This window comes from Amaranthus tricolor, chromosome 3 (assembly GCF_026212465.1).
Source record: "Amaranthus tricolor cultivar Red isolate AtriRed21 chromosome 3, ASM2621246v1, whole genome shotgun sequence".
Lineage (NCBI taxonomy): Eukaryota > Viridiplantae > Streptophyta > Magnoliopsida > Caryophyllales > Amaranthaceae > Amaranthus > Amaranthus tricolor.
The window spans coordinates 31,120,371-31,181,318 of NC_080049.1; the positions used below are offsets into that span (position 1 = coordinate 31,120,371).

The window sequence follows — 60,948 nt, forward strand, 5'->3', positions numbered from 1 at the left end:
AAGTTGTATATTTGATGAGAAACTAAAAATGTACTTAATTAATATCGATTTTTATATATAAAAGCATTTTTCTGGAGTATGAAATATACTATTGACATAATAATTGATTATTAACACCATGTTTCTGAATTTCCCTTGGATATGCTTGATGCTTCTTTAGGTAAGAGGTAATTTGACACTGAATTTCCCTGGAGCTTGAAGATTGGTCTTTGCATCAAGGTCTTATCTAATTTGAGCATGTCTATTATTCAAAACGAAAATCATCGGACTGTGTCTCTGGACTCGTATTGTTGACGCCCTTCTTCACGATATTGTTGTGATTTGTGAAGCTTGAGGTATAGATGTCAGATGGAATTTGATTCATGTATACATAAGAAATGTGTATTAATAATGCTTGTCTACTACAACTACTCTAGTAGTTCATAAATTCATTACCATTTTATTCCAAATTTGGAAGTAGGCTTTGCTTCATTTGAGTGCTTTATTGTTTGCTTCAACTTATGAATGCACTATGTGACGTGAATCTTGGAAGACAACCTTTCATTGCATTTTGAAGTCATCCAAATCTAGTTTACAAATCTTACACATAGACGAAATCTAATTCTCTTTATTTAGAATTAAAAGTCATTTACCAAACAATTTTAGCTTTTTGGCTAATTAACAAGTTAAAAGTTAAAAAATAACCTAATTTCAACCTAAAACCATTTACTAATGGAATATGTATAGTCTTAAGCCATTCCATTAAAGATAATTTTTTTCTATGCAGATAAACGCAACTAATTAATATAAATTAACGATGAACATCTAATTTGAAAAGAAAATTGCATTGAAAATTGAAAATAATAAGGAAAAGTTATATAGAATAATCTAACTTTTTACTGATTTTCTTACAAGAATTTTTATTTTTGATTAATATGAATAATTCCAACTATAAGGAGTGCTTGGCTGCTTGCTAAGAATGCATCAAGGTAACCTTTTACCTATACACATTTTGCATAAAAAATTTAAAAGTAAATATAAAATTAGATTACAAAAAAATTTTAAAAAATTTTAAAATTAAAAAGAGAATCAAGTGATTTTTTTTTTATTTTAACTTATAATTTTTAATATATTATAAAAAAATTTAAAAATTTTTAAAATTAAAAAGAGAATCAAGTGAGTTTATTTTTTTGATTTTAACTTATAATTGTTAATACATTAGATTTTTTATTTTAATTTTTTTTGTGTGGCAATTAATCTTTTCTGTAACACCCTTAAAATAGGTCGAATGTTTGAAAACACTTTTAATGAAAAACATGAACCAAAACCTACTCATGGGAGTGTTACCGCCACATCTATTTCTAATAAAATAAATGTAAGGCTTAACGACTAAGAAATAACTTAATAATTTTAAATCCAACAAAGGGTCTTACAACATAAGAGAAGACTGAAACGCAATCTATGTCCATATAAAATTTAAACAACTTAAAGAAAAATTTAAACTAAAATACGACTCTAATAAAAGCTATGTTTCTAAGTGATCCTCACTCCACGATTCCCACGCAATCAATAACCTGCAACATAAGAATGCAAGAAAAATAAGGGAAAAACTCCCAAAATCAGAAAATCGAGTAATTCCAACTCCATCCCGTAAAATGATTAAATGATTTAAGAAAATAAAATATAATCAAATTGGAATAATTTTAGAAAAAAATAATATATAGCTGAGTAAAAAAGAAACATTTTGTGAAAACAATATATATAATATCACATAAACCAATTTATTAATTTGATATTTAATAATGACAAACACATAATCAATTTTTAATTTGAGGGAACGAGAACGCCAGTAGGTCGAGGCTTTACCCCTATACCTACTTCATCAAGAGGTCGTCACCCTAAATAATTCAAGGCCAGCAGAGTAGTATCAGGGAACCCTAGTGTGCACACCCCTTCTACTTGGATCACAACAAATAGAAGGAAGACCAAACATCATATCAAGTATCAGAAATAATAATACATGTCGGCAGCTATACTTACCAAACAGGACAACCTGTTCATCACCCTTCATTTCCCTTGTGTTACACTTTACGTGATTTAATATATTTTAATAATAAGTGTCGTGCACACAAACATATAATCAAACATACATTATATATTTTATTTTACGATCATAAATTTTCCCAAGAAAAATATATCTCAAGAATATGCAATTGCAATATTAATATTATAATATATTCTCCCAAATTCAATCGCATTTAAAATCATTATTAAAATAATAATACAACTCTCATCAAAATAATATTATAAATATTTCTCTTTCAAACTAAATCGTATCAAATTTCATTATCAAAATAATAATATAAATTTTATCAAAAATAGTAATTATAAATTCAAGTTTGACAAAAATATAGTAAATATAATTTGAGAATATATAAAACATAATATCATACAAAATAATGTCATATCAAATCATGCACCCATTTAAACACATTAGTTATCACTTAGCACATAATACTAACGGGATAGTCATAATTAGATGGACATTGAGAATTACCTTGTCACGCGCTCCTAGACAACGTACACTCCTAATAATCTCTGTCTACGAATCCGCTGTCTTTAATATCAAAATCTTGCGTTTTCTTGACTGACTTTTAAGCAAATGGGAGATGGAGAAAATAGTTTGTAGGAGAAAAATGAAGTATGAGTAATAATGTGAATGAATTAAGGGTAATTAGTTTAATTTATAGTAGGTAAGTGAGGTTAGTTATATGATTTAGAGGGAGAAGTTAGAGGTTAGAAGTTATTTGTTAATGGGGAGTTATTTTTTTATTTTTTTATTTTTAAATTTCTGAAATTTTTTTTATAGATTTATTATTACTATTATTATTAATTTTTTTTTAAAAAACGGATGTTACATTTTCTACCCTTTTGTTCGTTGTTACTAACAACGTATTTTTTAACTAGTTTCTTTGTTTATTGTTAGTAATAACGAATATACCTAAAAGTGTATTTTAATTTTTTTTATAATAAGCTTATACTTTTGAATTTTTCAATTTTAAATGTCCAATCCAAAAGAAGCAGTATTAAATATCGGAAAATGCCATTTTGATTACCCGATTTCCGATTCTAACTCAGTTATTCGAAAATTTTCAAATCGAATATCCTATATTCGAAGCCCTTTGAGGATAAGCTAAAAAAATTCAAATAAAATATCCGCCATGTGAATTCAGTCAAAATAATTTTAAAATATAATTTTATGCTCATTAATATTAAATATCTGAATTTACTTAAAATGATATTCAATATCAGTCTCCGATTATCCGAAATAATGTGGGATATTTGAATCTCAAAAACTGGATTCCAAAGTGGTATCCGTCATCCCACCTTTCTTAATATTTTTGCTCAACCTTACTATAAAATGCAGAGAAAAAACTACTATTCTAATTTATAAGTATAAAGACCTTTTATTCGATTCTTATTAATAACCTGTTTGGTAGATGGTAATAAACGGTAGTAATGAGAATGAAAACTAGTGTAATTTTGGTTGAAAAATCTTTTGGCTACATTGATGACCATGTTTGTCTAACTTTAATCATCTCATTTTCTTTATAAAATTCATTTGAATACATTACCACTAAGAAATGTTGTATTAAGTGATAATGAAAATTTACAAACAAACAAAAAAAAAAATTTGTAATCAAAATTTATCACCATGAAAATAACATAAAAATTTTGATAAAAATTTACACTACAGACGGATGGTAAATGTACTTGGTCCACAAACATGAAAAAAATAAAAATAAAAATAAAAATAAAGCTTGCCATCCACGCTGTAAACCCCAAAAATCAAGCAATTAAAACTACCGTTACCTTTAAGATAGTTCATGAGTGTGGTACTGGTGTTGTAACTTCATCTCCTTAAATTCAATCATCCAAACTGTTACTACGTTTTGAGAATCCTTTCTCTCTTTCTACCATTTTCTACTATCCATTTCCAAAATCATTGAATTGAATTAAATTGAATAAACCCAACCAAACCCAAACAGTACTTATATCTTTGCCGACACACAAAACAAACCCCTTTTTGTTTGGGAATATCTTTAAAATTTCTATCACCCTCTCATTTTCTGTCTCGACGTTTCCTCTTTATTCTTAATTATTACTATTATTATTACAACTTTTTTGTTTTTTCTTCTTTTTCGTAAAGAAACGAAAACTCTTGAGTTTGCTTTCAATGGCGACGAATGTTTCCAATGAGAATGAGAAAGATAAGATGGGTATGAAGAAAAAGAATAAGGAAGTTATTCGGTTGGAGCGTGAATCTGTTATCCCTGTTTTGAAGCCTAAGATTATTATGACTTTGGCTAATCTTATTGGTAATTTGATTTCTCAATTCTTAATTTTGATGGTGTTCATGGTATATAGCACCCCCTACATCATTTTCCTTTGAGAAATTTATTGTTATGTGTGTTGGGTTATGTTTGTTTTTGCCAAATTCGAAATGGGTTTTCTTGGGTGTTTTTGGGACAGGGGTTGTGTTAGCTTTTTGTTTTTTTATTTTTGGTACTTTTGAAGTTTGGATTTTTATAAAATGGTTTCACTGTAATTTGAATTGGTTGGGTTGTGGTTTACATATCGGGATATAGTGATGCATGAAGTTTGATCTTTCAGTTTTATTGATACCTTGAATTTGCAATTGTTTTTGGATATGTTAAAGTAAGTGTGTTTAACTAAAAATTCATATCAGTACAATGTGGAAAATTTAGAGTGTATTTGGAGGTAGAAAGAAGAAAAGGAAGGGGAGGGGGAGGGGGAAGGGAAGGGAGAAGTAAAGGGGATGGAGGTGAAGAAAGATTTGATTGGTTAGTTTCACATAGATTGTGAAGGGTGTTATCTTTCCAGTAGAAAATGAGGGAAATTTGTCTCCCATTTCCCTCATCTACTTTTCCCAGTATTTTCTTCAAACAAAACAAACCATTAGGTTTCTGAGAGGCAGTTCATTAATCAGGATGAAAATCATTTCAGTATGGAGTTCTTGTAGGCAGACTGGCAGAGCAAGCTGATGGAGTGTGAAATAAATAAATAAAGACCATATTGAGTTGTAGGTAATATTTATATGGATGACCACTTGAGAATTAGAGATTTGGATGGGAAAATTGATACTTTTGTAGGAAATCCGATTAAGAGAGCAAGATGCTCGTGTAACTTGAAAGAAGTTGGGCTGGATTAGCAAAGGAAGATTTTCCTTTGAAAAAAATCCAATTTGTAGGGAATTACTTTTGTTTTCATCAGTTATCATCTGAAGTATGACATGTTAATGTTTATTAACATTGTTATTTGAGTCTTGAATTGCAGAAAATTGCAATATATTCTAACAAGATTAGATTCGGTTTCATCAATTTATTGTGATGTGTTTCAAAATATGATAATTTTGTGCAGAACATAGTTCCGATAAGGCTGAGTTTTTAAAGTTCTGTAAGAGAGTTGAGTACACCATTCGAGCCTGGTATCTCTTACAGTTTGAAGATTTGATGGTATTGTTTCTATTTGTTCTTTTCTTATTTTATAAATTTAAAATCGAATATCTGTTTTTCTTATAAAAGCCTGATTGTTACAGCAATTATACTCCCTCTTTGACCCTGTCCATGGAGCGCAAAAGCTGGAACAGCAGAAGTTATCTCCAGAAGAAATTGATATTCTTGAAGAAAATTTCCTGAGTTACATGTTTCAGGTAATTTGGTCATTTCTTCCTCATGAGTCTTCTTGACATTAGTTTTTAATATTGTGTAGCTTGCCATTATGTAATGTTCGAAAAAATAAAGTTAAAACTGTGCAAATGGTTTCCAGTTTCCCTTTTTGATATGCTATATTCTTCTCCTTTGCATCCAGGTTATGGATAAGAGTAATTTCAAGATTGTGAGCGATGAGGAAATTGAAGTTGCACATACTGGACAGTATCTTTTGAACCTTCCGATCTCTGTGGATGAATCTAAGGTTTCTTTTTAGTTTATGTTTCTGAAAGCTGTCAAAGACTCGATTAGTAATTTGTTATGTTTCAGCATTTGTCTCTTACATAATTTATCTCTCGTGTTTGTATATGTTGGTGTGGTGAATTCAGCTTGACCAGAAGCTCTTGAAGAGGTACTTTTCAAAACATCCTCAAGAAAATCTTCCAGAATTTGTTGATAAGGTACCTTCGAGAACATCTAGGAAACTTTACAATTTTTTTTTATCTATGATTATTTGTTGAAGTTCATATTCATTTTCCTTCCAACACATTAGTCAGATTGTCCACTATGAATTGTGAACTTTTCAACAGAAAAAGGAAGGTATTCTTTTTATATAATAAGGCTAATCTATTTATGTGGATGGCCACTGAGACTTATTTATTGGTTCATGAAGTCAACCCCTAAATCAGTCCCAATTTTTCGGTTAAGGCTTTGGTTTGGCACCATTGTTGTTGATTTCAAACCGCCTTCCAGTAATTGGACATTATATTAAGGTGTTCCTTAAAGAAATGTATACCCTTTTTGTTGGACCGTTTTCATTTAGGGGGGGAATAATTTTTTGTCGAATTTGGTGTGTTTGGGATGTGTGAGATTTTGGACTTTAGACCAAAGACTTTGTTTTGTTGGCAACGATGCATATGATAGACGATTTGTTTACGAATTCTTCAAATCCTGCTGTTTTCCTATTTTTAGACTTCATTTGAAGGTAAATGCTCTCACGAGTAACGGAGGCCAAAGTTTGTGTGACGTCACTTTTGGAGACAATTTACCACTCTTCTGTCATGGATTGAGTAGGCCATGAGATGAAATCACTAAAGACTGAACAGAAAAATGTATATGGATGTAGTAAATGAACTATAAATTGTATTTTGTATTACAAGAAAGAGAAATATAGGATGTAACCAACGAACGATTACAAAAGATAGTGTACAAGCATTTGAGAGGCTTGTTCTCTCCTAAGAGTATTGAACTCCACTAAAAACTATTACACTCCTTGAATGACTAATTCCTTCCCTTCCCCTTTATTTATACCACTTATCCCTACAATTTATTCCCCCAACTAATTAAGTACTAAAATATTATTTATTACTAAATTCCTATATTACCCCTTCCTACCAATTCATGACATCTTCATGACACGATTATGCTACAAACACAGAAACACTAAAGTGAAATGTTACTTTGTGTAAAAAGCTGAATTTGGTGTACTTTTTCTTTCACTGTGAGGTGGCTACTATCATATGCTAGACTTTTCTGGTGTAAACAGAAGTTCTGGATGCATTTTTTTATTCGTCAGCCAAATGCTGGTATGCGGGCTTTGGAGTATGCAGAGGAAACATTAGAAGGTGGGAATATCATAAGGTGGTTTTGAGCGTTGTACTTGTATTTGTCATGTAGGTGTTTTGTAATGAATTTATTTTTTGGCCAAGGATAGTGGGGTGGAGCTGTTTAGGGGGACTGGGTTGTTTTTTTGGGATGCTTTTCCTATTTATTGAGCTTTAATTGTCCAAATTGTACTGTGGTTCATTTTGGATAATTTTTCTGGAAAAGCCTTTTGTTTAATCAGCGAGGGGAGGTGGGACTGTTGGATATGCATATGGATGTACTATGTAAAAATTACAATGAATTCTTAAGGATGTAAATGTATGTATAGCTAACCATATTTTGTTTGCAATTCTCTCTCCGATCGGCCTTTTTAATGCTTTACTCTTCCTATTTCAAATGGAACTTAAATGGGGTTACTTTGTTGACCTAAGTTGTTTACATTTGTTTATCTTTTCTCGTCAGTATGTAATTTTCCGACGTGGCATTGGTATTGACCGTACTACTGATTACTTTTTCATGGAGAAAGTGGACATGATGATAGCACGCTTATGGGGAAAGCTTTTGCAAGTAACTGGGTAAGTGGTAGCTTGACAAGCCTCTAATTTATTATGCATGATGGCAGTGGGCAAGTTGGTCTCATGAGCCTGCTGCAAAGATACTTTTAGAAGGCTCAGTCCTCTATTTCCTGTACATATGATGAAATGTGTAGATTCAAAAATGACATTGGAAGTTTTAAGGGAAGATGCATTATCTTTTTAATCACTGACCAGTGACCATTCTATCGGCTATCAAAATGTCAGAGAATTAGTTCCTGCATTTTGGTTTATTTAAAAAGAATATAATATTAGCCAGGGAGGAAATCGAATAAATTTTGTTAAGTTTACATGAAATTGTCTGTTAATGATTTTTTCTACTAAACAAGTGATCACATTTAGCTTCCAGTATTGAAAACTTTTTACATAATATTAATATGATGAGTCCAGGATTGAAATATGATGAATCTATTTTAGATTTGGCGTAGAACTGTCTTGTACTCAGTTTTCCTATGATGAGTCCAGGTTGCGTTGTATTGATGAAAGTTATTCATGGTTTTATGTGCTATTAAATTTTCTTTCAAATTTGGATTCATGGACCGACATTTTTGGTTTGCACAAAATTGGACTCTTAGGATAACATAGATAATCAAATCGGATACTACTAATGAGTAGATAAAAAAAAATTCTTTATTGGTTAATGAAGAAGACGATTACTAGAACGAAGTTGCTATTGTTAATCTGCAGGTTTTTATTACGCTGGATTGAGTTTGACTTCCATGTAGTTATGCCTATGTTATTAATGCTACACATATTCTATTTACACCATTATCAATCAAGTTAGGAGTTGCATTATGAGGTAAAATCAACAAATAATACCTATTTTATGAAGGGTAGGGCTGGGTTTTGTTGAAATAACGTATTTTTGAAATAAAGAAACATATTAGACAGATGCACATTTACACGAGGAGGGCTATATACTGAAAACCTCACGTTTTTAGCTATTACCGGACATTTTATCCACATAATAGAGAAATGTCAAGTATCTCTCAGAGGTTAAATATTCAAAAAGCTACATAAAAGCGTTTTGAACTTATTGGTGTATCAGATGCTTCAGGAGAGGCATATTGTAAAACACATAAAGAATCAAGGATTTTTGAAGTTCATATGGTGCTTTCTATATGTTGAGAACTTGCTTCTTTTTGTTACTGATCATGATGATACTAAAAATCTATTATCTTACTTATCATTTCTGGGACTGATGCCTGTAGGATACAAAAACTTCGGTCCATGTTTTCAAAGTCGCGTCAGCGGAGTATAAGAGACAGAAAGAAAGATGATGAGCTTGGATCTGAGTCCGATCAAGACGATCTCTATGTAGAACGGATCAGAATCCAGAATTTGGAATTCAGGTTTTTTTTTTTTTTTTTTTCTCAATTACTATTTAATCTAATGTATCCATATTCGTTACAGTGGAGACTTCTATTTCACAATATCACCCTTGATACTATTCTTGCCTTCTGTTATCTTTGCTGTTTGCTTATATGTTGACTTTAGTTATTATTTGAAGCAGAATATGTTGAGCATTGGACAAATAAAATGCTAATTGTTATTAGTATTAGCTATTATCAAGCATCTATTATGAGTTGTGAACTTGTGATGTTTTTATTGTGCTACATTATAGTTGTGTTGAGGTGGACTTGTTGAGTTCTTTTTGTTATTTCTGCAACTATATATAGCTGCTGAGTTTCAATCTTTCATTGCAAAGTTTTCCTGGTATTGCATCAATTGTATTACTTGGTTATAGTTTTAGCTGAAATATATTTCTCCCGGTTTACTCTTAATACAAATTTGTTCAAGGACTGTATTGATAGAATCTTATTGAAACAAATTTTATGAGTAGGTGCTCACTGGAAATAACTAATGCTAAAAAACTTAGGAGTTGGACAAAGAATTTAATGAATGTGGATTTGGATTGACTTGGAGAGAATAAAGTTGAAGTTTGTTACAAGGCATTAGTCTAGTTGTAGTTTCACAACCTCTCTCTTCTATAGACTATAGTATATTTTTCTGTGAGTGGAAGTCGGTGCTATGAACTGATAAATTTGCTAAAACAGTAAATTTGGGATTGAAAGATTAAAAGGACAAAAGAGGAATTATATTATCAAATTGATGATTAAAGAATGATTACAAAATACGAAAGATAGATCAAGCACTTCGAGAAGCTTAAGATCTCCTAAAATGAGTATAAAACCCACCACCAACTCACCAAGTGTTTACAATATTCACGATGATTGATAACTTCTTAATGCTCCTTATTGATAACAAACTACTAACTTATTCCCCAAGTCTTCCCTAATATGACAATCACTATTTTGTCCATTTGTAAATTCAAATATCGATCATAGCAATCAAGTTATGAGTTGGATTCATTTTACTACCTTTGTCTCAGTGGTGTGTCCCGTACTCCCATTAAATAATAGACTCATATGATTAAAAAGGTGAAATATATCTTTGGGGCGAAAGGAGTATATATAAGACGTGTTGATTTGGTTTAATTCCGAATCACATCACTTTTAGTTTGTTTTGATTTGGATTTGATCCTATCTGACAACACAATAATTCCAAGGCCTTAATTATCAAAGATTGGTATCGGCTATATGAATTCTAATTTAGCCCCAATGGTTGTCTCAAGGTACTCCCACACATCCATTTTAGCTTATGCAATTCAGCTACCATGATCTTTTTATTGTGTTCTTTTCTAGATACTCAACTGTCTCAACGTGCTGACCCATATAATATTTTGATGGATGGCTATACCATATAATTCTTCCTTTGACCTCGGGGAAGCACCATGGTTGCACAATATCCCTGTTGCCCCTGTCCATTTGATCTGTATCTCCATTACTTAGGATGACTAATCCAAATTTCTTGAAAATTTTGCTTGGTGGAAGCTCTTTGTCACCTAATGTGATTGTGTCTCTATTTGGCTTGCAAATTTTTGAACGGAAGTAACTTGTAGTGAGATTTTGTATATTGCTTGAAGTTTTGCTTTATCTTTGCTTGTTTACAAGCCATTATCAATGTATCTCATTCTCATCGCTCTGCTTTTCTCTTCCGTGTTGCTTGATTTTTTCTACTCCTTCCCTTCTCTTAAATCTTCTGATTTTTTTCTATATTCTTACAAACAAGAGTTTGATGTAAAACTCATAACTTACAGTCAACTCAAACTCTCCTGAAAATTGCACCCTAAAGCTTTTTATATAGGCTAAGATATTCTATACCAAAAAACTTTCACATTAATAACTTACCATAAACCACTTTATTGTCACAAGTAAAACTTATTCTTACGGAACCTTTTAAAATAAAAATAAAAACCTAATATCCCATTATAATTTGGACTCACAATCATTACCCTAGAAGGCTAGAATAATGAAGATGTAGATCTAATAAATAATTGTTTATTTACCTTTCCACCTTCAGTTCATCACTTCCAGGTAACGAAAATGGAAATTGTCAAAATATAATTATGCTTCATCAAAATACACATGATTTCATTTCAAACACTATCTTGGGACTTCATTTTTTGAAAGAATTCTTGTTCCTTTTGAATCTATCCACACCTTTGTGTGGAATATACCAGCGCTTTTAATCTAGTTATGTATCCCCCCATCCCCCCACAGTTTTTAGGTCTTTTCATGCACAGTTCTTTTCATTACTTCACTTTCCACTGCTCCATTGTGATTTTTTAGGCTGATAATAACACTATGACAAGGGTCCTAATTTTTATACAATTCTGTGTCTCTGAATTCTCATGCAAAATAAATTACTAATCTAGTTATCTTTCTTGGACTTTGCTGTTTATTGCTATGAAAACAATGTACTTACAGAATTACATTTGTTTTTTCTCTAGTTTGCGCAATCTTCTCAGCAAGATTACCATTCAAGAACCTACTTTTGATAGAATGATCGTTGTATACAGGTTCCAACACCATGAGCACATGTTCTCTAAACTTCTGGTTCTTTTGTACATCCAACTTTCTGTAAATTTCTAACAGGGAGTTTAATTGATAGGCGAGCGAGTCCTAAAGGAAAATCAGACAGGGGTATATATGTAAAACATTTCAAAAATATTCCAATGGCTGACATGGAAATTGTTTTGGTGAGAATTGCTTACTAAAGAACTGGCTGATTTATTCTTCCTGCTGCCTACATTTCATTTACCTGTTGACCGTGTTCTTGCATATCTTCTCTCAACAGCCTGAGAAGAAAAATCCAGGTCTAACACCAATGGACTGGGTCAAGTTTCTTGGTACCGCAATTGTTGGGCTGGTCAGTATTAAATTTCATTCTTATCTTGGAAACCTGGGAGTTTTTTTAATAATCTTTCAATTTCTGATTCCTTGACAATATATACAGGTTGCTGTTGTAAGTTCACTTGAGATTAGGGCCGATCTTTGGGTTGTCATTGCTGTCCTTTCCACGTTAATTGGTTACTGTGCAAAGACATATTTTGCGTATGTGCTGTATAATCTCTGCTTCTGTTTTTTTATCGCCTTGGCTTCTACTGTGATCTGGCTGAAAATTTTAGTAAGTTCAGTTTGTATATCCTTAACAGGCGCTTGGGTTGCTGCGTTGGTCTTAATGTTGAGATACCTGACAGAACGAGTCATAAACTCAAACTACGGAAAATTAATGCAAATGCTAACACTCATAGGGTCTTCAATTAGAGAACCATCCCTAGGTGAAAATGTGTAGGACCACCAATCTGTTTTAGTGTATGATTATTATTAATTCCTCTGTCCCTATTTGTCCCTATGAAATTGCACCTATTTTCTATATTAGTTTGTCCCACTTTGCTCTCTTTTCTAGTTTTGGCAATGTTCTCACTTCCTTTCTATTAATCTCATCCACAAACTTATTCACCCTTTTAATTTCAACACACTTGGGTTTTGTCTTATTATCTAACTACGAATCAACAAGAAGTCTTGGTTAAGACCTTCTCACCATGAGACGGGCTCATATAATCAACTCATTATTTTTAATTGATTAGTTTAAGATTGTAAGTGATCACTTTAAGGTTATATAAGTGATAAATTTGAGACTGTAAATGTATATTAGGCCAACCCAATAGAGATGGTCTCACCATGAGACTGTCTTATTTGAGAATTTGTCTTTAATTAAATGTTTTATTTCCTCTTTTGGCATATTTACATCAAATATCTCATTTCCTTATTTGGTAACCTTTTCCCTTGCTTGTACCATCATGGGATCCTTCTAGTACACAATTGCCATCACTTTTTCCTTACCTTTTCCCTTATTCACTCCTCCCGTGCGGTCCCTTCCTCCTTTTTCTTAATTTTGGTGAATTATCATAGGGACAAAGGGAGTATTGATTAAGCACTAGTGCTTTTTTATTATTTTCCTTGTTTTATTTATATGACTTTACTTCTTGTCCTCTCCACTTTTGTCCTCTCAGCTGGGGAAAATAGTTTGCTCGGTAGTCCTCTCCAATTAGTTGTTGCCTTGTGCTATCATCAGCATTGTTATCTGTTGATGAATTGTGACCCCAAATTTCACTCTTACATTATTTTATCCTTCCATCATAATCATTTACTGGCTGTAGAGAGGTTTCAAATGCCAATGAGACACTGCCTACCTTTCAAACATTCCAACCCCCATCTTATTTCTTCTTCGTCTTCTCTTTCGCCTTCCAGTCTCATATCAAGGGTAGAAAGAGGAGAAGCATTATGTGATGAGATGGTGATGACACTTGGTAGTGCATCGTTGTTTGAGTTAATCTATTTCAAAATGGATCCAATTTGATTCTTTGAAAGGGTTTGACTTAGAGACAAATAAAATGGGAGGATAGTTGAGATTAGTGAAATTATCAAAGAATTTTAACGTTGTTGGATGTAAGGAATGTCATAGGAGAGTTTTGGGGTGATATAATAGATGGTAAATATGCAAGTATTGAGTTGATGAGTAATATCATTGTTGGTATGAAAAAGACGATTTTTTTGTTTGAGGTGAGATTAATAGGTTTTATGATAGATGGTTGAGGCTACTGAAGGAGAAAAATAAACATGATTAAAGGCTTTTTGGAATGGTACATATATGAGGATATTGAAAGATAATTTAGGGAGGGTGATAGGAGGAGGAGAAGATAACCAGGTGTCGGATCTTAGGTTTGAATGCCATGGAGGGTTCTAAAATAGTATCTAATGTGGATTTATTTGATAATTGCAGTAAAATAAGAGAGACAATACAGACCCTAACAAGTAAGCTCTACACATGTTTACAAACCATAAGTAGAGTATTAGCCTTATCTAGGACACTATATTTCTACAAATATGAGAATAGGTTCAAATAAAATTTACATATTTATGTCTACTTGTAAATTGTGCTCTTGTGTCTTTTTTTCAGGTTATCAATAGCTAGATTTTCCTTTTGTATGACTAGGTTTAAGAAATTTGGCTAGAGCAATGCTTACTACGTAAGGAATTGTCATTTTGTCTTGAAGTAATATGCTACTTTGAGGATAAACTTTTTTCATTGTTAGCTAGGGATCCAAGGATGAGAAGTTCAACACCATGAATAAAATTAAAGGAATTGTGAATTTTGATAGTTTCTCCCTCTCTTCAATTGACTTTAACAATACAAGTACTATGGTACCCTTTTATGAGGAGAAGGGGAATATGTGAAAATGTGGAGGGCAAAAAGTTTTTTGTACTAGGATCTTCCTTAGTTCCTTTACCATTAAGCTCTCCTAAATTACTTTAATCTATATAAAAGAAATAGTAAGATGGCATGGGTTACTTAAAGTGTACCATAACAATTCGTTAGAGGTCATATCGCATTCAAGGTGGCTATATTGATCATGTGAATAAAAGCTCAACGACAGTATTTGCTATTAACATTCCTCAAATTTTAATTTGACTTATAATGTCACTTAACATCCTTAATGTTAATTTCTTGAAATTATATTTAGCTTAAATATAATTCAAGTGGAAGATGGGTTTGGTTTTGTGTAAATAAGACCATAAAAATGCAGTAATTAGAAGCGAAAAGATAAACGTTGAGAAGCTTGAATTATGAAGATGTAGACTGAAGATGACTTGGATAACTTAACTGAAGTTAAAAAAAGCGTGAAGAATTGAGATTTGCACAAAAAAAAAGAAAAAAACATACTCCATATAACATTAGATAGGAATAAGTTGAGGAAGAAAATATATATTGATTATCATTGGAATTGATTTTCTTAATTGCAGATTATGTTATTGGGATTTTCTTGATTTTCTTATACTTAAGTGGGAGGTTGGTTGAATGGAGTATAATTTTTATTAACGACAACTCTCCATGTTAATATTATTTTGGTTCATGTAGCCGACCCCATGATGTTGGGATTTAAGCTTTGACATTATTGTCTTTTATATCATTCAAAATCTTCAATGCTTGAATGCAAAATAATGATGTATTTCTCGCCTCCTCCTCCCCCTACCCCGTCCTGTTTCAGCTTTCAGCAGAACCTGGCTGTATATCAGAATCTTGTTACCCAGTCAATGTATGACAAACAACTCGACAGTGGAAAGGGAACCCTTCTTCACTTATGTGATGACGTGATTCAGCAAGAGGTAAGCCTTTGCATCAACCATCTTCATGGGTCTCGATAACTGCTAATTCTGAACAAGTCTTTGCCTTGCAGGTCAAGGAGGTTATTGTATCGTTTTTCATACTGATGGAACAGGGTAAATGTACTAGAGAGGTAATCCAGTGCGCGAATTCAAATTTAATCAGTTAAATTCTTGTAATCTCATTTTCATATTGCGGTTTCTGGTTGCTTGTTTTCTACTATATATCTTCTGATAACCAACGGTATGCTTTAGGACCTTGATCTACACTGCGAGGCATTAATCAAGGAAGAGTTTGATGAGAGCTGTAATTTTGAGGTGGATGATGCTGTACAGAAGTTGGAGAAGTTGGGTGTTGTTTCTAGGGTGAGATTTCCTTTTTCACCGTGTTTTCTTGGCTGCTTTTATTTTGAGGTCGAGAGTATTTAGTTTAACTTCTCATCAAAGCATCTCTTTCATCTTAATTTTGCATATGAAATTCTGAGTCGTTCTGGTGAATGCCAAGTATAAACTGTGCTTCCTCTTATATTTCTATTTGCTTGCAAGGTATGATGCAAGTCTCGTTTCTGCTCGAAACGTTTGAATTCAGAATGTGGGATGTTAGTGCTCTGTGCATTTGTTCTGTAGGATATGATACAAATTTTTGCATTCTTGGTGTTGTCGATGTCACGATTAGAATACCTTATTGTTTTTGCTCTTATTTTTCTGATAATTAGCTCCCAGTTTCTAACATATACCAAACTTTGAACGGCCAGGATTCAATCGGCAGGTATTTTGCTGTAGGCCTAAAGCGAGCTAATGAGATAATCGGAACTACTACTGAAGAACTTGTTATGAAAGCTAGACAGGCAACGAGTAATTCTTGATGTGCTACTTGCACGGAGTTTTCTCTGACTTTTATGCTTGTGTTTTCGATGTAAATACCATAGGGAAATTTGTGTTGGGTATTTATCAATTCTTAACATTCATGTTTCAATTAGTGTTTATGATATAGTACTTTATATAACATATAGTAGTACATATATTCCATGCATTTATAGCCGACTGGCGTTATGATTCTTTGATTTGTATACTTGTGTTGGGTTTATGTTGGTGAAATGGAGATATGGCATAACCTATATGTTATGCCACTCTGGTTCGATGATTCCAATCTGTTTTTCACCGAGGTTAGTCATAGGCGGAGCTAGTAGTGGGGGTTTCAGCCTCCTCAACTTTTGAAATTTTCCCTATATGATATTAGCTATAAGAAACTTCTGAGTTTTGCCTCTCAAACAACTATTTTGGTTTTTTAGTTCACTCTCATCTTTGTGTGAGGCTTGTTGATTGGTCGGACAATATTTTTGATGAATAACTTTTAAACCAATTTAAAAACTATTTTGATTACCTTTTTCATCAGTTTATAACTTTTGGCTCGTTTCTCTCTAATAAACAGACAATATCTAATTTCTATTGAAAGTGCGTAGTGAGGTGTTATTGTACAAATTTAACATGACTATATTTCTTGTGAAGGATAATTATTAAGTACAAAAGGTCAAACAAACGTATTAATAGCATAAAAGTCAAAAGGAGTACATTCTTAAAGTGGATATATCCAAAGACAAACTCCATTCATCAAAATACATCAACCATCATGCTCGCAACTAAATTTCACAATTTATCTAAAAGACAAAAACACCAGAGATCTGCACAAACAAAATACATATTATACAAGGTTCATCCATTGTCACAAGCTACTGATACAAGAATATACATTCCTTCACCAAGTGACATCTATCATAAGTATCACCACTACATAATAATTTTACTCCTACATGTTATCACTGGAAATCTCCATTGGATCAAGGAGACATAGAAGTACACTATGCTAATATATCTCTTGGATAAACTGATACAGTTTAAGAAAGCCTGTCTGATGTGCTCTTGAAAAATCACACTTTGAATTAAAGATAATAGGCTTTCATGCAATATTTTCTTCTAATCTACACAAGTCAAAGAGAAGTGACTTGATAAACAAATAACCTATCAGGCATGTAACCCAACATCCATAGCTAGAAACAAATGAAGAATCTATGGCATAGACATGGAGTGATTACCTGGTTTTGGATCACTGTCCAATTTCAGCAATACAGTTGACAGCATATTGCGCACGACTTTTCTTCAACTGAGTGATGTTGGACTGTTCTAGCTAATTAAACAAATCAAACTTTTGCAACGAAAGCATCTAACCTTACCACGTATATGAAGGTTAAGAGTAAACGTTTGCGCGTAGAATGTGTACGCTTATGCAACACGCCTCCCTGTGAAAAATAAAGAATTCTTTAGTAATGCTAAGGTAACCTGTACTGATGATGTACAAAGGCTGAAAGACAACTATATACCTACCATGGTTAAAAATATCAATGCCCAAGATAATCAAATTCATCTGACACGGCAGAATTAGAGATTTATCTATGGAGGTAACTGCTAAACTTGGTCTTTTGACTATCTTCTGATATGACAGTTGAATCCTTGAATATATTTGCAAAGTTCTCAATACGATCTTTCAGCCTGCCTCCAGCAGAGATCACCTGTAATTCATCACCCAAAACAAAATATCTTAGGACTCATAGCATTGTAATGATTATTTAGCCACGCTTCCACGTAGAACATCATCTACACCCACCCTGTTCTGCTGTTCATAATGAACAGTCAAGAATACTAATTAGGGTAATTGCGTCCATTAAAAAAAGGACTTAAATTGGATTCTCCTGAGAGTCTTTTGTAATTCATGTCATATACTATAACGCAGTAACTACCATAAACTAATACTGGATCGAGGAAGTAAAGAAAAGTGTCCCTCTTTCCAGATGCATCAGAATCCATCTTCCATTTACAGGTTCGACAAGGGCATTGAAGGCATTAATCAGCAAAATAATGAGTAGTTACTTGCGTTGAGTATTAGCACCTCCATCACCACAAAAAAGGTAAAGCAGGAAAGCATTCTGTTACAGTAAAAAAGAAGTGATACCTCAAGCTCTTCAAATCTTCCATATCCATTCTGGGTAACCTGAACAACCATAACTCAAGCTTAAAAGAAGCCACTGGTTGAACATTACATCATCTTTTCAGGAACTCAGTTGTTTTAATTTCTCAAGAACTTGTTTCATTGATGGCCTAATAGCAAGTGACTCCACGGTGCAAGATAAGGCAAGCTGCAACATCTTCAACAAGTTCTCCTCAGGCCCTTCTTCCCATAGTTCTGCGTAGAAAAACTCGGAACAGCGTCCTTCATCCATCAATAGCATGGCCCAACCAACAATATTAAATCCATTACCATACTCGGAAAATGATGGATCAAGTGTCTTCTTCCCTGACATCAACTCTAAAAGCACAACACCGAAACTGTAAACATCAGCTTTGTCTGAAACCCTACATGTTGTTGCATACTCTGGTGCTACATAACCGAACGTTCCAGCTACATCAGTTGTGGCATGGGTCTGAGAAACTTCAAGCAGTCGAGCTAAGCCGAAGTCGGAGAGATAGGCATTAAGGTCCTCATCAAGAAGAATATTGCTCGGCTTTATATCCCTATGCACTATCCGAGGAACACATGAATAGTGAAGGTAGGCAAGGGCATGTGCTACATCAGCAGTTATCTTGTAAATTTCGGGCCATTTGACATTCATTGCTGATCTATCACGTATCAGTGTTTCAAGGTTTCCCCCAGAAAGATAATTGTAAATTAAGAACATTTCAGTATCTCCGACATAGTATCCAATAAGGGTCACAAGATTTTTATGCCTAACTCTTCCTAACGTCTTGATCTCTGCCTCAAATTGTTGGATTCCTTGGAATCTGCCTATGGATAGCCTCTTAACAGCAACAAGATAACCTGGAACTAGCTCTGCCTTGTAAGTTGACCCAAAACCACCAGTCCCAATTAATTTCCGAATACTGAAATTCCCGGTTGCATTGACTACATTATCATAAGTCAATTCAACAGGGGTTTCCACAAAAGTAACAACTACTTTTCTTCTTAAACAAGTGAGTTTACCTAGCTTCTTTTTACCAAGTGTAAGCCCTAACACTACAACCAGGAGAGCACCAACCACAACCGAAACAGAAGCCACTGTGGCTATTATTAAAGATTTCATCTTGCTCCGACTGCGCATTTTCTCAACTTCAAGGGGAACTGGCAAATCAGTTGGAGGTGCCGAATATGGATCAGGGCATGAGTGCAGAAACCTATTACCCTTGAAGCTTTCACAATCACTTATATTTTGAAGGTGAGGAATATGACCCGAGAGGTTATTGAATGAAACATCTAGTTTCACAAGATGGGATAAGGACGAGAATGACAAAGGTATTTCACCCGTAAGCATATTGTGATCCAATAATAGAGTTTTTAGATTGCTTGCATTTTCCAATGCACTAGGAATCGGTCCTTTGAGATTGTTGTTGGAGAGATCCAATACCTCAACAGAATTCAATTGACCAAGATGCGGAGGAATTTTACCAGTGAAATTGTTCCCACCAAGAAGTAGGGTTTTTAGAGTTCTCAAGTCTCCTAACTGATTCGGCAGAGACCCAGACAACTGGTTCTCTCTTAAATCAATATTACTCAACATAAGACAGTTGCTGATACCTGAGGAAATTGACCCCCATATCCGATTCTGTGCTGCTTCAAAACTTGTTAGTTTTAAACAATCCTGAAGCAATGTTGGGTACAACTGGCCAGATATCTGGTTGGCGGTTAGATTCACAGAAACACTATGAAGATTCTGACAACCGGTTAAAAGCTTTCCAGTAAGAGAACCATTAAAGTCATTGTCATTCAGTGAAAGCTCATATGATACATTACTATTGGACATCAACCCATCCGAAACTGAAAACAAAGGCAAGGAACCAGTGAAGTTATTCCAGCCGAAATCATGTTTAATGAGTAAACTATCACCCAACCCCGGACCTTCATTTTTATACAATTGCAGATCCCAAAGCTTGACTTTTGGATAAAAATTTTGAATATCTACTTCAAGAAAAGAGAAAGCATCCGTCTTCAAGTCCATATCGCTCCCACAATTGTGATTAATAGATGGTTGAAGAAAACCAGAAAGCGAGTTCCAGCTAACATTCAAATACACCATACATGAAACTGGAAACTGGAAAGGAAAGTTTCCAAAAAGACCATTTGAACTCAAATCCAAAAAAGTCAAATTTCTACACATTGCAATCCCCTCAGGTATAATACCATCTATATAATTCTGACCCAGATTAAGAATTCTCAAAGAACAGGATTCAGACCAATTTCCGGGCAATCGACCACCAATATTAGCTCTAGGTGCCCAGAAAATCAGCAAGGAAGGAATCTGTAATACCTCTTCAGGGACACCTCCCATAAATGCATTATACTCACCCCTGAAAATGTCCAATGTTCTATCATCACTAAACTCTACTAAGTTTGTTAACACAAGAACAGCCAGTTTCCGACAATTGGCCAGCTCCCTCGGAATCCTATCCGTAAGACTATTTCTAGAAACATCCAAAACCCTAAGTTCCGAAAGTTGACCAATTTTAGGAGGTATGTTACCTTCCAAAATGTTACCATCAAGCAACAGTGTCCTTAAATTCAAACATGACCCTATCTCAGCAGGAATATTACCAACCAGAAAATTATTGGAAAGCTTCAAATGAGTAAGAAACATGCAATTATGAGCCACGTTAATCTTACCAGAAAGCTGATTATCAGACAAATCAACAACCCTAATTTTTCCTGAACCAATTAGTCTACTAGGAATCTTCCCAGTTAGAAAATTAGACGAAAAATTAAGTAAACGAAGCGAAGAAGAAAGATTGCACATCTCATTAGGAGTTTTCCCAGAAAAATTATTCCCCTGAAGCTCAATAACCTCCAAGTTCCGCAACATTCCGATTTCGGCAGGAATCTCTCCAGAAAATGCATGATGAGGAATCGATAAAACCCTAAGTTCCGACAAATTTCCGACGGAAGAATGTAGAGTTCCGGCGAGAAAAGACGAAGCATTCGTATCAGGAAAAGTGAGATTAAGGGAAACAACTCTAGCATTCGCGCAAGAAATTCCTCTCCAGTTACAGTAGTTAGTTGAAGGAGACCAATTAGATAAAAATTTGGAAGGATCGTGAGAAATTGAGGATTTGAAGCTGAGAAGAGCAGAAGCATCGTCAGAAGTTGCGAAAGAAAAAAAAATGTATGAGAGAGACAGGAATAGAAAAGCTTGAATCTGCATTGTTAATGGCGGTTGAAGAATGAGGAGAGAGAAGTGGTAAAACAATGATGTTTCTCAGTAACAAAAGCTGGAATGTAATGTTAAGGGTTCCCGACTAGAATGACGGCGAGATGTCGTCGGAGAAAACGAGATATTCGCCGGAAAATGATAGGAGGGCGAGGGAAGAAGGAGAAGACGAAGAAATGGGTCCAAAGAGGGGGAAATAAAAGGGTGGGCTGATATTTTAATTTTTATAATAATAATAAAAAAATTATTATTCGGGTCCCGATGTTGGACTATTTAGAGGTAACCTCTAGGTTGGTTTTGGATTGTTCAAGAATCGGTCTGATTCATGATATAATTTTGACTGATTACTCCCTTAATCAAAAAAATTAATAAAAATTATATAGAATGAGTTTTTTTTTTTTAAAAAAAAAAATAAATCTCAAAATAATTTGGGAATTTTTAGTTTTCAAAATAAGCTTTTTTGTGATTGTGTCGAAGGTCAGGATTTGCTTGCAGTTAGTAAGAGTAACTCAGCGAACAAGAGATAAACATGTTCGAAGTCAAAAAAAAATTACTGCAAATTTATTCATTCTTAGTAAAACCGAACAAAAAAAAACAATGTTATAGCTTTTAAAGGGGGAAAAAATAAACAATTGTTGGTAGGCTGTTCATAACAAGACAACGAACAACTTTATTTTTGTCCTTTCAAAAGTTATGACATTATATTTCTTTTATTCGTCGTTAGTAACGACGAACAAAATTGTGGTTTTTTTTTTCATTTTAACATGTTCTTCTCTTGTTCGCTATTGACCTTAGGCTATGACACAAAAACGCTTATTCTAAGAACTAAAATTTCTCAAATTTTATTTTGAGAACTTTTATTAAAAAAAAAGTTGAGTAATTTTATTCAAAATTTTCTCATAATCCCATGATTAAAACAATGGCAAATAACATGAAGAATAAAAAAGTGCGGTGTACTAGAGATATTAAAAATGGGTGTGGATGGAAAGAAGGGAAGAGAAAATAAAAGAAAATGTTTTGATAAAATTTAAAGAAAATTATAGAGTCATTATTCAATATGAAAATGTTGTTAAGTAAAAGAGATTGACCACAATAAAAATATCAACAAACTCATACAAACTTGAAGAGTAATAGATTGAGTTCATCTAGTTCATATTTAGGGTTGAGTCATATCGACTTCGAGTTGGTAACATCGTTTAATTCTATTTTTCTAATATTGAGATTTTGGATAAAGCCGAAGAAACTCCAACAAGTAAGGGGGCAATGAAGAAGTTTTCATGCAAGTAGTAAAAATTTATCCTCCGCCAATAGGGTAAAAGAAGAAGTTTTCAACCACAAGGTTAACATATGATTATTGTTCAGTCTTTGGACATCTGTTTTGGGCTTTACAACTCACTTATTAATTTTTTAAAAAAAATATTAAAACGCATATCGCCCTTTTCTAAATACTAAATTTTATTTAAAAAAAAAAAAAAAAAAAAAAAAAAAAAAAAAAAAAACCCTCTAAAAGCATAATTGATGGTGTAACACGGACTCAAATTTGGTTGTTCAATCCTATGACACAAAATATTTGTTTTAATGGTTGAGTCTTGATCATTTTCTTCTCTTCTAATCTTAAAATCTTTTCAATGTAAGCCAACAACTTACATTGCATTATTGCATTTCCATACTTTCATAAATTCAAATCTTATGTTATGTCAATTTTAAAGATGTGAAACCAAATAATAAGACGATTTAATCAAAAATAATTTCAAGGATCTTGGTAACAAATTATGGGACATTCATTAACAAAAATACAAATTAATTTAATTTTATATTTATATATTTTAAATGTTGAATTATACAAATATTAATCATATCATCTAATAATTTTTTTAAAAAATTATATCATATAATACAACAAAAATATTTGAAATTCATCACTAAATCACACGTAAAAACATAAAATATTATACTATATTTTTTATTTTCTAATTTACTATTTTAGGATTATAATTATTTTTCCTTTCCAAATAGTTCAAGGGTATTTGTTAGCTTTTTTCTAATTTTAATTAAAAAGTGCAATAGCCAAAAAAGAAGAACATAAAAAGTGAAAAATTACTTTTTTGCCAACAAAAGCATACTCCCCCCTCATGGCTCATTGTCACCTAATAGTTGCTACAATTACAAAATTGATCAAATTAAAATTAAATATTTAAAAAGTGTGATCTATGTGAAAATAGAACAAAAGTATTGACAAAATGAAAAGATTATACCAATGTACTTACTCTAGTAACATTTCACTTTCACACAGTCTAATGCACTAAAATTTAATCTTTAGTTATATATAATAAAATACTATAAAAATGTAATATTAAAAATATTTGCATGAGACGAATCAAACAAGATTCAACTTGACTATGTTTTAATTCATTGATTAGATATTAATCACAAATCAAAAGTGATGCATAAATATTCTATGTTGCAAGCATGGCCGGTTCTTAGCATATCCCGGATAGTCGAGTGCAAAGGGCCCCAAAAATAAGGGACCTATACAAGCCTAGTTTTGAACAACACTATTTAACTAATTTGTTTGTAAACTTTTTTATATTTGAAGTAATAATTTTAGAATATAAGATTACAATACGTTTTATGTTGAATTATTTTTCTTTAAATGGAAAAATTTTAATCTTTTGATATAATGAAGGTCCTCATTTTAAATGATATTGTAAAAATAAATAAGTTGTCTAAAATCTTTGTTCAACCCCTAATTGAAAGTAATTTAAAACGTAGAAAATATGAATGAAAGTTAAAAAGAAATATAGCCAAAAATAAAACACAAATTCTTGTATAAGACAGTCTCACCGTGAGACATACCTCATACTCGGGTTAAATAGCCGAATAAATAAAACTTTTAGCTTATGGGCTTCTTGTTCAAAGGTCATTTCACTGTGAGACGGTTTTATACAAGACGAGCTGAAAATAAAAATGTACTCCCTTCGTTCTTTTTTGTTCTTCTCGTTTACTTTTTGCACAATTTTCAAAGAAAAAATTAAACCTTTATATCTCTAAATACACATAATAAAAAATTATAAAAAATACGTAATAAAAAATTATACATTAAGACGAATCTAACGAGATCTCACATATATGTATTTTATCTTTTAAATATGTGTTAAAAACATTAATCAAATTTATCTCTACTTAAGGTGGAATGTTTCAAATGGAAAGAACATTAGAGAATACAGAGAGTAAGAAAATTTATAAAACATTTGGAACACTAAGATAACATTTACTAACGTTTTTTGGGTAAAAAGGTTACGGAGAAAGCATTTGGTAAACCTTAGGATTATCGCGTGAATTTTTGAAAAGTTTGGATTACCACGTGGAAAACTCAATACCTCAGGGTCACCATGTGGAAATTTCTAAATTTATAATACACATAAAAAAAAGATAAATTTGCTCAAAATAATAATTCCAACTATCACTCAGTAGCCAAAAATAATCCCAACAATCGTTTATTTTTTAATAATCCCAACTATGAGTACAGTTTGTTCATAGCATACCCATCCCCTTTATTACCGGCTGTAACCGGTTACAATAGTGCTATTAAAACCCACCCCTTCCATCTATTTAAATCCTTCTTCTTCCTCCTTTCCATTACTCCTCCCTCCATTGATGAACCTAAATCCCCAAATAATTAAAATGAAAATTAAAATTTGTATAAAATTATATCCTCAAAATCTTCCAAATTCTGATAATCTTCCACCAAAACTAATGAATTATGCTTGTTCTTCTAAGTTTTCAAACCCCAAATCGAAGAGTCCACTTTATGGAGAAACCTTGACTTGCTACCATGGTCTTCCTGCGTTATTGCGGATTGCCAAACGAGGTACTAGGCTGGGAAACAAATTCTATGGTTATGCTAATTGCCTGTAAGTACTCAAAATTCTGAAAATTTTCAATTTGATTTTTTTTTCCCAAATATAATTCGTACCTAATTTCTTGTGTAACTATTGAAGGATACAACTATAAGTTTTTAAACTGGGAAGAAGATGTTGAAAAATTGGGAAACGAGATTGAAAAGCATGAACACTTAGAGGTTGAAATTGGAGCTTTACTTGACAAAATCCAAAAATTTAAAGCAAAAGAAGAAGACCATGGACCAAAATTTTGATTGTGCTCTTATGGTTCATCTTGTTTATATTGGAAATATAATGCAAATACAAACAAAACAAACCAATTTGTATTTCCTTTGTGTGGATGGCAATGAAACTCCTTGCTTTGTAGATCACCAAATGGACACCATGAAGATAAGGTTGCAACAATCATGCACTTTCCTATTATGATATATCTCCCACAAAGGTGCTTGGGATGATAATTGAAATTCACAATGAGATACAATCAACAAAACAAAATCCTAGCACAAGGAAATTGCAATAGTAAATACAAGTGTTGTAGTGAATTATGAACTTTGACGATGTTGAAAGTTAATTACTCTCTCAATTATTACCTCATGAAAGGAATTAACAAGAATGCGAGTATTCTTAAGAGAGAAATCATAAATGATATAGAAATGAAATAGAATGTCCCTTGGCATGCAACCTCTATTTATAGAGCAATACATTAAAAACACCTTCATTTGAAACAAAAGTGTTTTACCAAGCAAAGCTTATGAATTAAAGTAATGTTTCACCAAGCAAAGCTTATGAATCAAAGTAATGTTTCACCAAGAAAAGCATAAATCAAAGTAATGTTTCACCAAGCAAAGCTTATGAATCAAAGTAATGATTCATCAAATCCTTTGAGGCATTTAATTGGACTCTTATAATATATTTATTTTAGTCCCACTACTATACTAAGTATGTAGTATATACAAATCAAGGTCTATATACCCTAAATGTTCAACAATCCTCCCCATTTAGAGTATAATGGACCTCCTTCTTCCTTTACACATTAAGTATATAATTTCGTTTCATGCATCAACGCTAATGTCCCTACGGATTGAATTAACGTCTAGTATAAAACACTTCACAAGTGATCGAACTAGAATAATGTCCCTACGGATTAAATCAACTAGCCCATCCAACCACTCGAAGGTTAAATACACATAAAACCAATAACACATTGTCATTTACCTTGACACATTATATAGGGTCGTGTCCATATCTATTCATAAGTTTATCATAGTCAAATATGTCAATCTTGACTACTTGAAGCGGCCAAAACTTCAAACTTATGCTTTACCACATTGAATCTAAGACACAATGCTACTTGTGTGTGAATTGGGACTTTTCCTTTAAACTTTATTGACATTAATCGAACTCTATCGACGCTTGTTCAATTGAAACCTTACTCATGGTTAACAAACCAATTAGAACGTAATGTTCACATAATTAAGAATTATGACCCCTTTAACAATAAGTCCTTGCACTAGGCTGTGCCTATGAGCAATTTTTCCGGATCTTATCGTTATACACTCTACCCAAAGCCGTTGCGCAAATGAATTTCCAGCAGTGATATTGGCTTTGGTAACAAAAGTATACCTCAAACATGAGATTCCTTAACCACTTCTCTTCATTCACTGCTAAAGCAAGCAATATGAATTTTGCGAACATAGTTGAATCAACGATGCATATTTGTTTCTTTGAGGACCATGTAATGGAACCTCCCCCATAAACAAACACCCAACTACTAGTTGAAGAGTTTTTCTCTTCATTAGTGATCCAATTAGAATCACAATAACCTTCCAAAACATAAGGTTCACCACTATAAGTTATATCATAATCCATGGTACTCTTTTACATGTCATAACATACATCAAAGATCCAACAACATAATGTTGGTTGTCCTTACAACGAGTGCATATGTATCGAAGTGATTGATATATTGCTTTTTTCTAAAGCTTTGTACCACAAAATAAGCCTTGAACTTATCAATAGTTTCATCAATCTTTATTTTCTAAATTGCATCATTAGAAATCAATGGGTCACTGACATTTAAACAAATATGAAACACTAGAAGTAACATTAATCTAGTACCTTCGACCAAATATATTCATCAAAATTCTTAGTGTGCATTTTTCTTGAAAATGACTTTTTATTAAGCATCTCAAACTAGAGATAATTTAATCTCTTTGTCTAATAAGACAATTGTTTAAAATACTATCTTTGTTAGTTTATAATTTGAGGTTTTATAATTACCTCCCCATTTGTACATTCAATTAGAATTGATAAATTTTTGTCACAGTTGAAATTATTAAAAAATAAGTGATAATTAGAATTATTTTTGATCAATAAGTAATAATTGGAATTATTTTTTTAAGAAATATATCAAATCGGTGGGACCGGGCGAGCGGGCAGCACCAACTCCAAGTATGTGTGATGTGGTGATTTTACAATCTGTAAACCCAATTACTACATCTTTGAATATTAAATGCTTCTTCCTTTTCCAGAAACTCATAGATTTAGATTTTGATTCAGAAACAAAGAAAGATGACAAGGGGATTGGGTATGGGAGGAACACAATCTTATGGTGAACCTTCATACTGGAACAAGAGATACAAAGATGAAGATTCTCCCTTTGATTGGTACCAGAAATACCCAGCTTTAGCACCTCTTATTCATCTTTATCTTTCTCCTTCTTCTTCCAAACACATCCTTATTGTCGGTTGTGGCAATTCCAGTATGTTCCTTTTTTCTTCATTTTTTTTGATCTGCTTAATTTCTTTCTCTTTTTAATTTGCTTGATTTAAATTTATGTTTATTTTCATTTAATGGGTTTTTCTTCATTTTCGTTATTTGATCTGATATAATTTTAGTGATTGATTTTTTTGATAAATCTCCAATTAAATGGAAAATGCATGAAATTGGTGAATACCCCATTCTGATTATGATGATTTATTGTGGTAATGCACTGTTTATTCTAGAAGATTTCCTTGTTTTCTATTGTTAATTTGATTTTTGTCTCTAGATAGAAGGGAATTTATTTTTTTGTATGTGTGAATTCACTATCTTTAGTGGTAATGAAATTAACTATGATGATTAAATGAGAAACAAATGAGGGTTAGATGTTCAACATTTTTTATAGTTTCTTGTCTCCATTATACTCTCAATTATACTCTCAATTATAGAGATATGTACTAGGAATTGTTGCACTAAGTTTTGAGTAAGTTTTGATCGAAAACGAAGTGTCGAGTGATGGTGATCATGCTCATAGTGGGGTGTGGAGGATTAAGAAGTTTGAGTCACATAGTAAAAAAAACAAGAAACAAGGCTGCGTCACCGTATCGCAATCGTATTGTAAAGGATTTTGAGTTACCACGATTAAAATATTGGCCACAGTGACAACGAAATTATACTTATGACCGTGATATTCGTTTCACAACCATTACCGCACTCGTTACCGAATTTGCACTATGGTTTGAGTAACACAAATTTTAAGTTTTGGCATATTCAAGGTCCGATACAAGTTTCTAATGTATGGGCAAAATAATTATTTTTCCAATAGTCCAAGTGTCCAATTAGACAAACTAGTACCTCATCCATCATTTGAGATTGAAGAAGCTGTTTATGGTGATGGTTGGTAATTTAGAGGGACAGAGAGGGCATTGTGCGTACAAAAGCTATGTTATTGAACTGTCGTGTGACGATTGTTCATATGAAGGATCTCTCATTGGGACTTGAGGTCAGCTGAAGAGTTTGAATAGCATGTTTGTTAGTTAATCTCAGTGACGGTAATTAATTCCTAATATTGTTTGGGATTGAAATGTAATTAGGATGGTCATTTACTTATTTGATCACCCTCATGTAGTGACGTTAAATATTAGAACTATTGTGTCGATAATATTGTGATTTGAATTACATTTTAAGATAGCGTCAAATCACAAATGTGGCTCCTAAGTCCTAATCATTTCGGATAAAGCAAATGAAGTGAAGTGATGATTTTACAATTGAGATTAATGGGATTATATGAAGTTCTGAGTAGTTTTGTATCTTGTGTGGGATTTGATGCTCTTGGAGACATTATTAGGATTAAATATCTACATAATTTTGCTCTTCGGTTGGTGATAAATTAAGATAAAGGATTGGAAGGGGAGGGAATGGGAATGGGAAAGGGAGGAGATATGAGTAAACTTATGTAAGAGAAACATGTTCAGTTGTTACAATGGAAGGATTTTGAAGGAAGAATAAGGAAAAGAGTCGTATTCATTGTTTAGATATACTAAAGAAAAGGAAATATGTTTCTATTCAATATTCTTTTTCACAAGTTTAAGGAGATTTCAAGTTAAAGTAAAAGCCTAATATGTTGTGTTAACAATAGATTTTTGTAGTTCTCAAGCATTGTAGCATAACCAATAAATGTTAGACCAGATGCATCATTAACAATAGGAATGGTGTTTTAAGCGGGAAATTTGTGTTGAAAGAACCTGAGTTAAATTTTTTTGTTTGTTGATGGAAGGAGATTTATGTTAAAACTACTATAGCCCGTTTGGTTATCGGTACTAATTGATGGTAATGGGAATGATTTGTAGTGTAAATTTCAGGATATGTATCATGTCATTCCCATGGTAATGAAAGTTTGACATAAAAAAGCTTTTTGTTCACAATTTTTCATTACCACCCAACACCACATTTTTAAATGTTAATCCATCGGAATAAACTTTTTGAAGAAAATGAGATTGTTGGAGGAGAATAAGCATAGCTATTAGATTTGTCATCGGAATGACTTTTCATTACCATTCTCACCATTTACTACCAATTACCAAACAAGTCGCAAGTTTTTTGCTAGCAATTGTTTTTTTTTTAAAAAAAAGTCCTAGAATAATGTAGATAGCTCTGGTGGCTACACCTTAAACTTGCTTTGAAGTTGCACATAATTGGTTTATTTAGATTAATACGAAAGGGGTTCAAAGTATTAGGTTTTTTCGTTTTCACCTTAAAAAGTCCAGGACAAATAAGTTGTTAAGATGAGTTCCTATGAGTTTGATTGTCAAATTCAAAGCAATTAGGTTCACTTTTGATTGTTTACTGTTCGAAGACCGCTTGTCCTCATCTTCTGTAATGGATTTCTCTTACACTGTTAATATTTGTAAACTTCTGTCATTTGAAAAGAGAGCCAAACAAGCAGATTAGAAAGCATCAGAATTTGGATGTGGATCTTGTGATGAGTTTGCGGCAAGCTCGAGTAACCAATAATTCTTATAGATAAAATTAGCTTTCGAGAACATTTGTAAAAACTTGTATGAATCTTATATATGATTCGTGTGAAATTCAATTTGTCCTGCATTTCTTTGTATGTATAAACCCTTTTATGTGTTTCTTTCTTTCACCTTGTCTGCTATAATATTCCGTTATCATTTCTCTCTATGGTTGCAGCATTTAGTGAAAGCATGGCAGCTGATGGATTTGAGGATATTGTCAACATTGATATCTCCAATGTAGTGATAGAGGAGATGAAAAAGAAATACACAAACCACCCGAATCTAAAGTGTATCCTTGATAGCATTAGTTTTCTTTTTACGTGCTTTTAAATAATTGCGCTAACGGCATGTTTGGTTGTTCATACTAAACGGTGTTATGATTATGATTTGTGGCTTAAATTTTCATGAAATATCTAATGTCATTTTCCCAAGGTGACGAAGCTTTGATCAAAAAAATTTTATTTTTTTATTTTTTACATTTTTCCATTATTACTTAACACCACATTTTCAAATGCTAATTTATATGAATGAATTCTGTGAAAATGAGATGATTGAAGTAGAACAAATATGACCATCAAACTTGTCAAGAGATTTTCTTCCCAAAATTACACCAACTTTCCATTACCATTCCCACCATATAATATCGTAAATCAAACAAGCCGTTGGTGATCTTTAGAGGAGGAAAAATGCAAAATCCAGGGTTTCGAATTTGAAACAATGGGAGGCGTATTTAAACACACTAAAGTGCAACTTGGGGTTTCTTGGTAAGATGTTAAAGGGTTCGGGAAGGAGTTCGTAAGATATTTTTATTCAATTTGCATATATGGTCTCCGGGTGTATGAGTGTGATGTTTATTATTGAGTGAGACTTGGACAACTGGGCCAATGGCTTGGACAGGAAGCCCAACTTGTCCAAGAAGCATCTGTGGGCAGTCTCTGGGCACCGAGAAGTATCGCTTGGGCAAGAAGTTATGCGGCTCAAAGGAGCACTAGCTAGGTGAGCAATGAGCTGGAGTAGCTAGCATAAATGCTTGGATGTGCAGACTCATTACTTGGGCAAACAACTCATTTTCTCAGGCAAGTACACCAATGTTGCTCGGATGAACACTTACCCTGGGAACTTTCTGTCTTGCTCGAGATCTTTGCTCGGACGAGCGCTCCATGTGCTCGTACCGAAGCTGGCTCTGTTCACGCATTTTGGAATTAAAACTAACTTGATCCTTAGGTATTGAATACCCATTTTCCTCATTTCTGTGCACTCAACAATAGTATTTAAATCCTTAGCTATTTGGTAGACGTTACTATGGATGTTCGTGATATGAGCGAATTAACCGGCTCATTTGATGCAGTCATCGACAAAGGTACTTGTTTTACTTTCTCAAATTATACCGAGTCATGTTTTTCTGTTTTCCCTGACTCGACTATATGATACATTCCAGGAACTCTCGATTCTATTCTGGTGAGTGTTGCTTGACTAATCCGTTTATCACCGTTGAATTTGAGGGCTAGTTGCTTATAGCTTTCTTTCTAACAGTGTGGGAACGACTCAAGGGAGAACGCTACTAAGATGCTTAAGGAAGTTGGGCGGTATGTCGAGTATCAAAGTTATCGAGGATAATGCTTCCGGTTGTTGTTCATTTACCTTTTTTTATATATTGATCATATATTGAAGCAGTTTTTGATACACTATAGGGCCCTCAAGGACAAAGGAATATACATTATGGTAATCTCGTCTTTCCTAATTTCTTTCCTTCCTTAAACCCAAAATTTTGAGTTCTATTTGGGCGTTCGTTGTGAATTCTACAATTTTGAAATCACATCGAGAAAGTTTATCCGTGGGTAAAATTTACGTGTGTAGGTTCTCAAAATGTATTTTTTAAAACTTTTTTTTAAAAAGTATCGTTTTGATGCTTTCTCTAACTATCGTCTTGACTACTTCAGATTACGTATGGAGCACCTTCCTACCGACTAAACTTATTGAAGAGTACATACAACTGGAAGATAAAGCTTCACGTGATAGGTGAGTAAAAATATTTAAAATGGAGAAGTAATTCATATTGTTTTGCTATGTCGGTATTTTCCATTTGCATGTGTAGGAAGTTTTTGTGTGGCTTTTATGTGGGTTCCCTACTTTGTTTAGTTGGGGAATTATATATTTGATGTCCTACGATGTCCGTATGCAATTCTTATACAGAGTGTGTAAACCAACTATAATGTACGTTGAAATTATTGACTTGAAACGTGAAGATACTGAAACTTACAGAATGAAACAAGAAGATTCCTTAAACTCGGAGAATTAAGTTTATTATGACTTGAAAGCTTATGCGTAAGAATTGTCTATTGCATTGAATTCGAAACTAACAATTCATAATGCATTGTTATCTTTAAGTGAGATATAATTGTCTTTGGAGAATCAGAAAAAAAAAATTACAATTGATAGTATGATTACTAACTTAAGGTAAATAAAATATGGCAAAGGAAAGTGATGATAATAGATTAAAATTATACGGGATAAAGGGAGTATATTACGATGTCATTATCAGTGCTTTGGATGATATCGAGAATTGCATAAGAATTCACCGTCAAAGATTTGAAGTTAGTAGTTGATGGAATAAGGGATTTTGGCTACTCATTGAAGTCCTTTTTTATTAAAATAAATAAATAAATAAATAAAAAAAAAAAAAAAAAACACAATGAGAGGGTGGACGTCACCACATCAATTTCAACTGCTGTGAGATCAAGATTTAATTGGATCTGCCCCAGGTATAAGAAAATCTAGGTTAACCATTATCTTTGTTTTGATTCCCCTCATTTTCTACGAGTAACAAGAAGAGAGCGACATAACTTTAGTTTTTCCCTTAATATTAAATACCGAACAACCAATAAGTTTTAACACTTATTAATACTGTTTCCTTTTTACTTAACCCTTTCCATTCTATTTCTTTTCATCCTACATACCAAATGCCCCCTAAATTTGTTCAATAGATTTGTGCAACTTTCTGTCTTCAATATCTCTGGGGTCCTTGCTCCCTTTATAGGGAAATTTTTAGGTCATTTGCAAATTTACACAAGTTTCCGACACGTGAATGCAGAAAAAACCCTTTTTGGGACAAAATCAGAAGACCAGCAGAAATGGGAGCTCACAAAACCTATTCCCCTCGATCAGGAGGGGAAGTCCATAGAAGATATCATCGGGAAGAACCCGGATGTTCATTACATATATGTTTGTACCAAAGTAAGTGTTTGTGTAACCTCACGATATTTTTATCCTAGATTATCTAATTTTACGTTTTCTCATCACTTAGTTGTTCTTTACTCATATAGGATGTCTCTTTGGAACACGGAGAAATAGATGCATCAGTAGTTGCGTAATAACTATCTACTCCGCGATTCTCAGCTTAGTTATTCGGAGTGCTTCAGGCTTTTGCTATATTTCTCTACAGAGTATTATTCGTGCGTGCAAGCCTGATCGAGTAGTTGCAAGACATAAAGCTAGATATAGCTAATCCTCGCCATCTGTTGAGCTTATGTATTTAAATTTGGTAGATTTTTGTGATGATTCTCAGTCCCGGGGCTGAAGTTGGACCGATATGATCAGCTCACATTTCATATAGTTGAACTTATCCAACCTGGCCCGGCCCCACCCCACCCCACCCCTATTGCTGTACGCTTTCAGTTTGTATCAAGCTCGTATGGGTATGCAGAATGGTATTCATGAAAAGCTATTTCAATGAGCAGATATGATGTGCGAATGTGTCCGGTGCTGTTGATAATACGACTTTTTCGTGATGTCGAGTTTTGTTTGTTTACTGACGATTGGCTTCATGATGAAGCATTAGTTTGCCTATGCGACTTTGCTAGTTCGTGGCATAAGTTGCCTATGCTGAGTTAGCTAGTAATAAAACAACGCAAGACCAAATAAAAGTAAATATATAAATAAAAATTGAAGTAATATAGAGTAGTATAAAAATGAAAGCAAACTCTAAAATAGGAATTATAGAAATATTTAGAAACTCATTATTGGAATAATTTTTAAAAAATATACTCTCTTTTTCCCTAAGATATTTAATAATGGTAATAGTATTAAGAAATGATGGAAACTACTAAATTGTGTAGGTATGAATAAAAGTGAAAGAAAATATGTGGATAAAGATAAATAAATTAGTAGAAATAAAAGGTAAAATAAAAACATTGCAAAGTAAAAAAATCAAAAAATATATATATATATATATATAACTATCTAATAAAGATACATGACGTATGTAAGCATAAAATTGTTGTAAACATTGATAAGGAAATCTAACCTACCGAGAAGCAAGTTGCAAGTACTTTCTTTATTCCACCAATTTTTGCTAGACATCATCATCATATTCAGTGTATCCCGCTCATAGGAACTATCATCAAGGTCTGGAGAGACAAGGAAGGCGGCAACTTATATCTATAAAGAAGAGTGCAATCAATGAGTCTCTCAGCTCAAGAAAAAACTTCAAAGAGAATATATAACTATCCGAACGTCTGCAACATACAACACACACTGATTATTAACAATAATGTAAGAAAGGATAATAAATAAATATATAAATAAATACAGATGAAGCCATAATGACAGATTGGTGTAAAAATAAGAAAATTTAAATACAATAGTTTTTTTATGACAAAGCAAAAAAAATACGTAAATGAAATAAAAGATAATATTTATAAAAATGTGTAAACTATGACAAAAAAAAATAATAAAATAAAATTAAATTAATAAGAGGCATTTAGAAATGTCCGTCAAATTTGAGCAAAAGGGATTAAGTTGATCATCACATCAATTTGATCAAGACCTCTTAAAATGTCCATCAAATTATTGTGTCCGTTCACTTTGAGTAGTCATTTTTTAAGGTTTAGTTTTCTTTCACTTCATTTATCTCTAATTTAATTGGTGGGACCCGATCAACTTAATTATTGATTTCTTATCATTAAAGATTTTTTTTAAAGTATTATATTTAAGACAGTTATACTATACTTATTATATTTGACCATCTATATAATTTAATATGTTACGTGATCATTTAATAACAACAGTTACACTAACTGAAAATTTTAAAAAGTTAATATTCTAACAGTATATAATTGGATGATTTAAACAAGTTGATTCCACTTAAATATATTTTTTCAAAAATATTAACCACAATATATAAAATAAGTTTGAATATAATGAATAGTACTATAAATTCTTAGTTATGTAGCTAGTATAATGGAACAAAATTTTTTTTTACTTTCATAATTAATTATTCTTATACCACCAATGGTCCAATACTAGTATGATTTTTAAGGTTTTAATAGAAAAAATATACCCTAAATCTATCTGTCCATTTAATTTGAAATATTTTAACTAAAAGCGAATATTTTAAATATATAGTCTTAAATCATGAATTGAACTTAGTAATTGAAAGAATTTTCTTTTCTTTTTGTGACACTTACAGAACAAACTATCTTTCCTTCACTTATCTCAGTCTTACCCCAATCAAGAAAAAAACATACAAATTTTTATTATAAACACATTTCAAAACACAATTCTTCTAATTATATTATGTTATTACATTATATTATCTGGAAGCCCCTATACACTTCCATATCATAATTCTTCTAAAAATTAAAAACACAAAATATATTATATTATACTTGTATTAAAAATATTTATAAATAACACATTAATTGAAAAGTAATAAAATGCATAAATAAGCAATGTTGCATGAATTATGATCAATACTTGATATTTGATAGTAACCAGCAATTTCACACGATTTGCTAATCGCCTTGTGAATTCTGATCGGTTCAGAGCGAATTGCAAATTTAAAAAGCAGTTAACTAGCAAACTATGTTTCACCAATGGGAACACTTTGAAGCACAACAGTCTCAACAGTAAGACCGGGCCCGAACCCGAATAAAACACCCCAATGAAGCCCTTCGCCAGTTGTAGTTTTCCCATCCTCACAAGACTTCTTCCTCATCTCATCAAGAATAAACAAAACACAAGCACTAGACATATTCCCATAATCCCTTAAAACATTTCTTGTAGCTTTAAGTTTCTCTTTATCAAGACCCAATTTCTCCTCAACTTGATCCAAAATAGCGGGCCCACCAGGATGAGCAATCCAAAAAATGGAGTTCCAATCATTTATCCCAAATGGGTTAAATGCATCTTCAAGAGCTTTGTTTATATTCTTTGAGATTAAACCAGGAACATCTTTTAGTAAGTGAAAAGTTAGGCCCACTTCACGTAAGTGTCCATCTATTGCACCTTCCGAATCTGGAATTATGGTTTGGGCTGTCCACACCATTTTGAATAAGGGCCTTTCAATGGGTTCATTTGGGTCTGCACCCACTATTAAGGCTCCTGCCCCATCACCAAACAAGGCTTGGCCCACCATTGAGTCTAGATGGGTTTCAGTTGGCCCGCGAAAACATATCGCGGTGATCTCTGAGCAAACCACTAGGACTCGTGCTCCACGATTGTTCTCGGCTAAGTCCTTAGCCAGGCGGAGGACTGTACCACCTGTAGGCCGAAATCAACATCTTTATATATTATGTTATGTGAAACCTAATTGTTTTAGGTATTAACTCCCTTGGGAAAGTTTGTTATAAATAGACTACAAAAGCTATAAATCAATTCATCTTATAAATACAAGAACTTTAATTCAAAATAGAAACTTTATTTATTTTTTTTGGTATTAGAGCGGGTACATGTATGTTCAGCGGGTTCATAAATAGTGGTGTTTCCTTCTAATAAAAAATAATGACCTTGGTGAATTTGAAGAGAGTAACACGTTTTTATTTAAGTTATAAAAGAAGTAATACGTGATGAAGATTAGTTGATCTCTCATTGAAAAATTAAGAGGAATATATAACTAATATATAATTTAGTGGGCTACTCACCAGCAAAACAACCTTGTTGGTAGAGCATAAAGCGGCGGACGGATGGGCGAAGGCCGAGGAGTTTAGTGAGCTGATAATCAGCACCGGGCATGTCGATACCGGAAGTGGTGCACATGATCACATGGGTGATTTTGGATTTGGGTTGTCCCCATTCTTTGATGGCTTTGATAGCAGCTTCTTTGCCGAGCCTAGGAACTTCAGCCACCACCATGTCTTGTCTAGTGTCTAGTGATGAACCCATATACTCGCACATATTTGGATTGTCCAACAAAATATCTTCAGTTAAGTACATGTAACGTTTGTTGATCATTGATTTATCACCTACAAGATTTATAAAAAAAAAGAAATTAAATAATTATTACTCTTTTTATCCCTTAAATTTGTCGCAATTTCATTTTAAAAACGTTTTTTGAACTTTGCAATATTTTTAAGCTTTTTTTATGAAAAAAATAATGACTTAGAATTACTCTCGCCATTACTATTTGATATTTTCATACTCTTCATGAAAGTTTAAAAAATTTGAATCTTTTAGATAGTAGAAATATTATTTTATTGATAAAAAATAAGATCCATATTTATAGAAAAATGTATAAAAAATAAAATTAGTGAAAAATATAGAAATCATGCACAAACATTAAAAAAATAAATTAAAATTAGTGGAGAAAAATATAAAGATCATAAACAGTATAAAAATATTAAAATAAAGTTAGTGTAAAATAAGTGAAAATTATAAACATTAAAAATATTAAAATTAGAATAATTAAGTCAAAAAATATGATATAAATAAAAATATTATTTAGGATAACAACAAATGAAAATTAAAATCATTAGCTTTAAAAGGTAAATTCTGAATATTAACCATTCCAAATACACGACTATCATTATTGTTGCTCCTGCCAACCAACAAACGTAAGTACTTCTATGATTTAGGAGTATACAACCGCATACAATGCTACAATACAAGTAGTAATATATATGTAATTTAATTAATATTAGTCATGCAAAACTTGCTTCATTCTTAAATAAACTTTGTCACAATTTAGTGTAATATTTCACCTGTTTTAATTTATTTATTTATTTATTTATTTATTTATTTATTTATTATGTGTACATTTTAGCAAAAAAATAAATTATCATAATGATTAAAGTGTAACAAATAAACTGTAATAAAAGGAGTAGTAATTTATGACATAAGTAAATATTTCTCAAAAATACAATTTTCTTCCCTAAAATTTCATTTTCATTTATTCCAAATTTATTTATTTAAAATAATTGGGCAAAACTTTTTTGATACATGCTCTAGAGAGTAGATATATTTACCCTAGCACATTTTTAAATACGACAGTTGTATGGTGAAATTATCTCTATTGGGTTGACCCATTTAATACATTTAGTCTATTACAGTGATTCCTTATAAGTTTTAAAGTGATTAATTAGAAAATGCAATAATTATATGAGTCTGACTATTAAGACGATTTCATACAAAACGAGCTATTATCTCGATGTATCTGAATATATTTTTCTCCCTATATAAAACTATAAAGTTTCATCAAAAATATAGTTTAATTCACAAAGTAATCATAAACTAGAACGCACCATGATTTGCAAATTGGGTTGGTCAAACATAAACTATCCAAATTAAACTTTTTTTCTAGTAATTATGCAATTTAATTTTTGATTACTAGGTAAATTTGAAGAAGGGAAATGCTATGTACAAATCAAATTTGGAATTTTTTTTAAAGTGGTATTTAATCTCCAATTTATAAAATAAGGCTGGATACTCATAATTATTCATCTGCCTTCTTATACACAACAAAAATTATGTTTGGAAAAAATTACCTAAAATAATCCATCTTTTTATGATTTTTCTACAATAATCCCATATATTGATTAACCATAAATAATCCCAATTTTATAGAGCAAACTCGGGTAACCGGATGACCTACTATAATAAATTTTCTTTTAAAAGAAAGATTTAAAAAAAGATAAATTAAAATAAAATGTCAAAAAAATGTTAAAATTAATTAGAATTTTTTATGTGAAGTTTCAAATTTTTTCTCTAACTTTATGTTAATTTTCAGTTTGCTTTTTTTGATAAATTACCTACTATAGCAGGTTATCCGGTTACCCGAATTTACTCTAGGTAAATACCCCATAAAATTGAGATTATCCATAGTTAATCTATAGATGGAATTATTATAGGAAAATCACGAAATTATTAATTTATTCTAAATAATTTTTCTATTATTTTTCCGTATGAATTATTTTGTCTGTTAGAACCTACTCCAGTTAGTCAATTTATTTCTAGCTAGCACCTACACTTTTCTAAGAGCCACGTTTCTATGTGCAAGTCTTATTAAGAATAAAAGACAAAATAACAAATATTAAATCTATAGAAAATTTAATATATTAGGTAGCATCATTTTATTGTTGGTCAATTAAGTAAATACAAATATTTTTTAAATAATTTAATGAAGTTATTTATTAATTAAATAGTTAGTAGAGTTATAGTTTATTGTAATATAATAATTAATTATTGGATAAATTTTTAAATTGCTTATCTATAAAATTAGTATAAGAAGCATTTTCCGAAAATATTGAGTTCAATTTTCACTTATTTTTTTCTTTTTTCAGTCAACCCTATAGTTTAAAAAATATAAGTCTCTAACTATATATTAATTAAATCTTAACCATACTTGACAACTAAAGACATCCGATACAATAATGGTTTATTATTAAGGCTTGTGAAAGGGCTAGCTGAAAATCAAATTCAAGATTATTTCTGAAAAGTGATATTTGATTTTAACTGATCATAAATACATGATTCTAATATAATTAAATTTTAGGCTACTTTATTGAGGTAATAATGAATCAGAAATTCTTAAATGAGTTAGTTTCATGGCGGCGAGACAATCGCTATTAGGCTGACTTATACAGTTAGTACGTTAAAGGACCTGATCATTTATAATTTTAAAATAATTAATTAGAGAAATAGACTAATTATATGAACAAATATATAATGAGAATAATTCATAAACAACTAGTGGTTGTTGTCATTTTTTATGTATTCTTGGTGGTCACGTAAAATAACTCAGCGGATTCACGTACATTACAACGAAACTTTGCATGAGGGCAAAACCAAACACTAAATAGCTTATTTTCGACACTTTATCTGCATCATAAACTTTTCTATACCTAAAAAACAACTTATAAAAGTGTGTTATATAATTCAAATTATATTAAAAAAATATATATTTTATATGTATGTTTTGCGTAAGGTAACTGATGTGTGCTCTATTATTATATATATATATATATATATATATATATATATATATTAATATATCATTACTTTTAATTAATAAGAAAAAAATATAATAACTCATTACTATCCTCCTTTGGATTTCGTAACAAATATACATATCGACACGCATTTTTAATCGTTTGTAATATCTCTTATTACATACACATCAAGACAATAAAAAAAAAAAAATTCTATATGACTATTTTTTTTTTGCAAAGTAACTATAATTTTTATGACAATAAGTTACTTATAAACGTCAAAGTAAACCTTTTAAAAATTGCAAATTAAAAGTGAAACTATTAACCTTAAAAAGAAATTAAAAATAGTATTCTTATCCCAGAAAAAATGATTAGAATAGTTGATTTTAAAAGTAATTAGTGATAAAAAAAATCTGCACAACATAATACTTTTATAATATATATATATATATATATATATATATATATATATATATATATATATATATATATATATATATATATATATATATTCGCCTTACTCATTAGCTCAAGTTTTTGGTTGATTTAACTTTACTTCCTTGACATAGTATTTCTTCGTGATAAGAGGTCAAGAATTCAAATCTCAATCACCTCTTATTTATAACAAAATATTTAGCGTCAGGTACCAAAACGGTTTGTGTCGAATTCACACTACTAGCTCAAAAGACTCTCGTATGAGGGAGCATGTTATATAAAATATCCCGAGGCCTCCAGCAATATGGTTAAGTTAGTTTCTTGACATACATGAAAACGAAGATCAAAAAAGGCATTAGATCATGACTTACACATGCGTTGAAATTTCTCCTTCAACTGAGTCAAGTGTTCGCTTTTAGTAATGCGAAAATAATAATCAGGATAATCAGCTTGGTACACGCAATTAGGAGGCGTAGCAGTGCCAATAGCCAAGATAGTAGCCGGTCCGTCAGCACGCTGAGCCTTACGGATATCATCGAGCAATAAGTTTGCCATATTTTTAATTTGTTTGTGCAAAAAAAAAAAAAGATACAAACACTAGCAAATTAAAGTAAGGCCAAAAGATGAATAGATAAATTAGTTGTTTGGCGAGAAAAAAGGGAAGAAAAAAGGAGGTGATCAAAAATAAAGAAGCCTAATAAGTAGGCATTCCTCAAGTATTGGAGACGTGATGGATAGATAGATAGTAGTACTCGTGAGTGGTGTGTTAAGGAAGAAGAAGTGATGGATTTATAGTACGTAAAGATCAAAGTGGTAGGTTGAATGGACGGGTAGATGGTGACCACGTGGTTGAGGGTTAGGCCCTTGTTTTGTTATGGTAGATATTGCATTTTCATTTTCCCTTTTTTGTACTACTCCTAATAAACACTATGTACTTTAATCTTTCATCTTTTCATTTGTTGGAGTAACTGAATTTCTTCCTTTAGGCATGATGGGTGGAAACAAATAACTTTGTAAGAAAAAATAGATTATAACTAGGGGAGAGGGGAGGGTTTCACCATGAGACGTTGTTAGAGTATATAACATATCCTGGGGTTTTAACCATCAGCTTAAGCTTTTGGTTGAGTTGGTTCCTTGACATGGTAATCAGAAGCCAACGTGAGAGGTCACGGGTTCGTTATTGGCTAAATAATCTAACTAATATAATCATTAGTATATGAGCTTCTTGTTTTAAAGTTATCTCACTGAGAGACGATCTCTTAAAAGAGTAGCTCATTTAATTTTTTATGTTTAGAAAATTGAGGCTCTTCGGATGGCTGGTCTTGAGATTTGAAAGGCTCGGGGTAAAACATTAATTATGGGTCCCTAATTACTAAATATACTATTAAGGCCTCTAACTAATAATAACAATAAAACGTCGTTTTTCTAATTTTTTGGATGTGCCCGAGACACAAGCCTTTCTTTCCCCTTTCTAATGTAAAATAGAGTAAAATGAAAAGTAGCTATCAGAGTGTTGTGCGATTAGAAGTTCCCGCTTAAACTACAAGGTAAATTTTATTGGGTTGCAGTAAGGCTCGTCTTGTTATATGGGACAAAATGTTAGCCCATTAAGAAAATTCATGAGAGAAAGATGGAAGTTGTGAAGATGCATATGCTAAGATTGATGTGCGACCACACCATGATAGATAGTATTAGAAATGAGGTTATTACAATGAAGCTAGAGGTTGCTCCGATTTCTACCAAGTTGTGTGAAGGTAGATTGAGGTGGTTTGGTCATATGTAAAGAAAAACTAGAGGTTCGCTCGCAATCTCCTCTTAACGAGGGTATTGGTCTGCCTTTTTTTCACCCTCTCCATACCCTGCCTTAGGCGGGATTCATTGGGATAATGATGATGATGATTTAAGTTCAATTTACATTAAACTCAAAGTTGGACAAATGAGTAATATTGTTACGTATTTTTTTAAGTTTTAGTTTTCTATGAATTTAGAACACACTATAATTATATTGATTAAATACACTTTTTAGTTTTTAATATTGTGATAAAGAGAATTTCGTACAAATAAAAGATAAGAATGTAATTGATTTAGACTAAATATCATCTTTTTCAAGTAAAATTATGAGATTAAATTTCATTTAAATTTTCTTTTTCTCAGCCTACTATATAGTATATAAAATGGGAGGAAATTAATGTTATAGTGGTTAGAGATAGAATTCCATAGAGAAAGTATTAAGGGGGAGTAGATTGAAGTAACATCAAAAAAGATGTTGTTCTCATTTGTTTTCATACCTTTTTTTACATTTACTTATTCTTAATTTTTACTTAATTCAAAAATCTCCCAATTGGGTTACCAAAAACATTAGCTTACTACATGTTTATTACGTTTAATTTACATTCATTGAAATTTGTTATGCTTATAATATGAATTCGACTTTCGGACTTTCCTAACAACTTAAAATTACACATTTAATATGAACGAGTTTAGGAGAGTCAAATTTCTCGAACAAGAAATAAGTATGTTCATTAAATACTTATTTAATATAATTTTAAGTGCCAAATAATGTTGCTATATTATTGTTTTTGTTAAATATAAACGATCATGAAAAATTAAAGAAAAGAAAAATAATAATATTAGAGGTTAAGAAAAATCAAGGAAAACCTAAAATAGCATAGAAGGAACAAATTAAAAGTGACCTGTATGGGTTACACATCTCTGAAGATCTGACTAAAAATAAGTATAGTTGAGGTGCTTAATTCATGTCATAGACTACTAATACCTTTTTCACTTACTTGTTCTTGTCTTTGCCTATTTACATATCACTCTTATACCGGTAATTATGTAGTTATTTATATTTATATTTATTTTTAATTGTAATTATATTTATTTTAATTTATGCTAATTGTCCAACTTGTGTTATAAGATATAAGCTTGCGGATTTAGTCTCACTCATCCTTTTTAGTTGCAAGAACCTCTCTTTTTGGAAGGTTTTTTTGAGTTGAAAGACTTCTTGGTCACATCCTTCTTTATGGATATGGGTTGCCGTCTTTCATTCTTTCCCGAACTCTAATAGTATTTCCTATTAACAGAATACATTGGATACAATGATGATGATTAAACGTGTATGGGCCTCACTTTGGTGTCAAACATAGCATGACTCGACACTGTTCTCAGCACGACTTGCACAACCCAACTTAGCCTAAGTTAGTGGCGAAGCTACATGGGGATCTACTTTCGCAGTCTAATATAATGACCTATTTTTTGACGTCGGTCCCTACAGATTTTTCGACTTAATATTGATAGTTTTGCTTTATAATATTCCACCCCTTAACTCTTGTTTTTTTAGCTTCGTCCATAATCCGAGTGATGGTGGCCTAGCACATTATGATTTTCATAGTTATTACTTATTAGTTGATCTTTGCTGTTGAAGAGAAATATTGGTGATTAGGTCGAATTTGTTAGTTAATGATTGTACTTTCTCAAATTTTTATGAGTGATCATTTCTACTTGGACCGGTCATTATATATTTTTAAAAATATTATATGTAGGATTAAAAATAATGTAAGTAGACATTTAAGATATTAAAAATAGACATTAAAGATACGGTAAGTAACATTAAGAATAATATAAATAGACATTAAGAATATGATAAGTAGATATTACTCTTTAATGAATTAGGCTTAAAATACGTCTATCAAAAAGCCGATATCTCAAGAGACTAGTTGATTTTAGCTAATTCACTCATACATAATTCTATTTTTCTCAACTGCAATTATGATGTAATTTAGAGTTTCAGAACCTATTTCCCATTTGATTTTTACGTGGCATCCAAATACCAAGTTTGACATGTTACAAATTGTTATATATGTAACAGACTTACTATAAAACACGTCCTAATTTGTAACATATCTTAATCTTTAAAGGAATGGGCATTGTTTTACTGTTGTCTAGTTTGTAACATATCTTAATCTTTTTTGTTTTACTGTTGCATAGTGTCTATAGCTAATTAGCTGTATAAAAGTCCAAGGCCCAAGGGCATGTAAATTCTTTTTTGTAGTTGTACTCTTGAGTAAAGATGAGTATGAAACCATATTCTCCTAAGCAAGAAAGGATGCAAGTGGTGCAAATTGAGTGGAATTATTAGAAAAAAAAGGTGCAAACAGTGCGAGTGTTTTGTAGAATAGTTGAAAAAGATCAGATCCGATAAGCATTCAATCTTTAATGCAATTTAATGCGCCGAAAATCAACCTAAGATCTCAACAACTATAGTAGGTAGTATTAATGAATAACATTTGAAAATTAAAGATGTAGAATCCAGATGTAGCTCGATGAAAGTTAAAAGCATTCAATCGGGCAACGATGGACACTTACAGATGAACCAGATGAAGATAAAAGGGAAACCCCTTCAATCTACTTGTTTCTTCATCATTAATATCCCAGAGATGTAACGGTTTCTACCTATCAATTAAGTGGAAACCTGACTAATTTCTGAATTTAACATTCAATTTGAAAATGAAATCGTAAAATTGATGAAATAGATTGCAATTTAGGGCTCAAATGTATCTCTTATAGCAATAAATTATACTATTGAGGCAACGAATGAGCACTGTAATTTCATTTTCCAGACAACAAACGGTCTATTGCAGTTTATATTTACAATAAACACCTGCCTATGTCTGGATCGAAGGAATTCCTGAGCAAATTTTAGTACAAAATCTTTTACCGAAATATTTAGTGATAAACAAGAACATTACAGGTGAAATTAAAACCAAAAATAAACGATGAATTAAAAAGAGAATCTCAGATAAACTCAACAAAGGAGCGTTGCAGACATTCAACACAGCATCAGATTCTGTCCGCCCGTCTGCTTATCATCATCATCGATTTTTCTTTATTTTCAGATTAAACAACATTTTTTCAGATGATTCAGTTTTCTACCAACAACAATAAAAAATTACAACAAAAATTCAAATCTCGTAGTATTAATACAATGAACCAATCAAACACAATTGGATAGATTTTCCACATATGATAAGCAAAAGAATGAAAAAATAAAATAGCGTTAGTAGGGAAAATCAGGAAATCGGAATGAAAGAAACTAACGAACGAATTGATTTTCAGCTGTCAAAGTGGACACTGCATTTTTGCTTTCATATTTATACCATTAAAAATTAGGGTTTTGAGGGTTTGAATACTACTTGGTTGTCGATTGAGGCAGGCCCATAATTATTCAACGGGCGCAATGTCCATTAGAAGCCCGAGTTTAAAAGGATTGACCTCTTAATGGGCTATATTAGATGGGACCAGATTCGAAAATCTGAATCGAACACGAAAGTTACTCGACCCCAAAAAATATATATTTTTTAGATTTATTGAATTGGCATTACTCGAACCGGTTCATAACTGAAATATAAATATTAAAACAATAGTTATTTATTTTAAATAATTCTATTTTTAATAATTTATAATTAGATTTTAATGAGCAATCGATTAATAGATAATTAAATAGTTGAATTTAGTTAGTTTAAAATTTAAACGTAATTAAGTAACTCAAATGTTATACACGTTCATTTTAGTCTAATAAAATTATTTAGATTAATTTCATTCACTCAATTAGATCAAGTTTAAAATATTCAATCATATACATTTTATAAAAGGCTTGAAAAATTCCAAATGTCACAATTTAAGAGGTATTTCTAAATGGAACTCATTTATTGGCTAAAAAAATCAAATTTCATTTGATCTTGACTATTATTTTATTGTATCTTTGACTAGCAATTATTTATTGGTTAAATTGAGTAAATTAGAGGAAATAATATACTGCATTATATATTGTTGACAATTCCACAATCATAGAATTGATTTATACATATATCTGTCAAAAATAAGTGATTCTACTGCATAATATCTTTGACTTTTATTTTTTAATATCATATGCTTATAGATGTTGATGTTAAAAAACCGTGCGATGCATGAGTTTTTACACTAGTATCACATATAAGCATAATTACAACTCTATATTAGACTTATATGTAGTTATGACTCCTTTCATTTACTCTAATAAATCGAGTTTAGTTATTTAACTTTGTAATACGATTGCTTCATATTTAAATAGCAAATAACATAAAAAAAATCTAATACATAATTTAGTTTGGAATATTCACTATAACTAGTTTAGAATATTCACTATAATATTCATTTTAACAAACTTAGTAGAAAAGCCACAATAGTCTAGTTGAATAATATTTTTATTAGTTTCATTTACTCGGATAGACTAAGTTTCGAGTATTGTACATAAAGTATAATCGACTCATATTCTATCATTTTATCAGTTAGTCCATCAAGGGTCAATGTTTAATAAAATATTTTAAAACAAATTCGATGAAAATGATGGAATCTAAATTTTAATTAAGTGCCAAACAAGTAAAAGTAACAAACTAACAATTACCAATTGATATTAATCAAAAATGAATACGAGTATCCCTAAAAAATATAAAGTTTATAGAAGTATGTTATTAACTCAATTGATAGTAAGTGTAGTGAATTGTACTTGATGATAAAGCTTGAATCCGATATGTTTATAATAAAATAAAATCAATTATCAATCGATGATAACCCGAAATCAATTGACACTCAAGTATGTCAATGTAACACCCCGTCATTTTGTGACATTATTATTTGTTATTATAATAATTTTTAGAGATTTTATAATTACATTAAATTATTTAAAATCAATTAAATTGATTACTTATATATATAAATTTAAAAAGGCTAACAAATTTATATTAAAAATAAATTTGCAATTACTGAAATAAAAAGGCTCAAATTAAAATCATACTTATATTAAAAATTATGGAGCACAATAAAATGGGGTTTTAGTTTATTTTATTTTGAGCTTTGCTAGAAAATTCACCCTAACATCGGAGGATTTGGGTTTTTAAGTGAGACTACACATAGCTCACATCCCACAAAACTCACCGTTCCCTCTCCTCTCTTCGCTCCTCATTGTTTTGTACCTCTACAAACAACCAACACCGGTCTCCTCTCCCTCCCACGAGCAGCAGGTGGCAGCCATACACCAGCCCCGGTTTTCGTGACCTCCAGCAGGTAGCAGTCGTACAACTGCTTTCTGACCTTCCTCCACCACCTTGTGCAACCACCACCACCACAATCACTTTATCTCTCCACCCTTTTTTAGTTTTACCTCTGTGAGTCATCACTTCTTACCCTATTTTGATTTTCTTGCTTCTAATTGAAATTTCATCATGGTTTTTGGGTTTTGTGTTGATTTTATATTATATTTATTGAAGCTTATTATGAGTGATAGTTAAAGGTGTTGTCTTTAAACATAAATCAATTAGGGTTTGATTTAGAGATGAAATTACTAAATTATAAATGGGTGATTGTTAATCACAAGTACTCTTGTAAGGTTGTTATTGTTGTTATTGAAATTATAAATGAGGTAATGAGTATAGTGTCAACTTATTGTTGATGGTTGCTAAAGTTACGTGTTGTGATGTTTTGATCGTAGTTTTTCTCGCTTTGGGGAGTGTAGCGAATGATATTGCGATGTGATAACTTTAAGATTTGTCATTATCATCATACTAGTGTCATATTAAGATTGTAAGATTTAAGTGTGAATTATTATGTTTTTAAAGTAATGGGAATCATATAACTCACATTTAGTTGATGTAAAGAAACGATTCACATAATAATTCTATTCTTAAAGCGGTGGAAAGACTTGTGTAGTTGTTAAGTTAATGATTATGATTATGTTGAATGAGATGTGTGCGTGCTAGAGTAATTAGAGACTTATCTTGAAGGGATGATAGTGGTTTGACATTTAGTTGGTATGACAAAGTAGATAAGTGGACTTATTAGTTCTACTTCTAACTTATATAGGTGCCCATTTTATAAGAGGAAGGTAAAACTTTAGTTGGGGGGTTTTTGTGACTTTTTGATCGTGCAGTGATGCTGACAGGTACGTGCACGCAGTAACTAATCCTTATATGCAATTTGCTTAAAGACATTATTGTTTATTGTGATAATATGCATTGTATCAAAAGTATGAGGTATTAGTGAATACACTTTGTATGAAGAGTTATCGACTATGAAATCTTTGCGCTTGGAATAGTTTAAAGAATGAGAGTGTTAGTAGAAGGCACAGACCACCCCCTTATTTATTTGAGAATTGGATTATGCCTTACTTGGAGTTAGAATGACTCCTTTATAGGTGAATTTCATATTTTGTTTTCGTTGCTCAGTGGGTTTCGGCGTTCTGCTGTCCCAGGGCACTCATTAATAGTCGAAAGCGGGAGCTATTCCCATTTGATAAAGTATTAGATTATGATAAGCTGGCGTGAGTCAATTGAATTATGTCCGGTTGATATAATAGTCCCCTAGGTGAGATCTTACGTGATCATTGTATGGGGGGTATGAGCATACTTTTGTCATTGGGTCGATACCGCCCTTTGACTGAAGTGTTACCATGCGGGCCTTGCCAACCCCAATATGGTGGCCTCATCACTGGATTAGTACCCCAGTGTGTTAGTTTTCCCAAAGGTAGGACTTGAGAGGGCCAGCTGAAGGGTATGAGCTCACACTTTGCCATGGGCACCGGGTGGTTGATAACGCCCTTAGCCGTGTCACTATGCTATGAAGTGGAGAAAAGATCTACAGATAGAATGTTACTCATTGATAGAAAGTTTATTCATTCATAAAAAGCTTACACACTGATAGAACGTTTGCTCATTGATAGGAAATTTATTGAATGATAGAGTAGTTTATGCTAGTGAGAAGTGGGCCTAAGTTAAGTTACCTCAAGGAAGTTATCAGTCCCAAAGATAGACTATGATTACACTTACTTTAAGATAGACAAGCTCTATAAGGTCATGTGTTAGGTAGTCTGTTAATGCCTTGTTTGAGTTGATACTACGCGTGTTTTGCAAGAGTTTATGTTTTGAGAAGAGGAGTGTGAAGACCTGCATTCTACCCAAGAACACATGGTTCGAGTTGGAAAGGACATAATGAGATTAAGAAGTATAAGTGAACGATAAACGATTACTATCTGTGCTTGTATCTTATGAAATCATCTTATGTTCGTTGTATAACATAATGTTATCTAGTAGTTGGTCGTATTATATTTGATGCTAGTTACTGACGTGTACGTGTTTGTGTTTATGTTTGATTGTTGATGACTCTCTATGATTGTCCTGATATGACACATTGTGCTTTGGTCTGATGTCGAGCAGCCCGAGGATCATAAACAGGCGTAGTAGGTATTGAAACTTTTTTTGCATTGCATTGGGGGCGAGTGATGAGGGCGAAGCATAACCTATGTCATACCGTTATCTTTTGATTTTGTAGCTCTTGTTTATCTTTTGTACACTTTGGTTGTATACGTTTTGTTATGAAGCCTTGTATCCTCCTTTGTTTATTTGTATTTTCGTTGCATAGAATTTTGTATGGTATTAAGGAGTTGAGTCATTTTAAAACGCAAGTGTCGACACTGGAACCACGATTGATGCTTAGCATGTTGATTTGAGAAGCCGACGATGAATCATTCCGCCGTGGTGTGAGATTTTAAAGGCAATGATGCCTTAGATTAGTTTAATGTTTTTATTGTGCTAATTGCTCTACCACATGTTCGATGTTTAGTAGAGATGTTGACGAATTTTTCACTCACCTTTTAAAGCTAATCTTTAACGTATACATATAATTTTTTTTTCCTTTCTTCTCTTTTTATGTAACACCCGAATTTCCTCCTGTTATTTACGATTTTGGTTTCGTATAAGGGGTTGGAATTCAGAGGTATTACAGCCAAACTAGTACAAACCTGATACTCCAAACAACTTATCTTCAACTGAATCGTAACTATGCAACTCAACTCCAGTATGACCTTGTCGCAACCTATATCCAAAAAGAAACCAATTCGAATGTAACCAAATCGACACCTGGTTGAAAATTCGATAACTTAAATAAACACCACACAAAATATTTTCATACTTTTTCATTAAAGGTGTTCATAAACGAATAGCAAACCAGGCTTGCCTCAAAAACCTACCAATGGGACTAAATTTTCAAAAAGCCACTCGCTTTAGCCCACTTACTTTATTTGCTACTAGCCCGCTCTTGTTCTTAATGGGCAGGACCTCCATGATTGAGTTTTTGATTTTAGAATAAGTAAATTACTATTTTTTTATGTTCATATAGTTAGTTTATAGCTTAAAGACAAAAAATGACATTGATCAAGTTAAAAACCAACACAAAATTACCCCTGTCAATTTAGCAATATCGAATTGAAATATTTTTTATTAAGATTTTTCTTATCAGAACTTATAATAATAATAATCACTAGCCACCTATATATAATTCATAAATAAATCTGTAAATTGGTCAGAATTATATTGAATTAAAAGAAATATACATAAATTTACCGTAAATTAAGCAAATCAAAATTGAATTATATGAAAACATCTTTAATTTGGGTTGTTCTTGTTCCCTATATTTGTCTAAAGTTAAAGTAAAAAATACAAAAAAGTTACCCCTTTATCTTAGGAGTCTATTCCCACAATATTGCAAAATAAAAAAATAATTCCCACTTTCCTTAAAATGGAAAAGTAATTCTCACTTTACCGTCCACGTAGGATTATTTTGAAATTTTTTTTTTTTTAATTTTTAATATAACCGCTACTTGAGGTAGCGGTTTTGTTTAGGGAATTGAAGAAAATCGCCAGATGAAATGGCGGTTTGGTAATTTTTTTATTTTTTTAAAAAAAAAAAAAATTTTGGGTAAACCGCCACTTGAAGTGGCGGTTTTATACCTGTACAAAATGGCAGTATCTGTTCTTTTTCTTCACTCATTTCATTTGCTTCCTTCCCTTCGCTGCTGCCGGTTATCTAAAAAAAAAAAATTCTTCAATTCTCATTTACTTCATATTCACAATTCCTCTCATTTAACTAAATTAATCAACTACATTCTCATCTTCTCCTTCTTTACTTGTTCATATTCATCATCATTTAAGGTAATAACATAACCCTAATTCATTTCAATTTGCAAATTGAATATTTTGTTCATTATTGTTTTCAATTGAAGTTATAAATACATTGATTGTTTAATAAATTCTCTTGTTTTCATGATATAAGCTTACATTTTACACATTTGTAGTTGAATTTTAGGATTTGGTTTGTATGCATATAAAGTGTTTGATGATATGCTTCAATGAAAGTTTATTACTTTGTATTTGCAGAATATGGATCATTATCCCGTTATAGTGTATTGGGGTGGGGAAGTAAGTTATACTGGATCCGATGTTGGGTATAATGGAGGATTAAATACAGTGATGTTTATCCATCGTCAAAATACGACTTTTGAGGTGTTTGTTAGCAAAGTCTATGATGTAATTGGTTGTGATCGCAACTCTTTTATGTTAAAATCGGAGATGAAATATCCGGTGACTGGGAAAAATGTGTTAGTCCCGATTAAGAATGATGAAAGCATAAGTGCTCTTGCTTATGCGGCATCACAAGCCCCTGGAACGGCAATGGAGGTTTATGTTGAATTGGTTGCAAGTTTGGATAATGCGAGGGAAGTCATGACTAGCATGGAACTTCCAGAATCAGGTCCTAGTGTACGCCATGATACATTCACAGAAATGCTAAGTAACCCAAATTACGTTAATGAGCACTTGGATGAGAATAGCTCTCCAACTCATTCACGTGGCATTCGTGGTGGTGTAATGAACACCTTTTCCACGAGTCACTTGGGTAGCTTTAATGCGAACGAGGTTGACTCTTTAGATCAGGAGGATGAGCATATTGATTCTGATTCAGAAGAGGATAATGAAAGAAGAGAAGCTCTAGATGCAACGATTAGAGATGGTGCTCCATCTCAAGATTGGCTTAGAATTGATGAGGTTGATCAAAGATTGATTGATGCATGGATGACCTGGAACGATGACAACTCTATGAATGAAAATGGAGACTTTAGGATAGGGCAAGAGTTTAGCTCCTTAGACCACCTTAAGAAGAATGTTAAAGCATGGGCGATTTCTAATAATAGAAACTTCCGTGTAAATGAGTCGGAGCCTTCAAAGTACGTTATCCAATGCACTAATGCGGAGGATATAGGTTGTGAATGGAGGATGCGAGCTGTTATGACCGCAACGGGATCATTTAAGATTGTGCGATATAAGGGTCATAATCAAGATTGCTCAGTACATTACAGTGACGACCATCCCCTCCTTACTTCTGAATTTGTTGCTGATCTTATCGTGGATATGATTAGAGTTGATCCAGCGTTTAAGGTGAAGTCAATCGTTAATTTTGTAAAAAATAAATACGGATTTGTAATAACATATAAGAGAGCTTGGTTGGCCAAAAATAAGGCTATAACAAAAGTGTTTGGGGATTGGGATAAGTCCTTTGAGGAGCTTCCACGGTACGTGCAGGCATTAATGCAATCTAATCCAGGAACAGTGGTGCAATGGGAAGTCCAACCGACAATGGATCCTACCAAAGTGATGTTTCAGCGAATGTTCTGGGCTTTCGGACCATCCATTAAGGGTTTTCCCCACTGTCGTCCCCTTATTTCTATAGATGGTACACATTTGTACGGAAAGTACAGAGGCACACTTATGATTGGTATGTCCATAGATGCAAATTCTCAGTTGTTCCCACTTGCCTTTGCCGTTGTGGAGGGAGAGAGCAACGACACATGGAGTTGGTTCTTGGATTGTATAAGGCATTATGTCACTAAGAGGGACGGCTTATGTGTTATATCTGATCGTCACAAGGGAATTTTGCATGCAATGAATAGAGTTGGAAAAGGTGGGAAGAACCATATGCATTCCATCGGTTTTGTAAACGTCATCTAGCTTCAAACGTGCATAAGAAGTTTAAAAACATAGCGGTTAAGAACTTATTTGGAAAAGCTTCTGAACAGACAAAGATTCGGAAGTATAATTTCTACATGAATCGCCTTAAAGAGCTTAATGAGGACGCGTACAAGTACTTAGTGGATGGTTCTATTCCCGAGCGCCAATGGACTTTGATTCATGACGGTGGGCATCGATATGGAGTGAGAACTACAAACATGTCTGAAGCGTTCAACGGCGTTATGAAAGGGGCCAGGTCACTCCCAATCACTTCATTAGTTAGGATGACATTCTACCGGGTAAACGAATACTTTGCCACAAGGAGGGATTTAGGGAGAAGCAGATTAGATAGTGGACATGTGTATGCAAAGAAACCAAGTGATACGATTGATAAGAATGCTGAAAAAGCACGCTTTCATGATGTTAGGATATATGACACAGTGCGTGGGATATTCGAGGTCACCACTGGTTGTGGCAATAGGATAGCAGGAAAAGGTGGAAAATCCTACATGGTTGACCTCACAGCAACATCATGCACATGTCAGAAACCAACCATCTTCAAGTTACCGTGCTCACATGTTCTTGCAGTATGTCGAGCTCGTAACATATCGTACGATGCTTTTGTGGACCCTTCATTTCGCACTACAAAATACGTATCGACATATAAGAAGTCTTTCATGCCCGTTCCAGACATGTTCACTTGCGATCCTTGGAATGGTCCTACAGTTGTTCCAGATCCCTCAACGAAGCGTGCAAAGGGTCGTCCGCGATCAACTCGTATACGGAACGAAATGGATGCACCGTTGAAGCGTCCTCGTAACTCGTGTACCTTTTGTGGATGTACTGGTCATAATAAGAAAACATGCCCTCGAAGGTCAACAAAGTATTTTTTTTTTTTAAATTTTGTAACAACATGTTCAATCTGATAATATTTAAATGATTTTAATAACACTTATGTATGTTTCAGCGATCATGGCGATGTCGGGCCCAGTAGCGGAGGTTGACGAGTTCACACCATCTCATCGACCGGTGTGCAAAACAAAAGGGGTCGGGGGTTATAGTTTAACAAGCTTTGTATATTCTTATACGACTTGAACTTCTTGTATGAGTTTCCATAATTGTAACATATCTTTGCATTAGTTTCATAATTATTTTTTTCAAAACAATCCGGTTCGTAATTGATTATTATGGAATAGATGGTATTGAACTAGTTTAATGCATGTTGCGTTCACTATTTTAAAATGAAAGAAAAAAAAACTTAAGGCAGAGAAAAAAAAAAAAAAAAGTCACAAGCAAACCGCCACATGAAGTGGCGGTTTACCTGGACCAAACCGCCACTTCAGATGGCGTTTTTGTGGTTAAGGCAAACCGCCACTTGAGATGGCGGTTTTATCTGAAAAAAAAAAATTAAATTTTCCACGTGGACGGTATTGTGGGAAATACTTTCCCAAATAATGTAAAGTGGGAATTATTTTTTTATTTTGCAATATTTTGGGAATAGACTCTTATCTTAGCAGTGGGTTATTATTATCCATTTAAATTTTAACTTTTAATTTTTTTAATTTCACGTTTGTCCGTTTACTTAAAAAAAAATTGTCAAGTACCTCAAATTTGTCAGGTAATCCGCCCATGAGAATCTTTATTATGTATGGTTTGCATCTCTGTCCTCCTTCCTTTTATACAAAGTTTAATACTACCTTTTATTCATCTAAAATGGAATATTTACTTTATACACACTATCTATACACTTATTCGATTCTTAATATATCGAATTATGTATAATTAAAAATTATAAAAAGTTGATATTAACAATCTTTAAATTAAAACAAATCAAATAACATCCCACATGACTATGTTTTAACTTATAGATTAATAATAAAATGCAATTTAAAAGTGATAAATGAATAGTATCCTAAAAAAAATCTGAATAGGAGGTAGTATTAATTTAGCTACGATTTTTAATCAATCAATAAAAAACACATATTTATATGAATTCTTGTTAAATTCGTCTAAATATATATTTTCTAAATATTAATTTTTAAAAGTTTTTTAACACTTACAATTAAAATCATTTCATTTTAAAATTTACATTGAAACTACAAAAAAAAAAAAAAAAAAAAATACACGGAAAGAATATTTGAAAACACATTAAGTATATTCTACTTTATACTTATAAAATTCTTACACATTTACACTGTTAGTCGACTGGAGAAGCCAAAATTATTAAACTCATCAATCATCAGTCACACTAGTTGATTTCTTCCATTTCCCCTTCATCTTTCTCATTTCACAGTTTCAATAATCTAAATTAAAAACATGAATGAAGTTTCTCGGCAATCACCGAACAAAATCCTCAGCGGCTGTTTCCGGTGTCAGAAAGCGGGTCACTGGGCAAAGGACTGCCCCGAAAAACCCAATAACCAAACCCTCAATTCACACCCTAATTCTTGCTCCAATTAACCACCCACCCACTGCCGTTGAGGTGCCGGATTTTGCGAAATTCGGGTCTCCCATACTCAAAATTACCCTAATCGTAAATACTATTGCTGCCCTGGCAAAAACGTCAGTATTTTATATTAATATTCCCTTTTTTTCGATGATTTATATTTGATTAATACCTATTTCTTTTTTGATTGATGTAGGAGAGGTATTGTAGATATTTTGAATAGTGTGATGCGGTATTGAAAATAGGAGGAATTGTGGAAGTTCAACCGAAAGCATATCCTATTTGTAGTTGTGGGGTTGCTGTTGCTAGAGTTGAGATTGAACACACTCAGCCTAATGGTGGCCGTGCTTATTTTGCTTGTCATTTGAAAAAGGTTAGTGCACAAAAACACATTTGTATACTTTGATCCGAAATACTTTGCTACTTACGCCAATTGATACTGTCAAGGAACCAACTCAACCAAAAGCTTAAGCTGACGATTGAGGCTCCAGTATATGTTATATACTCTAACACGCCCCCTCACACAAGAGCCCTTTGGGCTAGAAGTGTGGATGCAACACAGGCCCTCCTCATAGCTGGCACTAAATATTCCACTTTAAATGAGGGGTGATTGAGATTCGAACCCGTGACCTCTTATCCTCTGATACCATGTTAAATTAGGCTGGACTTATTGTTAATGTCAACATATTAACGGGGAAATAATAAACCTCACCAAGTGTATGTGCAAGTCAACACTCTTGACTCGTGGATTTGTAGGCTCAAGCCCACGGGTCTCCCGTGTCCACACGAGTGGGCCACGGTGAAAATTATGTGACGAATTGTCACGGCTTAATATGGTATCATATACTATTTATTAATTTTTTGTTATTTACTTCATATCTAATATATAAATTATCAAAATAATGTATTAGACTGCGTAAAAATTCAAATGTAACAAGATAATGAAATGAAAAAAATATTATTTAAAAATTTAGAAATTATGAGACCATTTAAATTAGTGAAGTCGTAAACCATATATAAAGTATTTGGAATGATGTGAATAAATAAGAAGGCGACGATTGTACAAAGTATTTGAAATGTGTAAATGAGTATTGTTCAAAAATTTAAAATATAGCCAACTTGCTCTATTAAAGCGCTCTTATAGTCTATGTTCAAACCTTCGTCATGGTCCCTACATGCTCTTAGAGGTTTGTGATCAGTGGTGGATCTAAAAGTGATATTATTAATTTCAAAAAAATTACAATTAATATTGAATATTTTTAGGGCAAAATGGACTTCAAGTGTTTTAATTAATCCCGATAACTTATGTGAAAGACCATATGCTCATAGCCGTCTTGAAGAATTTGGCACCTTGTGCAAAATTTTTATTTTACGCCTTTATTTATAGTAAATATATTTATTTTATTAATAAACTTAATATATTTCTTTTTATTAACTTTTTCATATACGAGAGAAAGAGGGGCCTGTGCGGTTGATTATCTCGTACACCCTCAAAGAACGCTTTGGATATACTAATCAAGATATGCTAACCAACTCATCTAAGGTATTTTTACATGTAATAATAGATTTAAGCGATGTCAACTAATCTCAATGACTACACTGTACGTCCGCCTATGAGGTTGTCCACACAACTCTCTCCAATTTGCCCTTTGTAGCCTCATTCATCTAACTAGGTTTTCGACGTAATCTTAGTCTTTGATTCTTCGGAACATGTGCTTGAATGAGTCTCGTTTGATCTTCTGGGCACAATGAACAAAAGTAGACATGACCTTCACTTCAGTGCACTCGTTCAAGCAGAAGGATGCTCATTCAAGCATTAGGTTTTCTCGTTCAAGTATGAGGTGTGCTCATTTGAGCAATGTCTTCCTCACAATTCTGATTCACTGCTTCTTTGTCGCTAGTTCGAACACATTGACTGCTTGTCCGAGCTTTCATACTTCCAGATGTGAACACATGATACTTGCTCCAAGAGACTGATCTTGTGCAGGAACTCATTCTCAAATAAAATGACTACCTCTTGCTTCATTATATTTTTATTGTTCTCTCTCGCTCTGTCTTGTTATTTGTCATGTGTTGAAAGATTTCGGAAAAATCACAAGAAACATGTATGGATTACGGAAAACTTATTGTAGGACTTGCTTTAGGGGTGTCAAACAGGTCGGGTTGGGTCGTTTTCAGGTTCGGGTCATATATAAATGGGTCACTAGACCCTTGACCTGAACCTGACCCATTTAATTAAATGGGTCAAAAATTGAAACCCCGACCTGATCTGTTTCAGGTCGGGTCAACCTGAAAATGACCCATTTAACCTGCTTTTTTTTTTCAGGTCATTCAACCCATATATTTCAGGTCATTTGATCCATTTGACCCATTTGACCCATATATTATATTCACATTTCATAATAAAATTAAACATGCTTCAAATCAAAATTCTTAAAAGTCTTCAAAAGTTAACAAACATCAAACAAGCAAAATAGCACAACAAAGTATCATAATTAGTTTCTAGTTTCTACAAATCATCATAATCTAAAATATGGTGGCCGAGGAAGATGCTTTTGAGCTGAATTCATGTTGATCGAAACTTTGACATGGACTTGGACTTGGACTTGGGTAAGATATGTCTTCTTCTTCTTCAACTTTAATCTTCATTACCAACCCACAAAGCTCATCCAATTGTGATTCCATTTTTGCTTCATTAACAAACAAAAATATAAGTTATCAAACAAACTAAAACCAATATTAACTTAAGACATATTATGATATAGAAAATTACCTCCTTCAAATGTCCAATCCTTTAGACAAACAATAGCTTGGACAATATTTGGCTTCAAAGCACTTCGATAGCAATCAAGTACCCGACCACCAATGCTAAAGGCAGATTCGGAAGCCACGGTAGATATAGGAATGGCAAGAATATCTCTAGCCATTAAAGAAAGTACCGGATAACGAGATACATTTGCCTTCCAATGCGCAAGAATATCAAGATTAACTGAACGAGGCACTAGTTGCTCCTCAAAATACATCTCCAAATCAGATTTCATACTCACAGTACTATGCTCATTAGAGAAACTATCAAAGTCCTATAAAACAAGCATTTACATTAAAATCTCTAAAAGGTAAAGAAACAAACAAAAACTTATACAATTATGAAAAAAAAATCAAACTTACGGTCATAAACTCATCGGTAGCATCTTCAATATTTACAACATGTAAACTTCCATATTTTTGTCTTGGAGAAATTGCAGATAGTTTAAGAGCATATATGTTATAAATTTCTTGAGTTTTCTCCCTCACCTTACAATATTTCACACTTTCTCTCACCTTAATCACAGCATCATCTATTTCTTTCAATCCATCTTGAACTACTAAGTTCATGATATGTGCACAACACCTCACATGGAAAAATTCTCCTGCACATAACAATTCAAGCTCACCCTTAAGACAATCCGCAAACACATCATTTGAAGCCGCATTATCAAGAGTAATGCTAAAAATCTTTTGCAAAATACCCCAATCTTTCAACAAGGAACACACATGATCACTTAAATGAACTCCGGTATGAGGGGGAGGCATAAAACAAAAATTCAACAACTTCTTTTTCAAGACCCAATTATCATCAACATAATGTGCAGTTAAAGTGATATATCCATCTGAGGTTATTGAACTCCAACAATCAGAAGTAAGGCAAATTCTACTACTAATTGAACCTAACAAAAACTTCAAATTCTCCTTCTCCCTTTCATACATCTTAACAACATCAGACTTAGATGTATTACGTGAAATTGTTTTAGTCGTAGGATTCAAATAACTAAATAATCTCCTAATCCCTTCATATTCAACAAATTGAAAAGGAAGATCATGTCTTACTATTGCAAGAGCTAATAGTTCACGAAAAATAGCAACATCAAATACAAGCAATTTATTTGCTAAACCAGCAGTGGAATTCTCCAATATCATTTGACCAACATCACGAAATGTCCTCATTTTACAATTTTTTACATGACGAATTAAATTTCCTGTCCCCATTTTACTATCTGCCCTAAACATTTTTTCACATTTTTTACATTTACAAAACAAATTTCCA

General features: G+C 32.5%; 7 protein-coding genes across 14 annotated transcripts in view; 5 read left to right on the forward strand and 2 right to left on the reverse strand.

Annotated features, from left to right (window-relative positions):
* LOC130809189 (monothiol glutaredoxin-S7, chloroplastic) overlaps positions 1 to 471 on the forward strand; it is a 5,699-nt gene extending 5,228 nt beyond the window's left edge. The window contains exon 4 of one of the 2 annotated variants that reach the window (XM_057674851.1): positions 161 to 471. The gene's annotated coding sequence lies outside the window, so the exon portion shown is untranslated. The other variant, XM_057674852.1, reaches the window with a different exon arrangement.
* Positions 472 to 3,831: 3,360 nt separating this feature from the next.
* On the forward strand, positions 3,832 to 16,544 carry LOC130809191 (uncharacterized). Its single transcript, XM_057674856.1, has 15 exons — positions 3,832 to 4,358; positions 5,422 to 5,516; positions 5,600 to 5,713; positions 5,872 to 5,976; positions 6,101 to 6,172; positions 7,779 to 7,891; positions 9,121 to 9,261; positions 11,763 to 11,831; positions 11,924 to 12,011; positions 12,110 to 12,181; positions 12,269 to 12,366; positions 15,366 to 15,483; positions 15,555 to 15,614; positions 15,736 to 15,846; positions 16,236 to 16,544. The coding sequence occupies exons 1-15, from the start codon at positions 4,217 to 4,219 to the stop codon at positions 16,344 to 16,346; spliced, it is 1,509 nt and encodes a 502-aa protein (XP_057530839.1). The 5' UTR covers positions 3,832 to 4,216; the 3' UTR covers positions 16,347 to 16,544.
* Positions 12,367 to 21,942, reverse strand: LOC130809190 (LRR receptor-like serine/threonine-protein kinase RPK2). 3 transcript variants are annotated; one of them, XM_057674855.1, is made up of 4 exons: positions 18,488 to 21,942; positions 17,863 to 18,047; positions 17,574 to 17,777; positions 12,367 to 12,505 (listed from the first exon to the last, which is right to left on the reverse strand). In XM_057674855.1, the coding sequence occupies exon 1, from the start codon at positions 21,720 to 21,722 to the stop codon at positions 18,585 to 18,587; it is 3,138 nt and encodes a 1,045-aa protein (XP_057530838.1). In that variant the 5' UTR covers positions 21,723 to 21,942; the 3' UTR covers positions 12,367 to 12,505; positions 17,574 to 17,777; positions 17,863 to 18,047; positions 18,488 to 18,584. The 3 variants fall into 3 exon arrangements, with proteins under 3 accessions (XP_057530838.1, XP_057530837.1, XP_057530836.1); XM_057674854.1 differs by lacking the exon at positions 12,367 to 12,505 and adding an exon at positions 16,686 to 17,459; XM_057674853.1 differs by lacking the exon at positions 12,367 to 12,505 and having other exon boundaries at positions 16,686 to 17,777.
* Positions 21,943 to 28,099: 6,157 nt separating this feature from the next.
* On the forward strand, positions 28,100 to 34,660 carry LOC130809192 (uncharacterized). The gene is made up of 9 exons (XM_057674857.1): positions 28,100 to 28,391; positions 31,085 to 31,198; positions 32,204 to 32,269; positions 32,348 to 32,367; positions 32,443 to 32,495; positions 32,601 to 32,631; positions 32,850 to 32,928; positions 34,001 to 34,143; positions 34,233 to 34,660. Exons 1-9 carry the CDS (start codon positions 28,202 to 28,204, stop codon positions 34,278 to 34,280), a joined length of 744 nt encoding a protein of 247 aa, XP_057530840.1. The 5' UTR covers positions 28,100 to 28,201; the 3' UTR covers positions 34,281 to 34,660.
* Positions 34,661 to 36,426: 1,766 nt separating this feature from the next.
* On the reverse strand, positions 36,427 to 42,306 carry LOC130809194 (chalcone synthase-like). Its single transcript, XM_057674858.1, has 3 exons — positions 41,918 to 42,306; positions 37,830 to 38,150; positions 36,427 to 37,449 (listed from the first exon to the last, which is right to left on the reverse strand). Exons 1-3 carry the CDS (start codon positions 42,099 to 42,101, stop codon positions 36,770 to 36,772), a joined length of 1,185 nt encoding a protein of 394 aa, XP_057530841.1. The 5' UTR covers positions 42,102 to 42,306; the 3' UTR covers positions 36,427 to 36,769.
* Positions 42,307 to 48,451: 6,145 nt separating this feature from the next.
* LOC130809195 (uncharacterized) lies at positions 48,452 to 54,418 on the forward strand. 5 transcript variants are annotated; one of them, XR_009040782.1, is made up of 3 exons: positions 48,452 to 48,751; positions 49,446 to 49,524; positions 50,795 to 52,777. XR_009040782.1 is itself a non-coding variant. In XM_057674859.1 (2 exons), exon 2 carries the CDS (start codon positions 52,796 to 52,798, stop codon positions 54,416 to 54,418), a length of 1,623 nt encoding a protein of 540 aa, XP_057530842.1. In that variant the 5' UTR covers positions 48,452 to 48,751; positions 52,793 to 52,795. The 5 variants fall into 5 exon arrangements, 1 of the variants encoding a protein (XP_057530842.1); XR_009040780.1 differs by having other exon boundaries at positions 48,452 to 49,524; XR_009040781.1 differs by having other exon boundaries at positions 49,446 to 52,777.
* LOC130809196 (uncharacterized) lies at positions 54,391 to 55,569 on the forward strand. The gene is made up of 2 exons (XM_057674860.1): positions 54,391 to 55,301; positions 55,386 to 55,569. The coding sequence occupies exons 1-2, from the start codon at positions 54,514 to 54,516 to the stop codon at positions 55,420 to 55,422; spliced, it is 825 nt and encodes a 274-aa protein (XP_057530843.1). The 5' UTR covers positions 54,391 to 54,513; the 3' UTR covers positions 55,423 to 55,569.
* The last annotated feature ends 5,379 nt before the right edge of the window (positions 55,570 to 60,948 follow it).

Bases quoted from the DNA above. Each gene is read 5' to 3' on its own strand.
- LOC130809191 (XM_057674856.1), top strand. From the start codon at position 4,217: ATGGCGACGAATGTTTCCAATGAGAATGAGAAAGATAAGATGGGTATG. The intron at 9,262-11,762 runs GTTTTTTTTTTT...TTTTTTCTCTAG, and splicing joins ATCCAGAATTTGGAATTCAG to TTTGCGCAATCTTCTCAGCA. The intron at 11,832-11,923 runs GTTCCAACACCA...TTTAATTGATAG, and splicing joins AGAATGATCGTTGTATACAG to GCGAGCGAGTCCTAAAGGAA.
- LOC130809190 (XM_057674855.1), bottom strand. From the start codon at position 21,722: ATGCAGATTCAAGCTTTTCTATTCCTGTCTCTCTCATACATTTTTTTT.
- LOC130809192 (XM_057674857.1), top strand. From the start codon at position 28,202: ATGACAAGGGGATTGGGTATGGGAGGAACACAATCTTATGGTGAACCT. The intron at 32,496-32,600 runs GTATGTCGAGTA...GATACACTATAG, and splicing joins ATGCTTAAGGAAGTTGGGCG to GGCCCTCAAGGACAAAGGAA. The intron at 32,929-34,000 runs GTGAGTAAAAAT...ACGTGAATGCAG, and splicing joins GATAAAGCTTCACGTGATAG to AAAAAACCCTTTTTGGGACA.
- LOC130809194 (XM_057674858.1), bottom strand. From the start codon at position 42,101: ATGGCAAACTTATTGCTCGATGATATCCGTAAGGCTCAGCGTGCTGAC. The intron at 38,151-41,917 runs GTAAGTCATGAT...TAAATCTTGTAG, and splicing joins GGAGAAATTTCAACGCATGT to GTGATAAATCAATGATCAAC. The intron at 37,450-37,829 runs GTGAGTAGCCCA...TTCGGCCTACAG, and splicing joins CCAACAAGGTTGTTTTGCTG to GTGGTACAGTCCTCCGCCTG.
- LOC130809195 (XM_057674859.1), top strand. From the start codon at position 52,796: ATGGATCATTATCCCGTTATAGTGTATTGGGGTGGGGAAGTAAGTTAT.
- LOC130809196 (XM_057674860.1), top strand. From the start codon at position 54,514: ATGAATCGCCTTAAAGAGCTTAATGAGGACGCGTACAAGTACTTAGTG. The intron at 55,302-55,385 runs GTATTTTTTTTT...TGTATGTTTCAG, and splicing joins TGCCCTCGAAGGTCAACAAA to CGATCATGGCGATGTCGGGC.